At 37.9% G+C, this 72,089-nt stretch overlaps 1 protein-coding gene and 2 non-coding genes across 3 annotated transcripts; 2 read left to right on the top strand and 1 right to left on the bottom strand.

The window, feature by feature from the left end:
- The first annotated feature begins 3,773 nt into the window (after positions 1 to 3,773).
- LOC140175606 (uncharacterized) lies at positions 3,774 to 4,370 on the top strand. The gene has a single exon (XM_072204132.1). It carries the CDS (start codon positions 3,774 to 3,776, stop codon positions 4,368 to 4,370), a length of 597 nt encoding a protein of 198 aa, XP_072060233.1.
- Positions 4,371 to 13,507: 9,137 nt separating this feature from the next.
- Positions 13,508 to 13,615, bottom strand: LOC112719445 (small nucleolar RNA R71). The gene has a single exon (XR_003161746.1). It is a non-coding gene; the product is annotated as a small nucleolar RNA R71 (small nucleolar RNA).
- Positions 13,616 to 37,891: 24,276 nt separating this feature from the next.
- On the top strand, positions 37,892 to 37,999 carry LOC112718668 (small nucleolar RNA R71). Its single transcript, XR_003160998.1, has one exon. It is a non-coding gene; the product is annotated as a small nucleolar RNA R71 (small nucleolar RNA).
- The last annotated feature ends 34,090 nt before the right edge of the window (positions 38,000 to 72,089 follow it).

The following is a 72,089-nucleotide window of genomic DNA, read 5'->3' as shown; positions in this document are numbered from 1 at the left end:
GTCCTCCGTACGATGTTGCTGTTATGTGGCCACTCGATGAAGTACTTGAGAGACGCTCTTTGATGACATATGATAGTGCAAAGGAGTAGTAGACGACCTTCCACCTTTTGATGATGTTCCACCTGACTTGAGTTTTGAAGACCTAGAACGTACTTTCCCTCGCTTTAGTAGTTTAGAGGGACTAGGTGAGTATATAGTCTAGGCTAGCCTGGGCGCCAGCTTAAGGACTTCTTGAACAGGTCAGGACCTGGGATGTTGTATGTATATATATGTATATAGTTATTATCTAGCTATGTCTAGGGGTGTTCTAACTAAAAGTCTATACTCTAATAAAGGCTGGATCACCGAATATTGTCAACTGCTTGTGATGTATTTATGTGTGGTTGTTTATAACTATTTTATATATTATCAGTTGTGAATTGATTATGATTGATACTGTTTGTTAAGCCAAACATTTAAAAAAAAAAGTACCTCGTAAAATAACTACGCTTTTAACAATGAATCAGGCTCATATAATAAATAATAGATAATAATTAGGTAGACAAGTTGGTAGCACTCAGTTTCTAGTATGATCATGACGTACCAGAAATTGGGTCGTTACACCCCAACTATTTATTCATAAGGAGATCATAAGTTTAACACAAGAAAGAAGACAAATAGGAGTTCCTGCAAAAGATATTATTCTTTCAAGATGCTCATGGCATCCATATGAACGACAACATATATATTATGGGAGTTGGCCAACTGATATCGAAGTGAAGCGAATCATTCTTCACTTTCCAGGGTTGTTTCCAGTTTAATCCAAAAATTAGAGTGCAATGTTAAATCCAAACTCATCATGTGTCCAATCAATTCTAAAGTGAGCATCAAAGAATATGGAGGATGTAAAATATAAAAGTTTGTTTATGCTAAATGTTAAATTATCTAAAATGGAGATAGTTATAATTTCCATGCAATGAATAGTTTGCTACCGTTCAACTTCTATTACAAAGATTTTTATGCCACATTTAATTTATATGATTAGCTTATCGTATTTTTTCAATGTGAGTTCAATTATGAAAGTGTTAAGCATTCAACATAAGGCGATTATAATCCAAATCAAAGTGTGAACTTTAAAAATTAGTGACTATCCAAAGATTAAGTATGCTACCCAAGTTTGAGATAAGTGAGATGTGTAAAAATAAATTCAATGAAAAATTAGCACTAACTATGTGTATATTTAGCAAATCAAAAGTGTTGAAGTGTAAGAATCCAACAAGAAGCTAATCATATTTATAAACTTAAAGGCAATCTAATAGTAAGTTTTCACTAAAGTTGATAAATCCAAGGTTGCCTTAAAAGAATGGACAAATATTTTTCTTAAAAAACAACTCAATAGTACTCCCGCCACTTTTTTAGCAATAGAAACTGCGGGTTGCCTCTCACTAAGTATAAATATCATAATCAATTCATGAATTTCTTAAAAACTTCCATTAAAACCAACTAAGTTGCATGCTTATCAAGGCATCCTATCTATGGTCTGACTCAACAGTTTTAGCTAGAACAAATTCTTGTGCTTCCAGTTGCAATGCAATTCATATAAGAAAAATAAAAAAATTTAAATCAACCTGAATAAGTATGAAGCAGTAGAAGATTTTCGGAATCCATTGGAACTATGAAAATCAAAGCTTCAGGATTACAAGTCTAGGATGAATCACTCAGACCATGATCTTGAGAATGCAAAACAAGCAAGAAACAACAAATTGGTGAAGCTAACTGGAAAAAAAAGAAGCTAATTCATTCTAGTCACAAAGGTGCTTCTAACATATATGCTTACATTGGATGGGCAGTTTTCTCCATGTTATCTGTATACTGTCTTTCAATATTTGCACACATTTTCTTCTCTTCTATCATGTTTTGCAGAGTAGCAGGACATCTCATCTCACAACAGGAAAATATATCCACAAATGATCAAGCTAATTATTTTTCACCTTAGCAATCTCAAAACAAAACACCTTTGGAAGAGTTATCAATACGCACGGTGGAAGGTATTTTAAATAAATGATTTATAGTTTTATTTAAAAGGAACTTTGATACACAATAAAATGAATAGCTTATCTATTTGAAATTATTTCCTATCGTGTAAACCTATTATTATTGTTATTACTGCTAATTAGTGATTCTGAAAAATATTGTTTCAAACTCCAACAATCAAATTAAAGGGCCAACTTCTGTGAATGAATCTAACAATCCCGCCTTGAAGTGTAACTTCAAAAGGCAATTCGAAAATCTAGAGATTATTAGTGCTATTAATGAAGCATTAACTAATGAATCAGCCATTGTAGGGGACAAACACTCAGCATCTAATTCGGTCATCAACAAGAACATAGTCGAAGATTTCAATTGTTACGAATTCATGCAACTTATTTTTTTTAGAAAGATAGTATTCAAATTTTGATTTAGTACATGCATTATTGTCAGAGAAACAAAAAAACATGCACCTTATTTTAGCTCTAACTAAGTCCGACAGCCATGCTCAAAAGCCTCCAACAAGAATAACTCTAGAACGTCATATTTTGATTGCATCTTCAAATGACATCACCCAATTAAATTCATCCCATCTTGCAATCGATACATCTCTGCTGCCACCCAAAGGTACTAATCTACTTTCATTCTTATTAACAAATTTTGAAGAATCCTTATCCATTCTCATGTAAATATGTTAGCATAATGATAATATAGGAGAAAATAATAAATGGTCTATATTTCTTTTTAGCACGAATAAGCTTTTAAATGCTTACTTCAAATGAAAGTGAAATTCCTAACATTGTTGAAATCTCTTTTGGAGGTCTAAGTTCGAGAAGCTAGCTTCTAATTACATCATCAGCTGTTATAGTCTACTTAACATCAACTCCTGCCCATAGCTCCATCTTATTTCACATTAACAAAGGTAACACATAATTTCTATTTTTCTAATAGTCTAAGTATGAATTTGAAAAACATCTCCATATTTTGTTGATAGAAACTAATCCGAACAAATTTAAACAAGCAATAACATTAAATTACACCTACTAAATAAAGTTTTGAATTTTTCTTCATAAAGTCAGTAACTCATGGAGTTGATGTCAATACACACAACCCATATGATTATGAGACTAATACTCTTATCAATTCTACTCTAAGCAAACAACAAAACACTACAGTTCCTCTCCCAAGTATTAGAATTCTATTTCTAAATATCATAACTTAAGTGAGAAATAATTAAGTAATTATGAAGTGTATTCTTTTTGTATGGCCATGGAGGTACAAGAAAGACTTTTCTTTAGAAAACTATATCGGTAGCACTCAGATCAAAGGATCAAATTGTGTTAACTTTTGAGTCTAATGGCATAGCCTCTTTGTGGTTACCTATAGGTCGAACTGCACATTTTAAGTTTGCCATACCATTAATTCTAGATGAGTTCTCTACTTGAAATATCAAGTAAGGAAGTCTGTTAGCAGAGTTAATTGTAAGAGCAAAGCTAATTATTTGAGACGAAGCTCCTATGATGAGTAAATTTTGCTTTGAAGTATTGGATAAGACAACGAGAGATTTGTTAAGGTTTGAAGATTAGCAAAGCCCACAATTTTCCTTTGGAGGTAAAACTATTATTTTTGGTAGAGATTTTAGGTAAATCTTACCAGTAGTATCGAAAAAAACTAAACAAGACATCATTAATGTTTCCTTAAATTCATCATATCTATGACAGCATTTTGAGATTTTAAACCTTACAAAAAATATATGGCTACAATCTATGTCACCACATAGTGGCATAGAAGATTTAAGGCAATTTGCTGAATGGATCCTTCAAGTGGGTAATGGAATATCTGAAGGGACATCTAATGGTACCAATTTGATTCAAATACCCTTTGAATTCCTTATCACTGATTATAATGATCTGATTCAAGCAATTGTTAAAGCAAGCTATTCATATTATATTGCTAACCTGGCTAATGAATACCACTTGAAGGGTCGAGCTATTTTAGCTCCTACAATTAATGCAATAGATAAAGTGAATGACTACATGACGACAATGAACAACAATGAATGCAAGACTTATGTAAGCTCCAATAAATGTTTGCCTAACAAAGGTAGCAATGAAATTAAAGGAATACACACATCAGGGTTCTTAGTTACAATCAAATACTCTGGGGTGCCAAATCATGAATTGAAACTAAAAGTTGGGTGCCCTGTTATGCTCATTAGAAATATTGATCACTCATCAGGTATTTTCAATGGTACCAGATTGATAATGACAAGACTTAGAGATAAAGTTATAAAAGCAAAACTGTTAAATTCAAACAAGTACTTCGATAAAATTTTTATTCCTAGAATGACACTCATCTTCTGAGATGTTAGGCTACTATTTAAATTCCAAAGGAGACTATTTTCTCTTATGCTATCTTACGCAATGACCATAAATAAAGTCAAAGACAATCACGGGACCACATAGAATTGCTACTGAAAAAACTTGTCTTCACGCATAACCAACTTTATGTTGTCATATCAAGAGTTACAAATGATGAAAATACTACTGAAATAGAGAATGTTGTTTATCCAGAAGTCTTCAAAAATCTGTGATAAAACTTTCAACATGAGATATTTCTTTATTATTATCTCATATATTGAAACGTTAGTTAGGTTATTCAATAAACTTATATTTTTTTTTTATTGTTATTGCTCCAACTTTATTATCAATCATCATATTACATTTCATATATATCATTTCTTCATGGAAAATTTGTATCATAGTGTTTAACTTTCTTATAATTTTCTCAATGTCACAGATTCAACCGCAAAATCCACAACTTTAATGCTAAATGACGCATTTTGCCATATAAAATAGTTTACTCTCACAAATAATTAATAGTTATGTTTCTTTTTTCAGTAATTTCTTTTCAATTTTTCATTCATATCTATATCAAACTTATGTCATTTCTGTATATATTAAACTCTAAAAATTCCATTCTATTTGTTACTACCTATGTGTTAGTACTTCACTAACAATTTTATATATATTAAACTCTTATTGTAACGCTTAAACGAACTTTTTTTTTTCATTAAATTCATTAGACTTTATTTATATTTTGGAATACTCAAATTTTAACCAATCTTAATCATAAAATTAAATATCAAATAATATCAATTCTTCTTTATTTGTTACACCAAATGATATCCAAACTGTTCATACCCTGCCCCAATACTAGGGCCCAGGTCTAAGTAAGCTAAAAAGGCCCAATCTACATATTGGCCTTTGCTGACAACCGACCTCCTTCGAAGAAGTCGGATTCTACGCACACTCCACTCCCAAGAAGTCAGGTTCAAAAGATGACTGGCAAATAACACTTATTCAAATAAGTAATTGTCGCTAAAATCTCTCAACCCACTTTCAGGAGCCATATCTCAACTTCCCTAAGATAAAGGGACGATTATCCTCTTTAAAAGGTAGAACTACTCCAACGGTGGTTATTAGTTCACCACTATAAATACACTGACACCCCTCAGGTATCTCGAAGTCCCAATACTTTATAAGCCTATAAAACCCTTTGCTAACTTAGGCATTGGAGTGTCTTTGCAGGTACCACCCCCCATTCCTTCATACACACAAGTCGAACGACGGCTCCCAGACGCACACAAAGTCGAAGACTACCTCCTCTAGACATTTGGGCCATCCTAACAAGTCCAGCCCATTAATCTCCAGTTACCCATCATAATATTGGCGCCGTTGCTGGGGACCTGAGAGATCAACCAGGGATGACGGATGACTTGTACAAAGATGGCAACACAGCATCCAATTTCGAGCAAGAGAATCAAAACGTTGGAAACGACGACAGGGATATAGTCACTCATCAAGGGGTGACTAACCAGCATAGAGAAGGCACTTCAGGGGTAAAAGACTCGAAGGTAAACTCATCTGAAGGGCGCGAATCAGGAAAGGAGGGACAAGATTGAGCGATGAAAAGAGCTTGAGAAAAATCTCTTGAGATTAGAGTCCACTCTCAAAGGCCGAAGCTCTCGCAGTGACCGAGAAGACTCTCCCTTGGGAGGAGAAGATCCGTTTAGTGAGGATATAATGAGGGCAAAAGTTCCAAGGAACTTTAAAAGTCCTGATATGGATCTATATGATGGAACTACTGATCCAAAGCATCATTTAAGCAATTTTAAAAGTCGGAAGTATCTAGCCGACACTTCTGATGCTACTCGCTGCAAGGCTTTCTCGACAACCCTCACTAAAGCAGCAATGAAGTGGTTCGATAGCGTCCCCCCAAGGTCAGTCACTAGTTTTGACGACTTCTCACGGAAGTTCCTCATGCGATTCTTAATCCAAAAGGACAAGGTAAAGCACGCATTGAGCCTCCTGGGAATAAAACAGGAGGTCGGAGAACCTTTGAGGGACTATATGGAAAGGTTCAACAAAGCGTGTTTGGAGATTCAAGACCTGCCCACGGAGGCAGTGATTATGGGCTTAGTAAATGGACTCCGAGAAGGCCCCTTCTCCCAGTCCATCTAGAAAAGACACCCGACCTTCTCTGACTGATGTACAGGAAAGAGCTGAGAAGTTCATCAACATGGAGAAAAATTGCAAGCTTCGAGAGCCAGGTTGGCGACCTAGGCACTCTCACTCATTAAAAGAGGAAGAGAGAGAGCTCAAGAAGAAAGAGAAAGTCGGCCCTGAAAGGCTAAGGAGATATCACTCCTATACTCCTCTACGAGTTTTCCTAGTTGATGTATACAGGGAAATTTGTCATACTAAGAGACTACCTCCCCCTAGGCCCATCAAAAATAAAAAGGGGGGAAGTCGTGGCGACTACTGTGAGTACCATAAGCTATATGGTCACTCAACAAATGATTGTTACAACCTCAAAAATGTGATAGAAAAGCTGGCTAGAGAAGGTCAGCAGGACAGATATCTCATATAAAGGTCTGATCATCACAATAAGAGAAAGCGAGATGACGAGGACCGAAGAGACCCATCACCACAGACCCCGGAAAGATATATACATATGATCTCGGGAGGATTCGGGGGAGGCGGCCTCACAAAGTCATTTCGCAAGAGGCACTTGAAGGAAGTCTACCAAATTAGGAGCGAGGCCCCGACCTTCCAACCACTTCATTTACTAAAGAAAATGGGCAAGGTATCATTCCTGGACATGATGATCTAGTTGTGATAACTATGATCCTTGCCAATGCCTATCTTTACAGAACCCTAGTGGATCTGGGAAGCTCAGCCGGCATCCTGTTCAAACCGGCATTTGATAAGTTGGGATTAGGTGAAAATGAGTTAAGAGCTTACCCCGATGCTCTATATGGGCTGGGGGATACACCAATAAAGCCATTAGGATTTATACCCCTACACACAACTTTCGGAAAAGGGGTCAAATCCAAAACTCTGAGCATCAACTTCATAGTCGTCGATGTGGGTTCGACCTATAATGCTTTAACAGGCAGGACAACCCTAAATCGGCTCGGAGCAGTGGTGTTCATCACCCACCTTTGCATGAAATTCCCAACACCAGAGGGAATAGCAACCATCAGGGGAGACTAGAAACTGGCGAGTAAATGCTACAATGAAAGCCTAAACCTGAGAGGAAAAGGCAAGGAGGTTCACACCATTGAGCTCGGAGGAGTCAGAGCTAAGGAGGAGCTGCGACCACAACCTGGGGGAAAGACTGAAGAGGTATAGGTCGGAAAAGAGGAAGGAAAAAATACCAACATAGGGGCCGACCTTAAAGAAGACCTGAAACAGAGGCTTATAGGGCTTTTACAAGATAATTCCGACCTCTTTGCCTGGAAAGCCTCTGACATGCCTAGGATAAATCCCGAATTCATGTCGCATAAGCTTTCAGTATACCCCTGATCACGACCTGTTCAGCAAAGATGACGGAAGCTCGGATCTGAATGGGCTCAAGTGGTGGAAGAGCAAGTACAAGCCCTCCTAGAAGCCGGCTTCATTAAAGAGGTCAAATATCTGGCATGGTTGGCAAACATGGTCCTAGTCAAAAAGAAAAATGGCAAGTGGAGGATGTGTGTCGATTACACTGACCTGAACAAGACGTGTCCCAAAGACCCATATCCACTACCAAATATTGATACCTTAGTAGACTCTAGCTTGGGGTATCAATACTTGTCGTTCATGGATGCATATTCGGGATACAACCAAATCCCGATGTACAAGCCGGCACTACAAGAAAAAAGGCCTATGGCCATGCTTTTTTCTTATCACGCTTCAAAAGCGTGGCCAAAAGTGGTCAATGGCCACGCTTTTATGAGAGTGGCGATAGATTATAGATTTGGTCACTTTTTTTGCCACGCTTCAAAAGCGTGGCAAAAAGGATCAATGGCCACGCTTTTGTAAGGGTAACAATTGATTAGAGAAAAGACCACGTTTTTTTGCTGCCACGCTTCAAAAGCGTGGCCATAGAAAGAAACAAGTACGTTTTAAAAGTGTGGCGACAGGGTTTCATTACAGCCACGCTTACAAACGTGGCCATATCCTGGTAACCTTTTGGCACGCTTTAAAAGCGTGACCAAAAGTGGTCAATGGTCACGCTTTTATGAGGGTGGCGATAGATTAGAGATTTGGCCACTTTTTTTTGCCACGCTTCAAAAGCATGGCGACAAGGATCAATGGCCACGCTTTTGTAAGGGTGCCAATTGATTAGAGAAACGGCCACATTTTTTTCTGCCACACTTCAAAAGCGTGGCCATAGAAATAAACAAGGACGTTTTAAAAGCGTGGCGACAGGGTTTCATTACGGTCACGCCTACAAAACGTGGTCATATCCTGGTAACCTTTTGGCACGCTTTAAAAGCGTGGCCAAAAGGTTTTTTTCTGCAGCTCTTCAAAAGCGTGGTCGTAGAGAAAAACAGGGACGTTTTAAAAGCGTGGCGAGAGGGTTTCATTATGGCCACGCTTACAAAACGTGGCCAAATTTTTTTTTAAAAAAACCCTGATGACCCGGCCCCTAACCTCGTCCCCAACCCGGTCCCCAACCCATTCACACTAACCTTAATCGAGCTCTTTCACCTTCGAAACTACTCTCCTGGAAGAGCTCCTCCCATTCCCTTCGCCCTTCGCCTTCCAAACCACTCGTCACAATCTTCTTCATCTTCGTCTTCATACTCTTCTTCTCTTTCTTGTTGTTCTTCCGTTCTTTCTGGATCTCTCTGTTCACCTTCGAGCTCCACCAAACATGGGTGACGGCAAGGTCAATCTCCCCGACGATCTCTTCTCCTCCAAACCCTCCGATTCCAAAGGTCTGATCAATTTTCTGCTTCGAACACTTCTATTTTTTTATTTTCTCAATTTTTTCCGTGGTTTTTACTTTTAGGGCTTTCCCTTTCCATTTCATTTTCCTCTAAATCGCTTTCAAATGCTCGCTTGTCGTTTCATTTTTGCAATAATTGTTTGCTTTCTCTCTGTCTTGATCCGTTGAATCTCAAACCTTGATTCGTTTTCTCTGTCAATCGCATGCTCAACACGCATGTTCCTTCTTGGTTAATTGATAATGGATACCTAATTTTGAATGTTTTTTTGTGTATTTTTGGGGTTGACTTTACTGTGGAATAAAGATTGATCTACATTTTCTCTTTACTATTTTTTATGGGGATGTTTACTGCTACTGTTCGGAATGAATTTGTCTTCCTCCACACCATGTTCATGGTCGCTGGTCTCTAAATCTGCAGCTGATACAAGATTTGAGTTCAGATTCTCTCATTTAAGGTGCTTCAGGTAATTTAATTTTTATTTTTTCCTTTATTCTCCCATTTACGTTGTAAATGCTAACGCAATAGCGTGTGAAGGAGAGTTTTCTTTCCTTTTTTAATGTTCGTTTAATAGGCTTCTGATGAGCGGATAATTTATATGCTTTTTGGCATTGTTTTTAGGTAGTTTTTAGTAGGATCTAGCTACTTTTAGGGATGTTTTCATTAGTTTTTATACTAAATTCACATTTCTGGACTTTACTATAAGTTTGTGTGTTTTTCTATGATTTCAGGTATTTTCTGGCTGAAATTGAGGGACCTGAGCAAAACTCTAATAAGAAGGCTGACAAAGGACTGCTGATGCTGTTGGATTCTGACCTCCCTTCACTCGAAATGGATTTTCTGGAGCTACAAAACTTCAAATGGCGCGCTCTCAACAGCGTTGGAAAGTAGAAATCCAGAGCTTTCCAGAAATATATAATAGTCTATACTTTATTTGAGATTAGATGACGCAAAATGGCGCTCAACGCCAGTTCCATGTTGCATTCTCGAGTCAAACGCCAGAAACACGTTACGAACCAGAGTTGAACGCCAAAAATACGTTACAACTTGGCATTCAACTCCAAGAGAGGCCTCTGCACGTGTAAAGCTCAAGCTCAGCCCAAGCACACACCAAGTGGGCCCTGAAAGTGGATTTTTGCATCAATTACTTACTTCTGTAAACCTTAGTAGCTAGTCTAGTATAAATAGGACATTTTACTATTGTATTAGACATCTTTGGATTATTTTTGGATTACCTTATGATCCTTTGATCATGTTCATGGGGGCTGGCCATTCGGCCATGCCTGGACCATCACTTATATATTTTCAACAGTGGAGTTTCTACATACCATAGATTGAGGGTGTGGAGCTCTGCTGTACCTCGAGTTTTAATGCAACTACTACTATTTTCTATTCAATTCAGTTTATTCCTGTTCTAAGATATTCGTTGCACTTTAACATGATGAATGTGATGACCCGTGAGACTCATCATCATTCTCACCTATGAATGCGTGACTGACAACCACTTCCGTTCTACCTTAGACCGGGCGCATATCTCTTGGATTCTTTAATCAGAATCTTCGTGGTATAAGCTAGAATTGATGGTGGGATTCATGAGAATCTGAAAAGTCTAAACCTTGTCTGTGGTATTCTGAGTAGGATTCAGGGATTGAATGACTGTGACGAGCTTCAAACTCGCGATTGTTGGGCGTGATGACAAACGCAAAAGAATCAATGGATTCTATTCCGACATGATCGAGAACCGACAGATGATTAGCCGTGCTGTGACAGAGCATTGGACCATTTTCACTGAGAGGATGGGATGTAGCCATTGACAATGGTAATGCCCTACATATAGCTTGCCATGGAAAAGAGTAAGAAGGATTGGATGAAGGCAGTAGGAAAGCAGAGATTCAGAAGGAGTACAGCATCTTCATATGCCTATCTGAAATTCTCACCAATGATTTACATAAGTATTTCTATCTTTATTTTTTGTGTATTTATTATTATTATTCGAAAACTCCATAACCATTTATTATCCGCCTAACTGAGATTTACAAGATGACCATAGCTTGCTTCATACTAACAATCTCCGTGGGATCGACCCTTACTCATGTAAGGTTTATTACTTGGACGACCCAGTGCACTTGCTAGTTAGTTGTGCGAAGTTGTGAAGAAAATGCTGAGTTAGTAAATGCGCATACCATGTTGAATGCATTGTTAGAGATCACAATTTCGTGCACCAAGTTTTTGACGCCGTTGCCGGGGATTGTTCGAGTTTGGACAACTGACGGTTCATCTTGTTTTTCAGATTAGGTAATTTTCTTTTCAAAAAGTTTTCAAAAATCTTTTAAAATTTTTTCTTTGTTTTCGTTTTTCCAAAAATTAATTTTCGAAAAAAAACCAAAAAAAATTTAATAAAATCATAAAAACCAAAAATATTTTGTGTTTCTTGTTTGAGTCTAGAGTCAATTTTTAAGTTTGGTGTCAATTGCATATTTTTATTTTTCAAAAAAAATTTTCAAAAATTTATGCATGTGTTCTTCATGATCTTCAAGTTGTTCTTGGTAAGTTTTCTTGTTTGATCTTGATGTATTCTTGTTTTGTGTCTTTTGTTGTTTTTCATGTGCATTCTTGCATGTTTTCTTTGCATAAAATTTTTTTCAAAAATATGTTCTTGATGTTCATCTTGATCTTCAAAGTGTTCTTGGTGTTCATCTTGACATTCATAGTGTTTTTGCATGCATCATGTGTCTTGATTCATAATTTTTATGTTGTGAGTCATTTTTATGTTTTTCTCTCTCTTCATTAAAAATTAAAAAAAAATAAAAAATATCTTTTCCTTATTTTATTCAAAATTTCGAAAATTTGAGTTGACTTAGTCAAAAATTTTAAAAATTAGCTATTTCTTAAAAGTCAAGTCAAATTTTCAATTTTAAAAAAAAATTTTATCTTTTCAAAACTTTTTCAAAAATCAAATCTTTTTCATTTTTTTACTATTTTTTGAAAAATTTTAATTTAATTTTCAAAATCTTTTTCTTATCTTTATCTCAAAATTTTGAAGGCTTTACTTACAATTAATGTGATTGATTCAAAAATTTGAACTTTGTTACTTTCTTATTAAGAAAGATTCAATCTTTAAATTCTAGAATCTTATCTTTTAGTTTCTTGTTAGTCAAGTAATTAATTTTAATTTTAAAAATCAAATCTTTTTCAAAATATCTTTTTTCGATCATATCTTTTCAAAATATCTTTTCTAACTTCTTATCTTTTCAAAAATTGATTTTTAAATCTTTTTCAACTAACTAATTGACTTTTTGTTTGTTTTTTTATCTTTTTCAAAACCACCTAACAACCCCTCTCTCTCTAATTTTCGAAAATATCTCCCCCTTTTTTTTCAAAATTATTTTTAATTAACTAATTATTTTAAATTTTAATTTTAATTTTTGTTTCTTCTCTTAATTTTCGAAAATCACTAACCCTTTTTCAAAATTTATTTTCGAATTTCTCCCTCTCTCCTCCTCTTCTATTTATTTATTTGTTTACTAACACTTCTCTTCATCTCAAAGAATCTGAACCTATCTTCACCCTTGTGTTTGGATTCTTACCTTTTCCTTCTGCTATTCTCTTTTTCTTCTACTAACATAAAGGAATCTCTCTACTGTGGTAAAGAGGATCTCTATTATTATTTTCTGTTCCCTTCTTTTTCATATGAGCAGGAGCAAGGACAAGAATATTCTTGTTAAAGCAGATCCTGAACCTGAAAGGACTCTAAAGAGGAAACTAAGAGAAGCTAAATTACAACAATCCAGAGACAACCTTACATAAATTTTCGAAAAGGAAGAGGAGATGGCAGCCGAAAATAATAATGCAAGGAGGATGCTTGGTGGCTATACTACACCTACTTCTAAGTTTGATGGAAGAAGCATCTCAATCCCTGCCATTGGAGCAAAAAATGTTGAGCTGAAACCTCAACTAGTTGCTCTAATGCAATAAAACTGCAAGTTTCATGGACTTCCATCAGAAGATCCCTATCAATTTTTAACTAAGTTCTTGCAGATCTGTAAGACTGTTAAGACTAATGGAGTAGATCTTGAAGTCTACAGGCTCATGCTTTTCCCTTTTGCTGTAAGAGACAAAGCTAGAACATGGTTGAACTCACAACCTAGAGATAGCCTGGACTCTTGGGATAAGCTGGTTATGGCCTTCTTGGCTAAGTTTTTTCCTCCTCAAAAGTTGAGCAAGCTTAGAGTGGATGTTCAGACCTTCAAACAAAAAGATGGTGAATCCCTCTATGAAGCTTGGGAAAGATACAAGCAGATGACCAAAAGGTGTCCTTCTGACATGCTTTCAGAGTGGACCATTCTGAATATATTCTATTATGGTCTATCTGAGTTTTCTAAGATGTCACTGGACCATTCTGCAGGTGGATCCATTCACCTAAAAAAAACGCCTGCAGAAGCTCAAGAACTTATTGACATGGTTACAAATAACCAGTTCATGTACACTTAGAAGAATTTCATGAATAATGGGACGCCTCAGAGGAAGAGAGTTCTTGAGATTGATGCTCTGAATGCCATATTGGCTCAGAACAAAATGTTGACTCAGCAAGTCAATATGATTTCTCAAAGTCTGAATGGATGGAAAAATGCATCCAACAGTACTAAAAAGGCATCTTCTGAAGAAGAAGCTTATGATCCTGAGAACCCTGCAATGGCAGAGGTAAATTACATGGGTAAAACTTATGGAAACACCTATAATTCATCATGGAGAAATCATCCAAATTTCTCATGGAAGGATCAATAAAAGCCTCAACAAGGCTTTAATAATGGTGGAAGAAATAGGCTCAGCAATAGCAAGCCTTTTCCATCATCTTCTCAGCAACAGATAGAGAATTCTGAGCAGAGTCCCTCTAACTTAGCAAATATAGTCTTTGATCTATCTAAGGCCACTTTAAGTTTCATGACTGAAACAAGGTCCTCCATTAGAAATTTAGAGGCACAAGTGGGCCAGCTGAGTAAGAAAATCACTGAAATTCCTCCTAGTACTCTCCCAAGCAATACAGAAGAGAATCCAAAAAGAGAGTGTAAGGCCATTGATATTATCTATATGGCCGAATCCAAGGAGGAAGGGGAGGACGTGAATCCCAATAAGAAAGACCTCATGGGACGTCCCCCAGATAGAAAGGAGTTCCCTATTGAGAATCTAAAGGAATTTGAGGCTCACCTAGAGACCATAAAGATCCCATTAAATCTCCTTCTACCATTCATGAGCTCTGAAGATTATTCTTCCTCTGAAGAGGATGAAAATGTAACTGGAGAGCAAGTTGCTCAATATCTAGGAGCCATCATGAAGCTGAATGCCAAATTGTTTGGTAATGAGATTTGGGAAGGTGAACCTCCCTTGCTCATTAGTGAACTAGATACATGGGTTCAGCAAATCTTACCTCAAAAGAGACAAGATCCTGGAAAATTTTTAATACCATGTACCATAGGCACCATGACCTTTGAAAAGGCTCTATGTGACCTGGGGTCAGGCATAAATCTTATGCCACTCTATGTAATGGAGAAGCTGGGAATCATTGAGGCACAGCCTGCCATATTCTCACTACAAATGGCAGACAAGTCAGTAAGACAAGCTTATGGATTAGTAGAGGACGTGTTAGTAAAGGTTGAAGGCCTTTACATCCCTGATGATTTCATAATCTTAGACACTAGGAAGGAGGAGGATGAATGCATCATCCTTGGAAGACCTTTCCTAGCCACAACAGGAGTTATGATAGATGTTAACAGAGGAGAATTAGTTCTTCAATTGAATGGGGACTACCTTGTGTTTAAAACCCAAGGGTGTTCTTCTGTATACATGGAGAGGAAGCATGAAAAGCTTCTCTCAGTGCAGAGTCAAACAAAGCCCCCACAATCAAACTCTGAGTTTGGTGTTGGGAGGCCATAGCCAAATTCTAAGTTTGGTGTTGAATCCCCACATCCAAACTCTAAGTTTGGTGTTGGGAGTCTACAACATTAACCTGATCACCTGTGAGGCTCCATGAGAGCCCACTGTCAAGCTATTGACATTAAAGAAGCGCTTATTGGGAGGAAACCTAATTTTTATTTATCTAATTTTATTTTTCTTTTATTGTTCTTTTATGTTTTATTAGGTTCATGATCATGTGGAGTCACAAAATAAATACTAAAATTAAAAACAGAATCAAAAACAACAGAAGAAAAAGCACACCTTGGAGGAAGGGCTTACTGGCGTTTAAACGCTAGTAAGGAGCATCTGGCTGGCATTCAACGCCAGAACAGAGCATGGATCTGGCGTTGAATTCCAGAAACAAGCAGCATCCTGGCATTTAAACGCCAGGAATACACCCTGAGGAAAGCTGGCGTTGAACGCCAGCAACAAGCATGGAACTGGCGTTCAACGCCAGAAACATGCTGCAAATGGGCGTTGAACGCCCAAAATAAGCATCAATCTGGCATTGAACGCCAGGATTGCATGCAGAGGGCGTTTTACACGCCTCATTGGTGCAGGGATGATAATCCTTGACACCTCAGGATCTGTGGACCCCACAGGATCATCTCAGGATCTGTGGACCCCACAGGATCCCCACCTACCTCAACTCACCTTCTCTCCTCTTCACACAATCCAATAACACTCTTTCCCAAAAACCCTTCACCAGTCACCTCAATCTCTCTTCCCCATCACCTCTTCACCACTTACATCCACCCACTCTTCTCCATAAACCCCACCTACCTTCAAAATTCAAAATCCCTTTTTCCACCCAACCCACCTAATGTGGCCGACCCTTAACCCCTCTCCCTCCACTATGTAAACCCCTCCATTCTTCTTCATTTTCACACAACATAACCTTCTCTTCTCCTCCTTGGCCGAAACACAACCTTCTCTTCCTCTCCTCCATATCTTCTTCTTCTTCTTCATCTATTCTTTCTTCTTTTGCTCAAGGGCGAGCAATATTCTAAGTTTGGTGTGGTAAAAGCATAGCTTTTTTGTTTTTCCAAAACCATTGATGGCACCTAAGGCTGGAGAAACCTCTAGAAAAGGAAAAGGAAAGACAAAAGCTTCCACCTCCGAGTCATGGGAGATGGAGAGATTCATCTCCAAAGCCCATCAAGACCACTTCTATGAAGTTGTGGCCAAGAAGAAGGTGATCCCCGAGGTCCCTTTCAAACTCAAGAAAAATGAGTACCTGGAGATCCGACATGAGATCCAAAGAAGAGGTTGGGAAGTTCTGACCAACCCCATTCAACAAGTCGGAATCTTAATGGTTCAAGAGTTCTATGCCAATGCATGGATCACTAGGAACCATGATTAAAGTATGAACCCGAACCCAAAGAATTACCTTACAATGGTTCGGGGGAAATACTTAGATTTTAGTCCAGAAAATGTGAGGTTGGCATTCAACTTGCCCATGATGCAAGGAGATGCACGCCCCTACACTAGAAGGGTCAACTTTGATCAAAGGTTGGACCAAGTCCTTATGGACATATGTGTGGAAGGAGCTCAATGGAAAAGAGACTCCAAAGGCAAGCCGGTTCAATTAAGAAGACTGGACCTCAAGCCTGTGGCTAGAGGATGGTTGGAGTTCATCCAACGCTCCATCATTCCCACTAGCAACCGATCCGAAGTTACTGTGGATCGGGCCATCATGATTCATAGCATCATGAATGGAGAGGAAGTAGAAGTTCATGAAGTCATCTCCCTTGAATTCTACAAAATAGCCGAAAAGTCCTCCACCATGGGAAGGGTAGCTTTTCCTCATCTTATTTGCCATCTATGTTACTCAGCTGGAGTTATCATAGAAGGAGACATCCCTATTGAGGAGGATAAGCCCATCACTAAGAAGAGGATGGAGCAAACAAGAGAGCCCACTCATGGATCCCAAGAGACGCATGAGGAAGCTCATCACCAAGAAATCCCAAAAATGCCTCAAGGGATGCACTTTCCTTCCAACAATTATTGGGAACAACTCAACACTTCTCTAGAAGACTTGAGTTACAATGTGGATCAATTAAGGGTGGAACATCAAGAGCACTCTATCATTCTCCATGAAATTAGAGAAGATCAAAGAGCAATGAGGGAGGAGCAACAAAGGCAAGGAAGAGACATAGAAGAGCTCAAGGATATCATTGGTTCTTCAAGAAGAAAGCGCCACCATCACTGAGGTGGACTCATTCCTTGTTCTTATTTCTCTGTTTTTCGGTTTTTATGCTTAATATTTATTTATGTTTGTGTCTTTCCTACATGATCATTAGTATTTAGTAACTATGTCTTAAGGCTATGAATAATTCCATGAATCCTTCACCTCTCTTAAATGAAAAATGTTCCTAATTCAAAAGAATAAGAAGTACATGAGTTTCAAATTTATTCTTGAAATTAGTTTAATTATATTGATGTGGTGACAATACTTTTTGTTTTCTGAATGAATGCTTGAACAGTGCATATTTTTGATCTTGTTGTTTATGAATGTTAAAATTGTTGGCTCTTGAAAGAATGATGAACAAAGAGAAATATTATTGATAATCTAAAAAATCATGAAATTGATTCTTGAAGCAAGAAAAAGCAGTGAAAAAGCAAAAGCTTGCGAAAAAAAGTGGCGAAAAAAATATAAAAGAAAAAGAAAAAGCAAGCAGAAAAAGCCAATAGCCCCTTAAAACCAAAAGGCAAGGGTAAAAAGGATCCAAGGCTTTGAGCATCAATGGATAGGAGGGCCCAAGGAAATAAAATCCAGGCCTAAGCGGCTAAATCAAGCTGTCCCTAACCATGTGCTTGTGGCATGCAGGTCTAAGTGAAAAGCTTGAGACTGAGTGGTTAAAGTCGTGATCCAAAGCAAAAAGACTGTGCTTAAGAACTCTGGACACCTCTAATTGGGGACTTTAGCAAAGCTGAGTCACAATCTGAAAAGGTTCGCGCAGTTCTGTGTCTGTGGCATTTATGTATCCGGTGGTAATACTGGAAGACAAAGTGCTTAGGGCCAGTGCCAAGACTCATAAAAGTAGCTGTGTTCAAGAATCAACATACTTAACTAGGAAAATCAATAACACTATCTGAAATTCTAAGTTCCTATAGATGCCAATCATTCTGAACTTCAATGGATAAAGTGAGATGCCAAAACTGTTCAGAAGCAAAAAGTTACAAGTCCCGCTCATATAATTAAGAACTAATATTCACTGATATTTTGAGATTTATAGTATATTCTCTTCTTTTTATCCTATTTGATTTTCAGTTGCTTGGGGACAAGCAACAATTTAAGTTTGGTGTTGTGATGAGCGTATAATTTATACGCTTTTTGGCATTATTTTTAGGTAGTTTTTAGTAGGATCTAGCTACTTTTAGGGATGTTTTCATTAGTTTTTATGCTAAATTCACATTTCTGGACTTTACTATGAGTTTGTGTGTTTTTCTATGATTTCAGGTATTTTCTGGCTGAAATTGAGGGACCTGAGCAAAACTTTGATAAGAAGGCTGACAAAGGACTGCTGATGCTATTGGATTCTGACCTTCCTGTACTCGAAATGAATTTTCTGGAGCTACAAAACTCCAAATGGTGCGCTCTCAACGACGTTAGAAAGTAGACATCCAGAGCTTTCCAGCAATCTATAATAGTTCATACTTTATTCGAGATTAGATGACGCAAACTGGTGCTCAATGCCAGTTCCATTATGCATTCTGGAGTCAAACCCCAGAAACACGTCACGAACCAGAGTTGAACGCCAAAAACACGTTACAACTTGCCGTTCAACTCCAAGAGAAGATTCTGCACGTGTAAAGCTCAAGCTCAGCCCAAGCACACACCAAGTGGGCCCCAGAAGTGGATTTTTGTATCAATTACTTAATTCTGTAAACTCTAGTAGCTAGTTTAGTATAAATAGGTACATTTTACAACTGTATTAGACATCTTTGGATTATTTTTGGATTACCTTATGATCTTTTGATCACGTTCATGGGGGCTGGCCATTTGGCCATGCCTGGACCATCACTTATGTATTTTCAATGGTGGAGTTTCTGCACACCATAGATTGAGGGTGTGGAGCTCTGCTGTACCTCGAGTTTTAATGCAACTACTACTATTTTCTATTCAATTCAGTTTATTCCTGTTCTAAGATATTCGTTGCACTTTAACATGACGAATGTGATGATCCGTGACAATCATCATCATTCTTACCTATGAACGCGTGACTGACAACCACTTCCGTTCTACCTTAGACCGGGCACATATCTCTTGGATTTCTTAATCAGAATCTTCGTGGTATAAGCTAGAATTGATGGTGGAATTCATGAGAATCCAAAAAGTCTAAACCTTGTCTGTGATATTCTGAGTAGGATTCAGAGATTGAATGACTGTGACGAGCTCCAAACTCGCGATTGTTGGGCGTGATGACAAACGCAAAAGAATCAATGGATTCTATTCCGACATGATCGAGAACCGACAGATGATTAGTCGTGCTGTAACAGAGCATTTGGACCATTTTCACTGAGAGGATGGGATGTAGCCATTGACCGTTCTATGTATTTATTATTATTATTCGAAAACTCCATAACCATTTATTATCCGCCTAATTGAGATTTACAAGATGACCATAGCTTGCTTCATACCAACAATCTCCGTGGGATAGACCCTTACTCACGTAAGGTTTATTACCCTGGACGACCCAGTGCACTTGTTGGTTAGTTGTGCGAAGTTGTGAAGAAAGTGCTGAGTTAGTAGATGCACATACCAAGTTGAATGCCATTGTTAGAGATCACAATTTCGTGCACTAGCTTCGTATGTTTGCAATTGTCCATCTGCGGTGATGAACGGATTATGCATTTTGTGCAAAATTTGTAATGCAAGCACGGAATCTTAGATTCTACTGTTGTAATTTAGAAACTGCGAAACTAGTGTTTTATTTGTCGCATTTTATCAAAGAAGATTAAATTTATTATGTGAAGAAGTTTTAGTATTTTGGAAATGGATAATAATTAAGGTGAATTAAAAGTGGAGTTGTTTTGTTGAGCTATAATATAGAATCCTTGAGACTTGAATGTTTCATGAAGTGTTCATAGATATTTTGGGATCAGTACTTATGGTGATAGTTCTGTATGTGAACATGTTTAATCAGGTTGCCAGTGCATTGTAGGTAATATTTTTTATTGGTGGTCTGTTCAACTTCTTAACTTCAATCTATATGTGCAGGCTCTATGCTTTTTTAGCTTTTATACATGGATATTATATTTTTTACATAGTTTTTGCCTGTGTTAATTTGCTGCTGATATTTTAATAATTTTCTTGATATGTGTTCGTCTAAGCTTCTCAGTTCCTGTTTTGTATGACAAGTTCCAGGACCAAATCAATGCTAAGCTGTACATGATAAATGGAATTATAGAAGGATTTCAAGCAATATTCCAAAATTGTCAAAGAAAAGAAGGTGCAGTAGGTAAGCAAGATTCCAAAACTATCAAAGAAAAGAAGGGGCATATAAATGAGTGCTTAACATATGATGTACTCTAAGTTTTTCTTTGGCTGGGATGTTTTTGCTATTTTAATTTATGGTTATTGAAAAGTGATAATCTATTTTTTGCTACTTAATTTTATTTTTTACTTCACTTTTTATCTTGTCAATGTTTTCCATTTCTCCATTTTAAACATAAGTAGTTAAAAATCCAAGGTAGCCCTGTGATCCTGCTCTGAAAAAGATGCAAGCTCTCTTTCATAAGTACGTGTCCATCCTCGAACTTTTCCCCAACTTAGCAATATAATGACAACACTAATCTTGTTGTGGTTGGCAGGTTGGAGCAAGGGGTTTATAATATCTCAAGGATGAGGGAGTCAGCAACAAATAGATAAAAAGTCTTCCGGATTCCAGTTCATTGGATGCTTGATGAGCGGATTGTTGTGTGGTCTAGAATTCCACAATAAGTTTTCGTTGTAAGTATAGCTTCTAGACCAACAAAGAATCCTCTCATACAAAAATTTGGTTGTCACTAAAACAAACCCCTAAAAATAATAACCGAAGTATTCAAACCCCGGGTCGTCTCTCAAGGAATTGCAGAGAAGTGTTCTTGTTATTGGTTATGAGTTGTATATTTTGGGGTTTTGAATAAGAGAACAGGAAAAGTAAATTGCAAAGGAAATCAAATGACAACAAGAGGCCTTGGCAAGGTTTGGTGGTTAAGGATCTCTATCCTTATCACTAACCACAACATGATAATTGTAAGGATCAATCCCATTAAATCATCCTCTAACTTAGTAAAGGAAATTCAATTAGTGAGAACTAGAGTTAATGGCTCCAATCATCAATTATTTAGACATTAGTAACTTAAGAGTTCCTAAGTTACCATCCCAAGCCAAAAACATAAAAGTCTAAATTAAAATCCTCCCAAGCATTTTATCAAACACTAGGAAGGTATAAAATAAAAACATAGAAAATTAATGAGAGAATATTAAATCTAAACAACCAATTGCAACATCAATGAAAACAAATGAAGGAAAGAGCATTAAACATAAAATACCTCAACTTGCATTAATAAGAAAATTGAATCTAACATGGGAAATTCATAAACCAAATTGGGGAAATAAACAACTTAATAAGAGAAATAAATAAACCAAAGTACTAGAACAATTAAAATAGAAGAAACCTAGATTGAAGTAAGGTAGAATTCTGAAATTGAGAAGAAATAAAGCTAAAAACCCTAAAACCTAGAGAGAGGAGAAAGGTAGGAAACTACATCTCAAACCTAAAATTATGTGAATGATTGTATGATTCCCATTCTGCCCCCTGTGATTTCTGATACGTACAGCACGTGGCTCCGTCACGCATACGCGTCGCCCACGCATACTCGTCGCTTGTCTGCCGCACTATCCACGCGTACGCATCACCTAAAAGCAAGGAAACTATGACAAATTTTATGTCATTTTGAAGTCCCAGATGTTAGCTTTCCAACACAACTAAAACCACCTCATTTGGACCTCTGTAGCTCAAGTTATGGTCAATTAAGTACAAAGAGGTCAGGCTTGACAGCTCAACAATTCCTTCAATTTCTTGTATTCCTTCCACTTTTGCATGCTTCCTTTCCATCCTTTAAGCCATTTCTTCCCTATAAACTCTGAAATCACTTAACACACATATCAAGGCATCGAATGATAATAAGAGAGGATTAAACATAGCAAATTTAAGGTCAAAGAAGCATGTTTTCAATCATAGCACAAAATTAGGAAGGAAAGTGTAAAACATGTGAATTCTGTGAATAAATGTGAGAATAGTGGATAAAATCCACTCAATTAAGCACAAGTGGTGCCATGAAATAGTGGTGCATCAAATCTCCCCACACTTAATGGCTATAAGAGTGAAGGGGAATGGTAGAAAGTATGAGATGCAACCTATCTATATGAATGCAACTACATGCAAAATATTTCTATCCACTTAGTTAAAAGCAAACAAATCCTTCAAGAAGAAATATGAACTGGATCTCACTAATTCAAATCATAAAATAAGGTACAAGTAAACTTGCAAAAGAAGATAGCTCATGAAAGCCGAGAACAAGGAATCGAGCATCGAACCCTCACTAGAAGAATATACACTCTAATTACTCAAGTGTTTAAGGTTCGATTCTCTCAATTCTCTACTAACCTTGCTTTCTAAGACTTACTCTTCTTCTACCAATCAATAGAAATTTAATGCACAAATACACACATCAAGAGGTCTTTTAAGGGTTGTAATGGAGTTAGGGTCAAGGTATGATTGTATTTGGTCAAGTGGACTAAAATCTGAATCCTTGATTAACCTAAACTTACCACCTAACCTAAGACAATCCATGTAATTACAATACAAAATCTAACTGCCTATTAACTGTGTTTACCACATATTCATGCATCCCAAATGTAGTACAGTACATATGCATTGATATTTAACTTGGGGCATTTTGTCCCCTTTTTATTATTTGCTCTTTTTCTTTTCTTTTTCTTTTTTTCTTTCTTTTTTTTCTATTTTTCTTTTCTTTTATCTTTCTCAATGCATATGATTAAAGTATTGAATGCAAGAATATGTGCTTAACTATCTTTTTCACAAATTCAGCAAAAATATACAACATCCAATTCTCAAACCAAATATTCCCAACCCAATTTCTCCACACTTAAATCATGAGCACTCTCACTAGTCTATGCTAACCAAGAATTCAAATTAAGGACATTATTGTTTTACGCTTAGAGTTAATGATATGCTAAAGTGAAGAACAAATCGGTAAAATAGGCTCAACATTGGTTTGCAAAGGATAATGAAGGGTTAAGGCCATACAGGTATGTAAGATAAGTGAAACAAAGGCCTCAATCATATAAGTACATGCATACATCAAACAATGAAAATATAGAATCAAGCAAGACAAAGATAAAAAATTTAGAGAGAACAACACACACCAAAAATAGAATATTGGTTGATACAATGCAACCAATCAATTAGGCTCAAAATTTCAATGGTTTTGTGTGTTCGAGCTCTAAAACCATGTTCCAAATAAAAATCTTCAAACAAGTTTAACAAAAATTTTAATTCAAATTAGTGAATGCTCTAAAATAGTTTCTTGAAAAAGAAGATATCACTTCAACCATGTAGTGGCAAAGTATGCACAAGATCCAACAAACATGCAATCAAACATGCAAATGCAATAACTCATTAACAAAGAAAATTAAACATTGGTGTTGAGACAGGAAAGTAACTAACCCATGGAGATCAGTATCAACCTCCCCACACTTAAAGATTGCACCGTCCTCAGTGCATGCAAAGATGTGCAAGTGGACAGGGGTTGTGAACTACAAATGTTGCGCTTTCTTTAAAGGATGTGCATATGGACTTGTTTGTCTCCCTATTCAGAAGCTTTTCCGTGTCCCTACTTGGTGGCTGAAGAACGAAATTCTCGCGTGATTTAGAATTTCAAAAAGATATGATTGAAAACTATTTTGAAAAAGATGTGATTAAAAAGATATGATTCAAAAACAATTTAAAAAGATTTGATTTTTAAAATTAATGACTTGGCTAACAAGAAATTTAAAAGATATGATTCAGACATTAAACATTTCTCAACAGAAAAGGCAACATACTTGAAATGTTGAATCAAATCATTAATTTTTAGCAAGTATTTTTGAAAAATGGAAAGAAATTGATTTTGAAAATATATGATTGAAAAGATATGATTTGAAAAAAATTTGATTTTGAAAAATTATGAAAACTTTGAAAAAATTTGAATTAAAAACAAAATCTTCCGTCTTGTGCCATCCTGGCGTTAAACGCCCAGAATGGTATCCATTCTGGCGTTTAACGCCCAAAATGCTACCCTTTTGGGCGTTAAACGCCCAGCCAGGTACCCTGGCTGGCGTTTAAACGCCAGTTTTCCTTCTTCACTGGGCATTTTGAATGCCCAGCTTTTTCTGTATAATTCCTCTGCTGTATGTTCTGAATCTTCAATTCTCTGTATTATTGACTTGAAAAGACACAAATTAGAAAAAAAATTTTGAATTTTTAATGATGAGGAATAATCAAAATGCCACTAAGATCAAATAAACAATGCATGCAAGACACCAAACTTAGAAGTTTGTATACTATTGACACTAACAAATTGAGAATGCATATGAGAAACAACAAAACACACAAAATAAGAGAATTTAAAGATCAGAGCAAGGAAATCATCAAGAACATCTTGAAGATCAATGAAGAACATAATGCATGTAATTTTCAAAAATTAGAAGACTAAAAACATGCAATGGACACCAAACTTAAAATTAGACACTAGACTCAAACAAGAAACATAAAATATTTTTGGTTTTAAGATTTTATAATTTTTTTTGGATTTTTCAAAAATTGAGTGGAAAAGAAAATAAGGATATCAAAATTCTTAATAAGAATTTCCAGGAATCATGCAATGTTAGTCTAAAGCTTTAATCTAAAAAGATTAGACATGGCTAGCCAAGCTTCAGCAGGACATTACATTCAAGAGCTAAATTGATGAAAATCAATCAGCTTTGGTGATGATGAAAACATCATCTGAAACTCTAGAATTCATTCTTAAGAACTCTGAAGAAAAATACCTAATATAAGCAACAAGATGAACCGTCAGTTGTCCAAACTCAAACAATTCCCGGCAACGGCGCCAAAAACTTGGTGCACGAAATTGTGACCATCAATGGCGCCATCAACATGGTACGCTCAATTGCAATCTCAACTCTTTATCACAACTTCGCACAACTAACCAGCAAGTGCACTGGGTCGTCCAAGTAATAAACCTTACGCAAGTAAGGGTCGATCCCACGGAGATTCTTGGTATGAAGCAAGCTATGGTCATCTTGTAAATCTCAGTCTGGCGGATTCAAATGGTTATGGAGGATTGATAATTAAAAGATGAATAAAACATAAAATAAAGATAGAGATACTTATGTAATTCATTGGTGAGAATTTCAGATAAGCGTATGCAGATGCTTTGTTCCTTTCGTCTCTCTGCTTTCCTACTGTCTTCATCCAATCCTTCTTACTCCTTTCCATGGCAAGCTGTATGTTGGGCATCACCGTTGTTAATGGCTACAGTCCCGTCCTCTCAGTTAAAATGTTCAACGCGCTCTGTCACAGCACGGCTATTCATCTGTCGGTTCTCGATCATGTCGGAATAGAATCCAGTGATTCTTTTGCGTCTGTCACTAACGCCCCATAATCGCGAGTTTGAAGCTCGTCACAGTCATTCAATCCTTGAATCCTACTCAGAATACCACAAACAAGGTTTAGACCTTCCAAATTCTCAAGAATGCCACCATCAATTCTAGCTTATACCACGAAGATTCTGATTAAGGAATCCAGGAGATATCCACTCAATCTAAGGTAGAACGGAGGTGGTTGTCAGGCACACGTTCATAGGTGAGAATGATGATGATTGTCACGGATCATCACATTCATCAAGTTGAGGAACAAGTGATATCTTACAACAGGAATAAGCTTAATTGAATAGAAGAACAATAGTAATTGCATTAATACTCGAGGTATAGCAGAGCTCCACACCTTAATCTATGGTGTGTAGAAACTCCACCGTTGAAAATACATAAGAACAAGGTCCAGGCATGGCCGTGAGGCCAGCCCCCATGATCTAAGAACTAGTCGTCCAAAGATGATCCGAAGATCTAAAATGATCCAAAGATGAAAATACAATAGCAAAAGATCCTATTTATAGAGAACTAGTAGCTTAGGGTTTACAAAAAATGAGTAAATGACGTAAAAATCCACTTCCGGGCCCACTTGGTGTGTGTTTGGGCTGAGCATTGAAACATTTTCATGTAGAGACTTTTCTTGGAGTTAAACGCCAGCTTTTGTGCCAGTTTGGGCGTTTAACTCCCACTTCTGTGCCAGTTCCGGCGTTAAACGCCGGGCAGTCCTGAGCTGATTTGGAACGCCAGTTTGGGCCATCAAATCTCGGGCAAAGTATGAACTATTATATATTTCTGGAAAGCCCAGGATGTCTACTTTCCAACGCAGTTGAGAGCACGCCAATTGGGCTTTTGTAGCTCCAGAAAATCTACTTCGAGTGCAGGGAGGTCAGAATGCAACAGCATCTGCAGTCCTTTTTCAGCCTCTGAATCAGATTTTTGCTCAGGTCCCTCAATTTCAGCCAGAAATTACATGAAATCATAGAAAAACACACAAACTCATAGTAAAGTCTAGAAAAGTGAATTTTAAATAAAAACTAATAAAAATATAATAAAAACTAACTAAAACATACTAAAAATATACTAAAAATAATGCCAAAAAGCGTATAAATTATCCGCTCATCATTATGCAAAGGTATATTTTGTGATTTTGAAAAGGTTTTGAACAAGAGAAATAGCTTGCAGGAATTAATAAATCAATTACTATAAATCTCTTGGCAAGGTATGAAAATCGGAATTCCTATCCTAGTTATCCTTATCAGATGTGGTGAGAATTGGGTCTTAATCCACTTAGTTATCCCTTATTAAATAAAGGAAAGTCAAGTAGACTAATTAAATTGATCCTCGAGTTTCAGTCAACTTTTAGAGCGATCCAAATTCAACCACTGCTGAGTTTGATAACTCAAGTATTACCAATTAATTAACCAAAGCCAAAAGGGAATAAAGCATAAACAGAGCAAAATAATCATGAGTCTAAAATACCTCAAATTATATTAATTAAGAAAATCCTAACATGAATGGTTCATAAGCCAATTGGGCAACATAAATCAGATACAATTAAAAGCATCAGAGTAAATAAAAGTAGAAGAGAAACATAGAATATTGAACCTGGTATGAAGAAACAATCCTAATGACTAAAAGAAATCCTAAAACCTAAGATAAATGTTAATCCTAAGAGAGAGGAGAGAGCCTCTCTCTCTAAAAACTACATCTAAATCCTAAAAATATCTATGAATGTATGTTATGATGATCCTCTCCATGAATGAGTGGATTCTCCCAATTTATAGCCTTTAATCTGTGTTTTCTGGGCTTGGATCTGGACCAAAAATGGGTCTAAAAGTCGCTGGAGCCAACTTCTACAAATTCTGCAGAGCACGCACGTTACGCGTCCGCGTGGGTCACGCGGTCGCGTCATCTGGAGTTTTGCTCTTCCATGCGGTCGCGTCAGTCATACGTCCGCGTTAGTTGTGTTTCACGAGTCACGCGTTCGCGTCATCCATGCGCTCGCATCGATGCTCTTGCGCTAAGCACGCGTCCGCGTGGGTTACGCGTTCTTGTCGCTTCCAATTTCTTCAAAAGCTCCAATTTGTGCTTTCCTTCCATTTTTGTATGTTTTCTTTCCATCCTTTAAGTCATTCCTGCCCTATAAAACCTGAAAGTACTCAACACACAAATCACGGCATCGAATGGTAATAAAGGATAATTAAATTTAATAATTTTAAAGCATAGGAAACATGTTTTCTCATATGTCATATAATAAGGAAGGAATTGTAAAACCATGCAAATTCATATGAATAAGTAGGTGAAGAGTTGATAAAATCATTCAATTTAAGCACAAGATATATCATAAAATAGTGGTTTATCAACCTCCCCACACTTAAGCAATAGCATGTCCTCATGCTAAGTCCAAGAGAAAAGAGTAAAGGTAAAATGGTGGAATCATATGCAATACAATCTATTCTAAATGCAACTACCTAAATAAGTCATGCAATTCTAGTTATTATTCACCTATATATAAAGCATACATGTAGTTAAATTAATTCATATCTTCAAGGAATCATTTATGTACAATTAGGGCCAAATCATATTAAAGCACAATTACAATTTAATTGAGTTAAGATAGTTCACAACTTGCAAGACAATTAATAATTAAACATGGACATATGAGAATGAGCTATTGAACCCTCACTGGATTGTGTATTTATTCTCTAGTCACTCAGTGTTTGGGGTTAATCACTCTCTTCTTTTCTAGTCATGCTTTCTAAAACTTTGTTTTTCCTCTAATCAATCAACAATTATTGAATATAGACATACAAAAATCATGAGGTCTTTTCCTAGGTTGTAATGGGGCTGAGGTAAGGGTAAGGATATATATATATAAGGCTAAGTGAGCTAACAAAGTGAATCCTTGACTAGTCTAAGATCTCATCTAACATATACATATATAATTTCATAATTCTTCACCTAGCTACCCAAACCTTTCCACTTTTGTGTTACATGCTCATGCATTTTATTTTTTACTTTTGTCCCATGTGCATTGATTCTTTGTAATTGCATTCGAGATAATTTTTGTATCCCCTTATTTAAATACTAATTTTTTTTTCAATGCACATGGTAATTTAATTGTTTTTGATTTCACATAAGCATGCTTCCCAAAATTTTTGAAACATCTTGTTTAGTGTAAATCCTTACTTTTTTTTATCATCCCATATTCCCATAAAATTTTCTACACTTAAATTATACACAATATCTATCTTAAGCTAACCAAGGATTCAACTTGGGATTTTTATTTTGTTTTTCTGCTTAAGGCTAGTAATGTGGTTATAAAATAGAAGAGGGGGTAAAAAGGCTCAAGGGGACTAACAAGGATGGCATAAAAGGTAGGTTTATTTAGGACAAGTGAGCACAATTACAAATAATGGCCTCAATCATCTCTTGGTATGCATCTATATTCTATAATTGGACATATAGATTAAAACAAAATAATGATTGCAAGCATAAAAAAGAAGTGCGAAACACACATGAATGAAATTTATGGTTTGATGTAACCATACAATTAAGCTCAAAACTCACGGGCTGTGTGTTCTCAAGCTCATAAATCATATATCAGTTATGTATGTCATGCAAGTAGAAATTAAGAGTTTCCATTCAACTCAATGTAAATCTTAAGGTGCCCCTTAAAATCTTAGTGTTTCTCCTTGAAGAAATGTTGTTAACTAACTAACATGTAATGCTATATATACAAGATGTGTGGATTGTTTTAATTTACTAAAGTTCCTAGTTTACTCTTTTTATTTTCAATTAAACCAACTTATCATATGCTAAAAAGGTAAACTATGCTAATTAATCCACTTAATATATAACTAGTAAACTAGAGGTGCAAATTAAGCTAAAATATCCAAGATATATACACCCCAAAGTGCAGAATGCAAAAGTACAACAAAAGCAACAAAAAAGAGAAAAATGTGAAAATAAAATACAGAGAATGAACAAAATAAGATAAGAGTCTATAGTGGTTCACCAAAAAATATGCCAGAGATGACAACCTCCCCACACTTAAATAATAGCATCGTCCTCGATGCTCACTCAAACTGGGTGTGAGGAAGTGTCATCTCCGGAGGGATGGGCTGCTGGTGTCTCGGTAGTAGTCTGAAGATCTGCAATCTCTGTGAGTGTAGGAGGAGCGATCTACTGAAGTGGAGGCTCTGACTGTAGAGGAATTTCTGGATCAGTAGCCTGTAGCTGGTGGTGCTCCTCATGATATGGTGTAGTGTGCTCGAGTCCTCCCTGCTCAGCCTAGGAACGTGCCTCCTCCTCATGATCGCTCGCCTCCTCCTTAGATGTGTCTGATGATGTGTCGGGCTCAGAGGGGATGTCGCCACCGGATTGGATCATCAGCTTGAGGTGCTCATAGCGTCACTTGTGGTGATGCTCAGACCTCTTATAACGTCGCCTATTGTGATGTTCGGACCTCTCAAAGTGCTGCTGGTGGCGGCGCTCCATCTGGTCTAAGCGGTCAAAGAGTCGGTGTACCAGAAGATAGACGGGCTCAGGAGCAGGTGGGGTGTAGAGGATAGAGCTGGGGCAGTGGATGCTGAAGGGGCAGCTGAAGACATAGCTGTCTCAGCAGAGTCAGTCAGAAAAGGAGGTCGGAGCCTAAAGCCTGAAACTTCCGACTGTGAGGAATGATCTTTCGGCAGTCCGCGGCGGATGGCTTTTCATCAGCAACTTCCCAAGGTACCTCAGCTCGGCGACCCAACTGAGTAATCAGGAATAGAAAAGGGAGGGTGCCTCTGACATGGACCCTGGTCATATAATGCCGGATGAAGCGGGGCAGATATAAGTCCTTACCCATCATCACACACCAGATGAGGGTAATCATAGCAGCTGGCACCTCCGTCTCATGAGTGCTTGGCATTACGTAGTTACTCAGAATCTGCTGCCATAGTCGAGCCTCATCATTCAGATATATTAGCCTGATTCCCTTGGGTACCACTGTACTCTTTCCCATGACCCATGGAACAGAAGGATCAAGAGTGATAGCCCGTTTCACTGCATCCCAGTCAAATCTCATGAATCTCATATCTTCCTCAGTCCTTTGGTAACCGTCTGGCTGATCAGATTTAGGAGGGAGCTGGAGGATGTCTTCAATTGCCTCCTCAGTAACCAGAATTTGCTTGCCTCTGAGATGTACTGCATCTAGGGATGTCTTAAAGTAGTTATAGTAGAATTCTCTGACCCAGGAGGAGTTGATCTCAGTCAAGTTTCTCTCCAGGAAGAATCAGCCTTTCTGTTTAATTTGGTTTGAAGTGTACAGATTTAGGAGGGAGCTGGAGGATGTCTTCAATTGCCTCCTCAGTAACCAGAATTTGCTTGCCTCTGAGATGTACTGCATCTAGGGATGTCTTAAAGTAGTTACAGTAGAATTCTCTGACCCAGGAGGAGTTGATCTCAGTCAAGTTTCTCTCCAGGAAGAATCAGCCTCTCTGTTTAATTTGGTTTGAAGTGTACTGCTTGAGTTCTTTTGGAATTCTGAGTGTCCTTTCCAGGTACAAGTTCCTGGATGTGGCAAAAACTGGGTATTTCAACTCACAGTATTTGTTTGCAAATTTAACCGGGTCAGCCGCAGGTACCAACTGATCAGCTTTTTCCTGTGGGGTAAAGTTCTTCTCCCACCAGGAATCATCATGTAAGATGCCAAGGATGGACATAGAGGATTCGCCTCTTTTTCTTTTGCCAGTGGTTGCTTTGCCTTTTCCCTTGTTATGAGGGTTAGACATCCTGAAAAGTAGAAATTTCAGGATATAATTGAAGAATAAAAGTGGGAAAACAAGTAGGCAAATAGCAAAAGAAGCACAGAGTGGCAAAAGAGCAAGAGAAGCATGAATTGAGTCAAATATATGTGCATTTTGGATTGTGTTCGAGTGGAAAAATCTGAAAATAGAAATCACAATCCAAAATATATGATCAGTGGAAGTTATGTTAATTTGGAAAAATAGTGATTATTGGTGCACGAAATTGTGATCATCAATGGCACCATCAACATGGTACGCTCAATTGCAATCTCAACTCTTTATCACAACTTCGCACAACTAACCAGCAAGTGCACTGGGTCGTCCAAGTAATAAACCTTATGCGAGTAAGGGTCGATCCCACGGAGATTGTCGGTATGAAGCAAGCTATGGTCATCTTGTAAATCTCAGTCAGGCAGATTCAAATGGTTATGAATGATTTATGAATAAAGCATAAAATAAAGATAGAGATACTTATGTAATTCATTGGTGAGAATTTTAGATAAGCGTATGGAGATGCTCTGTCCCTTTCGTCTCTCGGCTTTCCTACTGTCTTCATCCAATCCTTCTTACTCCTTTCCATGGCAAGCTGTATGTTGGGCATCACCGTTGTCAATGGCTACAGTCCCGTCCTCTCAGTGAAAATGTTCAACGCGCTCTGTCACAGCACGGCTAATCATCTGTCGGTTCTCAATCAGGTAGGAATAGAATCCAGTGATTCTTTTGCGTCTGTCACTAACGCCCAGCCTTCAGGAGTTTGAAGCTCGTCACAGTCATTCAATCCTTGAATCCTACTCAGAATACCATAGACAAGGTTTAGACCTTCCGGATTCTCTTGAATGCCGCCATCAATTCTAGCTTATACCACGAAGATTCTGATTAAGGAATCCAAGAGATAAACATTCAAGCCTTGTTTGCTTGTAGAACGAAAGTGGTTGTCAGGCACGTGTTCATAAGTGAGAATGATGATTAGCATCACATAATCATCACATTCATCATGTTCTTGGGTACGAATGAATATCTTAGAACAAGAATAAGTTGAATTGAATAGAAGAACAATAGTAATTGCATTAATACTCGAGGTACAGCAGAGCTCCATACCTTAATCTATGGTGTGTAGAAACTCCACCATGAAAATACATAAGAACAAGGTCTAGGCATGGCCGAGAGGCCAGCCCCCATAATCTAAGAACTAGACGTCCAAAGATGATCTAAAGATCTAAAGTGATCAAAAGATGTCAAATACAATAGCAAAAGGTCCTATTTGTAGAGAACTAGTAGCTTAGGGTTTACAAAGATGAGTAAATGACATAAAAATCCACTTCCGTGCCCACTTGGTGTGTGCTTGGGCTGAGCATTGAAGCTTTCATGTGTAAAGACTTTTCTTGGAGTTAAACGCCAGCTTTTGTGTCAGTTTGGGCGTTTAACTCCCATTCTTGTGCCAGTTCCGGCGTTTTACGCCAAAATTCTTGAGCTGACTTGGAACGCCTGTTTGGGCCATCAAATCTCGGACAAAGTATGAACTATTATATATTTCTAGAAAGCTTAGGATGTATACTTTCCAACGCAATTGAGATCGCGCCAATTGGGCTTCTGCAGCTCCAGAAAATCTACTTCGAGTGCAGGGAGGTCAGAATCCAACAGCATCTGTAGTCCTTTTCAGCCTCTGAATCAGATTTTTGCTCAGGTCCCTCAATTTCAGCCAGAAAATACCTGAAATCACAAAAAAATACACAAACTCATAGTAAAGTCCAGAAAAGTGAATTTTAACTAAAAACTAATAAAAATATAATAAAAACTAACTAAAACATACTAAAAACATACTAAAAATAATGCCAAAAAGCGTATAAATTATCCGCTCACCACAACACCAAACTTAAATTGTTGCTTGTCCCCAAGCAACTGAAAATCAAATAAGATAAAAAGAAGAGAATATGCAATGAATTCCAAAAACATCTATGAAGATCAGTATTAATTAGATGAGCGGGGCTTGTAGCTTTTTGCCTTTGAACAGTTTTGGCATCTCACTCTATCCTTTGAAATTCAGAATGATTGGCTTCTATAGGAACTCAGAATCCATATAGTGTTATTGATTCTCCTAGTTAAGTATGATGATTCTTGAACACAGCTACTTTATGAGTCTTGGCCGTGGTCCAAAGCACTCTGTCTTCCAGTATTACCACCGGATACATACATGCCACAGACACATAACTGGGTGAACCTTTTCAGATTGTGACTCAGCTTTGCTAGAGTCCCCAATTAGAGGTGTCCAGGGTTCTTAAGCACACTCTTTTTGCCTTGGATCATGACTTTATTTTTTTCTTTTTCTTTTTCCTCTCTTTCTTTTTCTTTTCTTTTTCTTTTTTTTATGTATTCACTGCTTTTTCTTGCTTCAAGAATCATTCTTATGGTTTTTCAGATCCTCAGTAACATGTCTCCTTTTTCACCATTCTTTCAAGACCCAACATTCATGAACAACAAATTCAAAAGACATATGCACTGTTCAAGCATACATTCAGAAACCAAAAGTATTGCCACCACATCAAAATAATTAATCTGTTATAAAATTTAAAATTCATGCAATTCTTCTCTTTTTCAATTAAGAACATTTTTTATTTAAGAAAGGTGATGGATTCATAGGACATTCATAACTTTAAGGCATAGACACTAAGACACTAATGATCATGTAATAAGACACAAACATAGATAAACATAAGCATAAAAATTCGAAAAATAGAAAAATAAAGAACAAGGAGATTAAAGAACGGGTCCACCTTAGTGATGGCGGCTTGTTCTTCCTCTTGAAGATCTTATGGAGTGCTTGAGCTCCTCAATGTCTCTTCCTTGCCTTTGTTGCTCCTCTCTCATGATTCTTTGATCTTCTCTAATTTCATGGGGGAGAATGGAATGTTCTTGGTGCTCCACCCTTAGTTGTCGCATGTTGGAACTCAATTCTCCTAGGGAGGTGTTGATTTGCTCCCAATAGTTTTGTGGAGGAAAGTGCATCCCTTGAGGCATCTCAGGGATTTCATGATGAGTGGGATCTCTTGTTTGTTCCATCCTTTTCTTTGTGATGGGCTTGTCCTCATCAATGAGGATGTCTCCCTCTATGTTAACTCCAACTGAATTACAGAGGTGACAAATGAGATGAGGGAAGGCTAACCTTGCCAAGGTAGAGGACTTGTCCGCCACCTTATAAAGTTCTTGGGATATAACCTCATGAACTTCTACTTCCTCTCCAATCATGATGCTATGAATCATGATAGCCCGGTCTATAGTAACTTCGGACCGGTTGCTAGAGGGAATGATTGAGCGTTGGATAAACTCCAACCATCCCCTAGCCACGGGCTTGAGGTCATGCCTTCTCAGTTGAACCGGCTTCCCTCTTGAATCTCTCTTCCATTGAGCGCCCTCTTCACAAATGTCTATGAGGACTTGGTCCAACCTTTGATCAAAGTTGACCCTTCTAGTGTAAGGGTGTTCATCTCCTTGCATCATGGGCAAGTTGAATGCCAACCTTACATTTTCCGGACTAAAATCTAAGCATTTCCCCCGAACCATTGTAAGCCAATTCTTTGGGTCCGGGTTCACACTTTGATCATGGTTCTTGGTGATCCATGCATTGTCATAGAACTCTTGAACCATTAAGATTCTGACTTGTTGAATGGGGTTGGTAAGAACTTCCCAACCTCTTTTTTGGATCTCATGTCGGATCTCCGGATATTCACTCTTTTTGAGTTTGAAAGGGACCTCGGGGATCACCTTCTTCATGGCTACAACTTCATAGAAGTGGTCTTGATGCACCCTTGAGATGAATTTCTCCATCTTCCATGACCTCGAGGTGGAAGCTTTTGCCTTCCCTTTCCTCTTTCTGGAGGTTTCTCCGGCCTTAGGAGCCATAAATGGTTATGAAAAAACAAAAAGCAATGCTTTTACCACACCAAACTTAGAAGGTTTGCTCATCCTCGAGCAAAAGAAGGAAGAAGAGAGAGAGTGGTGGGGTAGGTGGAGATCTTGTGGGGTCCATAGATCCTGAGGTGTCAAGGAAAATTCATCCCTGCACCAAGTGGCGAGCAAAATGCTCCTTCTGCCAATTCTGGCGTTAAACGCCGGGCTGGTGCCCATTTCTGGCATTTAACGCCAGCTTCTTGCCCCTTCCTGGCGTTTAACGCCAGTCTGGTGCCCCTTTCTGACGTTAAACGCCCAGAATAGTGCCAGACTGGGCGTTAAACGCCCATTTGCTGCCCTTACTGGCGTTTAAACGCCAGCAAGTTTTCCTCCAGGGTGTGCTATTTTTCTTTCTATTTTTCATGCTGTTTTTGCTCTTTCAATTGATTTTGTGACTTCCCATGATCATCAACTTATATAAAACATAAAATAACAATGGAAAATAGATAAATATAACATTGGGTTGCCTCCCAACAAGCGCTTCTTTAATGTCAGTAGCTTGACAGTGGGCTCTCATGGAACCTCACAGATACTCAGAGCAATGTTGAAACCTCCCAAAACCAAACTTAGAGTTTGAATGTGGGGGTTCAACACCAAACTTAGAAGTTGGTTGTGGCCTCCCAACACCAAACTTAGAGTTTGACTGTGGGGGCTCTGTTTGACTCTATTTTGAGAGAAGCTCTTCATGCTTCCTCTCCAAGGTTACAGAGGGATATCCTTGAGCCTTAAACACAAGGGATTCTTCATTCACTTGAATGATCAATTCTCCTCTGTCAACATCAATCACAGCCTTTGCTGTGGCTAGGAAGGGTCTGCCAAGGATGATGGATTCATCCATGCACTTCCTAGTCTCTAGGACTATGAAATCAGCAGGGATGTAATGGTCTTCAATTTGTACCAGAACATCCTCTACAAGTCCATAAGCTTGTTTTCTTGAGTTGTCTGCCATCTCTAGTGAGATTCTTGTAGCTTGTACCTCAAAGATCCCTAGCTTCTCCATTACAGAGAGAGGCATGAGGTTTATGCTTGACCCTAGGTCACACAGAGCCTTCTCGAAGGTCATGGTGCCTACTGTACAAGGGATTGAGAACTTCCCAGGGTCCTGTCTCTTTTGAGGTAATCTCTACCTAGTCAAGTCATTCAGTTCTTTGGTGAGCAAAGGGGGTTCATCCTCCCAAGTCTCATTACCAAATAACTTGTCATTTAGCTTCATGATTGCTCCAAGGTACTTAGCAACTTGCTCTTCAGTGACATCTTCGTCCTCTTCAGAGGAAGAATACTCATCAGAGCTCATAAATGGCAGAAGTAAATCCAATGGAATCTCTATGGTCTCAGTGTGAGCCTCAGATTCCCATGGTTCCTCATTAGGGAACTCATTGGAGGCTAGTGGACGTCCATTGAGGTCTTCCTCAGTGGTGATCACTGCCTCTTCCTCCCTTCCAAATTCGGCCATGTTGATGGCCTTGCACTCTCCTTTTGGATTCTCTTCCGTATTGCTTGGAAGAGTACTAGGAGGGAGTTCAGTAACTTTCTTACTCAGCTGACCCACTTGTGCCTCCAAGTTTCTAATGGAGGATCTTGTTTCAGTCATGAAACTTTGAGCGGTTTTGATTAGATCAGAGACCATGGTTGCTAAGTCAGAGTGGCTCTGCTTAGAATTCTCTGTCTGTTGTTGAGAAGATGATGGAAAAGGCTTGCCATTGCTAAACCTGTTTCTTCCACCATTATTATTGTTGAAACCTTGTTGAGGTCTCTGTTGATCCTTCCATGAGAGATTTGGATGATTTCTCCATGAAGGATTATAGGTGTTTCCATAGGGTTCCCCATGTAATTCACCTCTTCCATTAATAGGTTTTCAGGATCATAAGTTTCTTCTTCAGATGAAGCGTCCTTAGTACTGCCTGGTGCAGCTTGCATTCCAGACAGATTTTGAGAAATCATATTGACTTGCTGAGTCAATATTTTGTTGTGAGCCAATATGGCATTCAGAGTATCAATCTCAAGAACTCCTTTCTTCTGATTCGTCCCATTGTTCACATGATTCCTTTCAGAAGTGTACATGAATTGGTTATTTAGAACCATTTCAATGAGTTCTTGAGCTTCTACAGGCGTCTTCTTCAGATGAAGAGATCCTCCAGCAGAGCTGTCCAATGACATCTTGGACAGTTCAGACAGACCATCATAGAAGATACCTATGATGCTCCATTCAGAAAGCATGTCAGAAGGACACTTTCTGATTAATTGTTTGTATCCTTCCCAAGCTTCATAGAGGGATTCACCTTCCTTCTGTCTGAAGGTTTGGACTTCCACTCTAAGCTTACTCAATTTTTGAGGTGGAAAGAACTTTGCCAAGAAGGCATTGACTAGCTTTTCCCAAGAGTTCAGGCTTTCTTTAGGTTGTGAGTCTAACCATATCCTAGCTCTGTCTCTTACAGCAAAAGGGAATAGCATAAGTCTGTAGACCTCAGGGTCAACCCCATTGGTCTTGACAGTGTCACAGATTTGCAAGAATTCAGCTAAAAACTGATGAGGATCTTCCAATGGAAGTCCATGGAACTTGCAATTCTGTTGCATTAGAGAAACTAATTGAGGCTTAAGCTCAAAGTTGTTTGCTTCAATGGCAGGGATAGAGATGCTTCTCCCATAGAAGTCGGGAGTAGGTGCAGTAAAATCACCCAGCACCTTCCTTGCATTGTTGGCATTGTTGTTGTTTTCGGCTGCCATGTCTTCTTTTTTAAAAAATTCTGTTAGGTCCTCTACAGAGAGTTGTGCTTTAGCTTCTCTTAGCTTTCGCTTCAAGGTCCTTTCAGGTTCAGGGTCAGCCTCAACAAGAATGCTTTTGTCTTTGCTCCTGCTCATATGAAAGAGAAGAGAACAAGAAAATATGGAATCCTCTATGTCACAGTATAGAGATTCCTTGAGGTGTCAGAGGAAAAGAAAAATAGAAGGAAGAGGTAGAAGAATTCAAACTTAGAAAGATAGAGTTCGAATTGTGCATTGAGGAGGAGTGTTAGTCCATAAATAGAAGGATGTGAGAAGAGGGGAAGAAATTTTCGAAAATTAAAGTGAATTAATTAAAAGAAATTTTGAAAAAAATGGTAATTGATTTTCGAAAACTAAGATTGAGAAAGAAATAAAGTTATTTTGAAAAAGATTTTGAAATTGGAAATCAAAGAGATATGATTGAAAACTATTTTGAAAAAGATGTGATTAAAAAGATATGATTGAAAAGTTATGGTTTTAAAGAGATATGATTGAAAAGATATGATTGAAAAACAATTTAAAAAGATTTGATTTTTAAAATTAATGACTTGGCTAACAAGAAAAGATATGATTCAAATATTAAACCTTTCTCAACAGAAAAGGCAACATACTTGAAATGTTTGAATCAAATCATTAATTGTTAGCAAGTATTTTTGAAAATGAAGAGAAATTAATTTTGAAAAGATATGATTTGAAAAAGATTTGATTTTGAGAAATTTTGAAAACTTGAAAAAAATTTGCATTAAAAACAAAAATCTTCCCTATTGTGCCATCCTGGCGTTAAACTCCCAGAATGGTATACATTCTGGCGTTTAATGCCCAAAATACTACCCTTTTGGGCGTTAAACGCCCAGCCAAGTATTCTGGCTGGCGTTTAAACGCCAGTTTTCCTTCCTTACTGGGCGTTTTGAACACCCAGCTTTTTCTGTGTAATTCCTCTGCTGTATGTTCTGAATCTTCAATTCTCTGTATTATTGACTTGAAAAGACACAAAAAAAATTTTTGAATTTTTTTAATGATGAGGAATAATCAAAATGCCACTAAGATCAAATAAACAATGCATGCAAGACACCAAACTTATAAGTTTGTATACTACTGACACTAACAAGTTGAGAATGCATATGAGAAACAACAAAACACTCAAGACAAGAGAATTTAAAGATCAGAGCAAGGAAATCATCAAGAACTTGAAGATCAATGAAGACACATGAATGAATTCGAAAAATGCAAGAAGAATAGAAACAAGCAATTGACACCAAACTTAAAATGAGACATTAGACTTAAACAAGAAATATTTTTGGTTTTTTATGATTTTGTAATTTTTTTGGATTTTTTATGTGGAAAAGAAAATAAGGATATCAAAATTCTTAATGAGAATTCCAGGAATCATGTAATGTTAGTCTAAAGCTTTAGTTTAAAGAAATTAGACATGGCTAGCCAAGCTTCAGCAGGACATTACATTCAAGAGCTAAATTGATGAGAATCAATCAGCTTGGTGATGATAAGAACATCACCTTGAAACTCTAGAATTCATTCTTAAAAATTCTGAAAAATACCTAATCTAAGCAACAAGATGAACCGTCAGTTGTCCAAACTCAAACAATCCCCGGCAACGGCGCCAAAAACTTGGTGCACGAAATTGTGATCATCAATGGCGCCATCAACATGGTACGCTCAATTGCAATCTCAACTCTTTATCACAACTTCGCACAACTAACCAGCAAGTGCACTGGGTCGTCCAAGCAATAAACCTTACGCGAGTAAGGGTCGATCCCACGGAGATTGTTGGTATGAAGCAAGCTATGGTCATCTTGTAAATCTCAGTCAGGCAGATTCGAATGGTTATGAATGATTTATGAATAAAGCATAAAATAAAGATAGAGATACTTATGTAATTCATTGGTGAGAATTTCAGATAAGCGTATGGAGATGCTCTGTCCCTTTCGTCTCTCTACTTTCCTACTGTCTTCATCCAATCCTTCTTACTCCTTTCCATGGCAAGCTGTATGTTGGGCATCACCGTTGTCAATGGCTACAGTCCCGTCCTCTCAGTGAAAATGTTCAACGCACTCTGTCACAGCACGGCTAATCATCTGTCGGTTCTCAATCAGGTTGGAATAGAATCCAGTGAATCTTTTGCGTCTATCACTAACGCCCAGCCTTCAGGAGTTTGAAGCTCGTCACAGTCATTCAATCCTTGAATCCTACTCAGAATACCACAGACAAGGTTTAGACCTTCTACATTCTCTTGAATGCCACCATCAATTCTAGCTTATACCACGAAGATTCTGATTAAGGAATCCAAGAGATAAACATTCAAGCCTTATTTGCTTGTAGAACGGAAGTGGTTGTCAGGCACGCGTTCATAAGTGAGAATGATGATGACCATCACATAATCATCACATTCATCATGTTCTTGGGTACGAATGAATATCTTAGAACAAGAATAAGCTGAATTGAATAGAAGAACAATAGTAATTGCATTAATACTCGAGGTACAGCAGAGCTCCACACCTTAATCTATGGTGTGTAGAAACTCCACCATGAAAATACATAAGAACAAGGTCTAGGCATGGCTGAGAGGCCAGCCTCCATAATCTAAGAACTAGATGTCCAAAGATGATCTAAAGATCTAAAGTGATCAAAAGATGTCAAATACAATAGCAAAAGGTCCTATTTGTAGAGAACTAGAAGCTTAGGGTTTACAAAGATGAGTAAATGACATAAAAATCCACTTCCGTGCCCACTTGGTGTGTGCTTGGGCTGAGCATTGAAGCTTTCATGTGTAGATACTTTTCTTGGAGTTAAACGCCAGCTTTTGTGCCAGTTTGGGCGTTTAACTCCCATTCTTGTGCCAGTTCCGGCGTTTTACGCCAGAATTTTTGAGCTGACTTGGAATGCCTGTTTGGGCCATCAAATCTCAGGTAAAGTATAGACTATTATATATTGCTGGAAAGCCCATGATATCTACTTTCCAACGCAATTGAGAGCGCGCCAATTGGGCTTCTGTAGCTCTAGAAAATCCACTTTGAGTGCAGGAAGGTCAGAATCCAACAGCATCTGCAGTCCTTTTCAGCCTCTGAATCATATTTTTGCTCAGGTCTCTCAATTTCAGCCAGAAAATACCTAAAATCACAGAAAAACACACAAACTCATAGTAAAGTTCAGAAAAGTGAATTTTAACTAAAAACTAATAAAATATAATAAAAACTAACTAAAACATACTAAAAACATACTAAAAACAATGCCAAAAAGCGTATAAATTATCCGCTCATCAATCATGCCATGAGTTAAGAGTTAAAGTAGTTAGGTAAAAAGAGAAGTCAGAAGTTAGGATGATTAAAAGTTGAAAAAAGGAGGTTAGAAAGTAAAAATATTGAGTTAGTAAAAAGATAGTGAAAGTAAGTGGCATGATGATGGGTGTCCTAGTTAACAAGAAATCTACAAATTGAAAGAATAATCAACTCATATTCAAGATAGGTTTGCAGTTAATTGATGATAATGCATATAGATAAGGGAAGTGGAAAAGGAGAATGAAATCATCAATAATGCAAAGTATTAACCAGGGAATCAAATGGAATAAGAATGCTAGCCCGTGCATTCATGAAATATTTGCAGAAAATTGGGCATCATTTCGGCTAAAATTGGATGTTCCCGGGAAATATATAATAGGATAAGTCATTTCATATAAAATTTAAATAATGCTGCAAAGAGACAAAATAATATGAAAATGAAATACAATGTAACAGCAGCATGCAATATGAAGAATAGCATATTGATGAGCGGATAATTTATACGCTTTTTGGCATTATTTTCAGTATGTTTTTAGTATGTTTTAATTAGTTTTTATTATATTTTTATTAGTTTTTAGTTAAAATTCACTTTTCTGGACTTTACTATGAGTTTGTGTGTTTTTCTGTGATTTCAGGTATTTTCTGGCTGAAATTGAGGGTCTTGAGCAAAAATCTGATTCAGAGGCTGAAAAGGACTGCAGATGTTGTTGGATTCTGACCTCCCTGTACTCGAAGTGGATTTTCTGGAGCTACAGAAACCCAATCGGCGCGCTCTCAACGGCTTTGGAAAGTAGACATCCTGGGCTTTCCAGCAATGTATAATAGACCATACTTTGCTCGAGATTTGATGGCCCAAACCGGCGTTGCAAATCAGCTTCAGAATTCCCAGCGTTTAACGCTGGAACTGGCATAAAAATTGGAGTTAGACGCCCAAACTGGCATAAAAGCTGGCGCTTAACTCCAGAAAAAGTCTCTACACATGAAAGCTTCAATGCTCAGCCCAAGCACACACTAAGTGGACCCAGAAGTGGATTTTTACGTCATTTACTCATTTCTGTATACCCTAGGTTACTAGTTCACTGTTAATAGGATCTTTTGACATTGTATCTATACCTCATGACACTTTACACGTTTCTCATTGTATTTTCTACAACATGAGTCTTTAAACCCCATGGTTGGGGGTGAGGAGCTCTGCTGTGTCTTGATGGGTTAATGCAATTACTACTGTTTTTCATTCAATCACGCTTGCTTCTATTCTAAGATATCACTTGTTCTTCAACCTGATGAATGTGATGATCCGTGACACTCATCATCATTCTCGCCTATGAACGTGTGCCTGACAACCACCTCCGTTCTACTTTAGATTGAGTGAATATCTCTTGGATTCCTTAATCAGAATCTTCGTGGTATAAGCTAGAATTGATGGCGGCATTCAAGAGAATCCAGAAGGTCTAAACCTTGTCTGTGGTATTCTGAGTAGGATTCAAGGATTGAATGACTGTGACGAGCTTCAAACTCCTGAGGGCTGGGCGTTAGTGACAGACGCAAAAGAATCACTGGATTCTATTCCAACCCGATTGAGAACCGACAGATGATTAGCCGTGCTGTGACAGAGCGCGTTGAACATTTTCACTGAGAGGATGGGAGGTAACCATTGACAATGGTGAAACCCTACATACAGCTTGCCATGGAAGGAGTCTTGCGAGCCTGAAGAAGAAGACAGTAGGAAAGCAGAGATTCAGAAAATAGAGCATCTCCAAAACCTCAACCTGTTCTCTATTACTGCAAAACAAGTATTATTTTCATGTTCTTTTACTTTTTACAATCAACCCTGATAATTATTGATATCCTGACTAAGAGTTACAAGATAACCATAGCTTGCTTCAAGCCAACAATCTCCGTGGGATCGACCCTTACTCACGTAAGGTATTACTTGGACGACCCAGTGCACTTGCTGGTTAGTTGTGCGGAATTGCAAAAGTGTGATTGCAATTTCGTGCACCAAGTTTTTGGCGCCATTGCCGGGGATTGTTCGAGTTTGGACAACTAACGGTTTATTTTGTTGCTTAGATTAGGACTGTTTTATTTTGTTGGTTTAGAGTCTTTTATTTGAGTATAATTTCATATTTTAAGTTTGGTGTCAATTGCATGCTTTTGTTTTTCTTTTAAATTTTCGAAATTACTTGTTCTTAGTCCCTTTTTGATCTTTAAAAATTCTAAGTTTGGTGTCTTCTTTGTGTTTTTCTTTAGGTTTTCGAAAATTTATGTTTGATTTTCTGAAAAATTTTAAGTTTGGTGTCCCTTTGTTGTTTTTATCTTTCCTCTTTTCAAAAAAAAAATTATATATACATATATATCTTGATTACTATTCACATAAATTCCCTTTTCTCCATCATGGACATAAATGGGAATGAACAGTCCAAAAGGACTCTGGGGTCATATGCTAACCCCATTACAGCTGCATATGGGAGTAGCATCTGTATACCTCCCATCAAAGCAAGCAGCTTTGAGCTAAACCCTCAACTCATTATCATGGTGCAGAAAAATTGCCAGTATTCCGGTCTTTCACAGGAAGAACCTACTGAGTTTCTAGCACAATTCTTACAACTTGCTGACACAGTACGTGATAAAGAGGTGGATCAGGATGTCTACAGATTATTACTGTTTCCATTTGCTGTAAAAGATCAAGCTAAGAGGTGGTTGAATAACCAACCTATAGCAAGCATAAAGACATGGAAACAGTTATCAGACAAATTCGTGAATCAATTTTACCCTCCAAAAAGGATGACACAGCTAAGGCTGGACATCCAAGGCTTTAAACAAGAGGATAATGAATCCCTTTATAATGCCTGGGAGAGGTATAGAGGTATGCTAAGAAAATGCCCCTCTGAAATGTTTTCAGAGTGGGTACAGTTAGACATCTTTTACTATGGGCTTACAGAAAAAGCTCAGATGTCTCTAGACCACTCAGCTGGTGGGTCTATAGATATGAGGAAGACGATTGAGGAGGCTCAAGAGCTTATAAATACTGTTGCTAGAAATCAACATTTGTACTCTAGCAATGAGTTCTCTACAAAAGAAGAAGTTATGACAGTAGCCACTGATCCTAATCCTCAAGAACAGATGGTTGGGCTTACTCAACAATTACACCTGATGACAAAACAGTTAGCAGAATTTAAAGAGATGCTCCAAGAAACTAAAATTGCTAACAAGAACATAGAATCATAGTTGAATCAAGCAAAACAGCAGTTATCTAAACAGATAACAGAAGAATGCCAAGCAGTTCAACTGAGGAGTGGGAAGACATTGAATAACACTGCTCAAAGTAGAAAAAAGCCAAATAAGGAACAATTGACAGAGGATGACCAAACCACTGTCCAAAATCCCTCTGAGGACAGTAAGAGCCCAGAGAGGAATACTTTTGGCGTTCAAACGCCAAAAAAGGGGGGAAAGCTGGCGTTAAACGCCCATTCCCTGCCCAGTTCTAGCGTTCAAACGCCAGAAAAGGGAGAAAAGTTGGCGTTAAACGCCCAATCTTCACCCAATCCAGGCGTTCAAACGCCAAGGGAGGATCAAACACCTGAGAGTGCTGATAGTAATCCCTCTAAAAAGGCTTCTTCAACCACCTCTGTACGGAATAAACCTGCAGCAACTAAGGTTGAAGAATATAAAGCCAAGATGCCTTATCCTCAGAAACTCTGCCAAGCGGAGCAGGATAAGCAATTTGCCCGCTTTGCAGACTATCTAAGGACTCTTGAAATAAAGATTCCGTTTGCAAAGGCACTTGAGCAAATATCTTCTTATGCTAAGTTCATGAAAGAGATTTTAAGTCATAAGAAGGATTGGAGAGAAACTGAAAAAGTATTTCTCACTGAAGAATGCAGTGCAGTCATTCTGAAAAGCTTACCAGAAAAACTTCAAGATCCAGGAAGCTTTATGATACCATGCACATTAGAAGGTGCTTGCACCAAGACAGCCCTGTGTGATCTTGGAGCAAGCATCAATCTAATACCTGCATCCACTATCAGAAATCTTGGGTTGACTGAAGAAGTCAAACCAACCCGGATATGCCTCCAACTTGCTGATGGCTCCATTAAATATCCATCAGGCATAATAGAGGACATGATTGTCAAGGTTGGGCCATTCGCCTTTCCAACTGACTTTGTGGTGCTGGAAATGGAGGAGCACAAGAGTGCAACTCTCATTCTAGGAAGACCTTTCCTAGCAACTGGACAAACTCTCATTGATGTACAAAAAGGGGAAGTAACCCTGAGAGTCAATGAGGATGAGTTCAAGTTGAATGCTGTAAAAGCCATGCAGCATCCAGACACACCAAATGACTGCATGGGCGCTGACATTATTAACTCTTTGGTGGAAGAGATCAATATGACTGAAAGTCTAGAATCAGAGCTTGAGGACATCTTCAAGGATGCTCAGCCTGATCAGGAAGAACCAGAGGAAACAAAAGAATTTTTGAAAATTCCTCAGGAGGAGGATAAGCCTCCCAAACCTGAACTCAAACCACTACCACCATCCCTGAAGTATGCATTTCTGGGAGAGGGTGACACTTTTCCAGTGATTATAAGCTCTGCTTTAAATCCACAGGAAGAGGGAGCACTGATTCAAGTGCTAAGGACACACAAGACAGCTCTTGGGTGGTCCATAAGTGATCTTAAGGGCATTAGCCCAGCAAGATGCATGCACAAGATCCTATTGGAGGATAATGCCAAACCAGTGGTCCAACCACAAAGGCGGCTAAATTCAGCCATGAAGGAGGTAGTGCAGAAAGAGGTCACTAAATTACTAGAGGCTGGGATTATTTATCCTATTTCTGATAGCCCATGGGTGAGCCCTGTCCATGTTGTCCCCAGGAAGGGAGGCATGACAGTAGTTCATAATGAAAAAAATGAACTGGTTCCTACAAGAATAGTCACAGGGTGGCATATGTGTATTGACTACAGAAGGCTCAATACAGCCACCAGAAAGGATCATTTTCCTTTACCATTCATAGACCAAATGCTAGAAAGACTAGCTGGTCATGATTATTATTGCTTTTTGGATGGCTATCCAGGCTACAACCAAATTGTAGTAGATCCTCAGGACCAAGAGAAAACAGCATTCACTTGCCCTTCTGGCGTGTTTGCCTACAGGAGAATGCCTTTTGGTCTGTGTAATGCTCCTGCAACTTTTCAGAGGTGCATGTTATCCATCTTCTCTGATATGGTGGAGAAATTCCTAGAAGTCTTCATGGATGACTTCTCAGTATATGGAGACTCATTCAGCTCCTGTCTTAATCACCTAGCACTTGTCCTGAAAAGGTGCCAAGAGACTAACCTGGTTTTAAACTGGGAGAAATGTCACTTTATGGTGACTGAAGGAATTGTCCTTGGGCACAAAATTTCAAGCAGGGGAATAGAGGTGGATAAGGCAAAGGTAGAGGTAATTGAAAAATTACCACCACCTGCCAATGTTAAGGCAATCAGAAGCTTTATGGGGCATGCAGGATTCTACAGAAGGTTTATAAAGGATTTTTCAAAAATTGCAAAACCTTTAAGCAACCTGCTAGCTACTGACACACCATTTGTGTTTGACACACAATGTCTGCAGGCATTTGAGACCCTGAAAGCCAAGCTGGTCACAGCACCAGTCATCTCTGCACCAGACTGGACATTGCCATTCGAATTAATGTGTGATGCCAGTGACCATGCCATTGGTGCAGTGTTGGGACAGAGGCATAACAAGCTTTTGCACGTCATTTATTATGCCAGCGGTGTTCTAAATGATGCACAGAAGAATTACACAACCACAGAAAAAGAGTTACTTGCAGTGGTCTATGCCATTGACAAGTTCAGATCCTATCTAGTGGGATCAAAGGTGACTGTGTACACTGACCATGCTGCTCTTAAGTACTTACTCACAAAGCAGGATTCAAAACCCAGGCTTATAAGATGGGTGTTGCTTCTGCAAGAGTTTGATATAGAAATAAGAGACAGAAAAGGGACAGAGAACCAAGTAGCTGATCATCTGTCCCGAATAGAACCAGTAGCTGGGGCGTGCCTCCCTTCTACTGAGATCTCTGAGACTTTCCCAGATGAGCAACTATTTGTCATCCAGGAAGCTCCATGGTTTGCAGATATTGCAAATTATAAAGCTGTGAGGTTCATACCACAGGAGTACAGCAGAGTGCAAAGAAAGAAATTAATTTCAGATGCCAAGTACTACCTATGGGATGAGCCGTATCTCTTTAAGAGATGTGCAGACGGAATGATCCGCAGATGTGTACCCAGAGAAGAAGCACAAAGGATCCTGTGGCACTGCCATGGATCACAGTATGGAGGACATTTTGGAAGTGAGCGAACAGCCACTAAGGTCCTCCAATGTGGCTTCTACTGGCCTACTCTCTATAGAGATGCCCGAGAGTTTGTGCGTAACTGTGACAGCTGCCAAAGAGCTGGTAACTTGCCTCACGGATATGCCATGCCTCAACAAGGGATCTTAGAGATTGAGTTGTTTGATGTATGGGGAATTGACTTTATGGGCCCATTCCCACCATCATACTCAAACACTTACATTCTGGTGGCAGTGGACTATATATCTAAATGGGTAGAAGCAATTGCTACACCCACTAATGATACTAAGACAGTGCTGAAATTCCTCCAGAAACACATCTTCAGCAGATTTGGTGTTCCCAGAGTCATAATCAGTGACGGGGGTACTCATTTCTGCAATAAACAACTGTACTCTGCTATGGTTAGATATGGAATTAGCCACAAAGTAGCAACTCCCTATCACCCACAGACAAATGGGCAAGCTGAGGTCTCCAACAGAGAGCTCAAAAGAATCCTGGAACGGACTGTTGTTGCCCGTAGAAAGGATTGGGCAAAGAGCTTGGATGATGCTCTGTGGGCATACAGAACAGCATTCAAGACTCCTATAGGAACCTCTCCATACCAACTGGTGTATGGGAAGGCCTGTCATCTGCCCGTGGAACTGGAACATAAAGCCTACTGGGCAACCAGATTCCTAAACATGGATGTTAAGTTAGCTGGTGAAAAGAGATTACTCCAGCTAAATGAGCTAGAGGAGTTCAGACTCAGTGCCTTTGAAAATGCAAAAATTTATAAGGAAAAGGCAAAGAAGTGGCATGACAAGAAGTTGTCATCCAGAGTCTTTGAGCCAGGACAAAAAGCCCTGCTCTTCAACTCTAGGCTCAGATTGTTCCCAGGAAAACTTAAATCCCGCTGGAGGGGTCCGTATGTGATTATAGGAGTATCACCATATGGATATGTTGAGCTTCAGGATACTGATTCTGACAAGAAGTTCATTGTTAATGGTCAGAGGATCAAACATTATCTTGAAAGCAATTTTGAGCAAGAATGCTCAAAACTGAGACTTGAGTGATTCTCAGTGAAGGTCCAACTAAAGACAATAAAGAAGCACTTGCTGGGAGGCAACCCAGTGATTAGCAGGGTATCTGTTTTGTTTAATAAAGGTTTGATACATATTCTAAAAGGGCAATTATCAAAATTGAAGGAATTCACAGAGTTACAGAAGGATTCAGTGCAAACAGCAGAGAAAAAGAGCTTGCTGGCGAAAAAATGCCAGTGAGGGATATTTTGGGCGTTAAACGCCAGAATGGGCACCATTCTGGGCGTTTAACGCCAGGTGTGCAGCATCCTGGGCGCTTAGTAAAACGCCCAGTGATAAAGGGATTTCTGGCGTTTAACAACAGCCAGGGTACCTGGCTGGGCGTTAAACACCCAAATTGGCCAACAAATGGGCGTTAAACGCCAGAATGGATACCATTCTGGGCGTTTAACGCCAGAAAGGCAGGGGAGGGGATTTTGGTTCCCACTTCAAATTTTTTCAAACTTTCTTGTTTTGATCCATATTTTTCTGCATACACACATTACAAACTTTCATCATTCACCTTCCAATTTCAAAAATTAAAATCTTCTTCAAATCTATTTCAAATCCTTTCCTAGGCTCCTTCAAAAACTCTATTATCTCCTCAATTTTTTTCCATATCTTCTCAAATCTCCCTCAAATTTTCGAAAAGCTCTCCCCCTCTCCTATTTAAACACGTTCGGCCACCCTCTTTCCCCACACCATTCGAATTTGCTCTTCTCCTCTCTCCCCTCTTTGCCTTCTTTTGCTTGAGGACAAGCAAACCTCTAAGTTTGGTGTGCTTTCCGTGATCACTAGGCCAAGATTTACCAAGATCATGGCTCCTAGAGGAAAACAAACCAATTCAAGAGGCAAGAAATAGAATAATCCAAAGGATGTCTGGAGTCAAGAGAAGTTCTTAACCAAAGAACATGCAGACCATTACCACAAAATAATGGGTCTGAGGTCAGTGATCCCGGAAGTCAAATTCAATCTGAAAGAAGATGAATATCCGGAGATCCAAGAGCAAATTCGAAACAGAGGATGGGAAGTTCTAACCAACCCTGAGACAAAGGTTGGAAGGAACATGGTTCAGGAATTCTACTCAAATCTGTGGCTGACAGATAAGCAGAGAATGACTGGAACTACTTTTCATACCTACAGAACCATGGTCAGAGGGAGAATTATTTACTTCCATCTGGACAAAATAAGAGAGGTCTTCAAATTGCCTCAACTGCAAGATGATCCTGAGTCCTTTAATAGGAGGATGGTGAGAGCAGATAAAGGGTTGGATCAAGTTCTAGAGGACATATGCCTCCCTGGAACTAAGTGGATAACCAATTCAAAAGGTGTCCCAAACCAACTCAAGAGGGGAGACCTCAAACCAATTGCAAGAGGTTGGCTAGACTTTATTGGGTATTCCATATTGCCCACTAGCAACCGTTCGGAGGTCACTATCAAGAGAGCAGTGATGATTCATTGCATTATGTTGGGAAAAGAAGTGGAGGTTCATCATCTGATTGCTTGTGAGATCTACACAATTGCAAACAAGAATTCCACTGAAGCCAAACTGGCGTACCCAAGCTTGATCTCCTTGCTCTGCAAAGAGGATGGGGTGAAGATGGGAGTAGATGAATTCATCCCAATTGAACATCCAATCACCAAAAAGTCAATGGAAGGACAAATGCAAGACAACTCTATCAGAAAGAGGGCGCAGGAGTTCCTCCCTGAATATCCTGAAATTGACTATTGGGCCAGCCTAGAAGCATCTATCACCAAGTTGCAAGAAACTATGGAGCAACTTAAGGAAGAACAGCAGAATCAGAACTGCATGCTCTGCAAATTGCTGAAAGAACAAGAGAAGCAGGGGCGTGAACTTCAAGAGTTGAAACGCCAAAAGTTATCCTCTCAATTTGAGGGAGCATCCACTTCTCAAAATCAAGGTTGTTGAGTCCTAACTTTGTGATAACCTCTATCATTAGGAGCCTGTTTAAATTTTTGTTTTCTATTCCTACTAGTCTCATCTTATATCTATTTTTGAGTCTTGTTCTTAATTCATGATTAATAAAATTTAAAGTTCATGTCTTAAAGCTATGAATGTCCTATGAATCCATCACCTCTCTTAAATGAAAAGTGCTTTAATCACAAAAGAACAAGAAGTACAGGATTTCGAATTCATCTTTGAAACTAGTTGAATTAGTTTGATGTGGTGACAATACTTTTTGTTTTCTAAATGAATGCTTGAACAGTACATATGTCTTTTGAATTTGTTGATTTAAGAATGTTAAAATTGTTGGCTCTTGAAAGAATGAAGGAAAAGGAGAACTGTTATTGAGGATCTGAAAAATCATCAAATTGATTCTTGAAGCAAGAAAAAGCAGTGATTCAAAAATATAAAAAAAATGAAAAAAATAGAAAAGAAAGAGAAGAAATAAAGTTGTGATCCAAGGCAAAAAGAGTGTGCTTAAGAACCTTGGACACCTCTAATTGGGGACTCTAGCAAAGCTGAGTCACAATCTGAAAAGGTTCACCCAAGTATGTGTCTGTGGCATGTATGTATCCGGTGGTAATACTGGAAGACAGAGTGCTTTGGGCCACAGCTAAGACTCATAAAATAGCTATGTTCAAGAATCATTATACTTAACTAGGAGAATCAATAACACTATCTGAGTTCTGAGTTCCTATGGATGCCAATCATTCTGAACTTCAAAGGATAAAGCGAGATGCCAAAACTGTTCGGAAGCAAAAAGCTAATAGTCCCGCTCATCTAATTGGAGCTAAGTTTCTTTGATATTTTGGAGTCTATAGTATATTCTCTTCTTTTTATTCTATTTTGATTTTCAGTTTCTTGGGGACAAGCAACAATTTAAGTTTGGTGTTGTGATGAGCGGATAATTTATACGCTTTTTGGCATTATTTTCAGTATGTTTTTAGTATGTTTTAATTAGTTTTTATTATATTTTTATTAGTTTTTAGTTAAAATTCACTTTTCTGGACTTTACTATGAGTTTGTGTGTTTTTCTGTGATTTCAGGTATTTTCTGGCTGAAATTGAGGGTCCTGAGCAAAAATCTGATTCAGAGGCTGAAAAGGACTGCAGATGCTGTTGGATTCTGACCTCCCTGCACTCAAAGTAGATTTTCTGGAGCTACAGAAGCCCAATTGGTGCGCTCTCAATGGCGTTGGAAAGTAGACATCCTGGGCTTTCCAGCAATGTATAATAGTCCATACTTTGTCTGAGATTTGATGGCCCAAACCGGCGTTGCAAATCAGCTTCAGAATTCCCAGCGTTTAACGCTGGAACTGGCATAAAAATTGGAGTTAAACGCCCAAACTGGCATAAAAGCTGGCGTTTAACTCCAGAAAAAGTCTCTACACATGAAAGCTTCAATGCTCAGCCCAAGCACACACTAAGTGGACCCAGAAGTGGATTTTTACGTCATTTACTCATTTCTGTATACCCTAGGTTACTAGTTCACTATTAATAGGATCTTTTGACATTGTATCTACATCTCATGACACTTTACACGTTTCTCATTGTATTTTCTACAGCATGAGTCTCTAAACCCCATGGTTGGGGGTGAGGAGCTCTGCTGTGTCTTGATGGGTTAATGCAATTACTACTGTTTTTCATTCAATCACGCTTGCTTCTATTCTAAGATATCACTTGTTCTTCAACCTGATGAATGTGATGATCTGTGACACTCATCATCATTCTCGCCTATAAACGTGTGCCGGATAACCACCTCCGTTCTACTTTAGATTGAGTGAATATCTCTTGGATTCCTTAGTCAGAATCTTCGTGGTATAAGCTAGAATTGATGGCGGCATTCAAGAGAATCCGGAAGGTCTAAACCTTGTCTGTGGTATTCTGAGTAGGATTCAAGGATTGAATGACTGTGACGAGCTTCAAACTCCTGAGGGATGGGCGTTAGTGATAGACGCAAAAGAATCACTGGATTCTATTCCAACCCGATTGAGAACCGACAGATGATTAGTCGTGCTGTGACAGAGCGCGTTGAACATTTTCAATGAGAGGATGGGAGGTAACCATTGACAATGGTGAAACCCTACATACAGCTTTCCATGAAAGGAGTCTTGCGTGCCTGAAGAAGAAGACAGTAGGAAAGCAGAGATTTAGAAAATAGAGCATCTCCAAAACCTCAACATGTTCTCTATTACTGCAAAACAAGTATTATTTTCATGTTCTTTTACTTTTTACAATCAACCCTGATAATTATTGATATCCTGACTAAGAGTTACAAGATAACCATAGCTTGCTTCAAGCCAACAATCTCCGTGGGATCGACCCTTACTCACGTAAGGTATTACTTGGACGACCCAGTGCACTTGCTAGTTAGTTGTGCGGAATCGCAAAAGTGTGATTGCAATTTCATGCACCACATATGAACAGAATTAATATCACAGCCAGATCAAAATTGCAAAATAGCTAAAACAGGTAATCAAGAACGGCGCAATTATCATGCCTAAATCCACTACAATTATGCATCTCTAACTATCCTAATTTAAACAGAATCTGAAAAATATGCAATTGACTAACTAATGAACTGGTAAAGGGAATGGTGTTCGGTGGAACCTGGTGAGGAAAGGAGCAGAATATGAGACAGAGAGGGGAGTAGTGGTGCTGGTGGCTGCACGGCGGTGGCACGGTGGTGGCACGGCGGCGGTCCGGATGGGGGCAGGGATGGGTATGTAGTACTAGGCTAGGTTGGGGGGAAAAAAGGAAGAGGGGGGCGAAGGTTGTGGGGCTGTGTTGGTGGTCTGCGGAGGTGAGGGTTTGCTTCGGTGAGGGGCAGTGGCGGAGGTGGGGATTTGGTGAGAGGGAAGGGAGGTGAGGGGGAAGAAGGGAAGAAGGAAGGGAGGGGGAGTGTCGCGAGGTTGTCTGGTGGTTGGGGTGTTGGGCACGGCGGTGGTGGCACGGTGGTGGTGGTTGCAGAGGAGGTATGGGTTTGCAGAGAAGGAATGAGAAGGGGGAATGGGGGGCGCAATGGGTAGGGTTTCGCGTGATTCTGGGTTTAGTGGATTCAAATCCACGCGAACGCGTGGAGCACGAGATCGTGTGATTAGGGTGAAAGCGGTTTGACGCGGTCGCACGATTGACGCGATCGCGTAAGTTGGGTTAAAGATGAGTAACGCAGATGCGTGAGGCACGCGAACACGTTATTGTGAATTGTGCTAGACGCATAGTTCCAGCGTCGTTTGGTGCAACTCTCTATTTCCATGTAGGAGGCCATAATATCCACGCGATGCGGATGCGAATGCGTGGGCCAGTATATGCTAAACGCACAACAGCCGCATGATTCCAGCCCAACTTTCTGGGCATTGGATCTTTACGCCAATTTTCATTCTACGCCCACGCGTGGCCTGCGCACTCGCGTGGGGTTTTTTTTTGATGCAGTATGCAGAATGCAAAATGCAATGAATGTCTTGCAAAAATTCCAGGTTCAATCAAAATTCAAAAACAAACCAAACTGAAAAATGAACGATCATACCATGGTGGGTTGTCTCCCACCTAGCACTTTTAGTTAAAGTCCTTAAGTTGGACATTTGATAAGCTTCCTGTTATGGTGGCTTGTGCTTGAATTCATCCAGAAATCTCCACCAGTGTTTGGAATGCCAACAGCCTCCGGGGTCCCAAACAAGGTACGTAAAGCCCTTAGGTGAGTTCAAACAGGCTTCAAGGCTCCAGGGGTGTTGAATGTCAGAACAGACTCCAGGATCCCAAACTTTTCTTCTACATCTGTCTTTGTCTTGATCTGTATTTTTTCAGCTGGGTGGTGAGCAATCTGAATTCCCACTGCAGCGACCAAACAGTTTCCGATATCCTTTCAATTGAGCTTGACACCAATCCTTGCACCTCGAATTGAAGTGCGAAACCTCATTGAATCTTGCATACCAGCTTTGAGTGCGAGTCATTTCCCTTTTAATCTTAAAGCCGCAAAGAGCTCTAAGCTGGCCATCTGTTTCAAGTAACACATATTCAAGTGGAAAAGTAAAGATAAAAGCTAAGGATTTTACCCACTTGAAGTTTGTATTGGGCGGTAATGGCCTTGGAATAGGTGTTTCCAGTGGTTTTGTAAGCTCTACTCCCTTATGGTCTTCTGTGAATTCCTCCACTTCTTTGCAAACTTCTTTAATGTCAATCATGTCTTTACCAAAGTCCTCGATATCTTCCTCATCATCACTTAAGTCATAAGTTGGAGGTTGAGAAAAATCTACCTCAGCATCATCTTCGTATTCACTCGGGGAAGATTTCTCTGTCTCAAAGAATTCACTTGCGGATGCAAGTTCATTACTAGGAGAACCTGACTTGTGATTATCATCATCAATGAAACATGCGTCTTGGGTTGTTCCGTGCAGTTCCTCATAAGATACCTGCTTTGGGGGTTGTGCACTATCCTCCTTAGCATCAGTTGTAACGTCCTTGACAGAATTCTCCACAACTATGGATTCCCATAGAGATTCAGCATCTCCTAAGTCCTCAATCAACTCTTCTTCTTCTATAATGACAGCTTCCTCCAATTGTTCCAGAATAAGGTCATGCTCCTTACTGTCCACTGAAATTTCTAGTGTCTTCTTCATGCTACATTCTTCAATAGATTCTCCACATGAAGCTATGAAAGTTCCTTGAGTGTCCGAACGTCTAGAAGATAATTGATTTATAACTTGCTCCAGTTGATGAAGGGTTGCATGAAATTGATCTACTGTTTCCTTGAGGCGAGCCTGTGATTCTTGAGGTGATGGATATAGACATGGTACATAGGGAAGTGGTGGTTCTTAGGAGTAATTGGATTGGAATTGGGGTGGATAAGGATCATATGGTGGTGAATGGTGAAAAGGAGCTTGTGAGTGTGGTGGTTCGAAGCTATGTTGAGAGGATGGTCTATAAGCACAGGGTGAGGCTTGTTGGTAACTATAAGGGGGTCCACCATATCTATCAGCTTGGTATGCATTGTGGAATGGTCCTTGTCCATAATATCTTGGAAGGTGTTGTTGCCTAAAGGGTTGATCATATCCTTTAGGCTCCATTCATCTTTGATTGCTTAGACCTTGATGCATATTCCTGTTATAGCTTCCATTCCTTTCAACAAAATTAGAACCAAAGTACCAAACTCAAAGCGAGAGGGGTGAGAACTCATAGTAGCTATTAGAAATAAGAAGGGAAAACAAAAACAAATAAACAAGTAAAAGAAAAATATTTACAATAACCAATAATAAGGCACACGTTTGCAATTCCTCGGTAACGGTGCCATTTTGAAGAACGAAATTCTCGCGCGATCTAGAATTTCACAAATAAATTCCCGTTGTAAGTATAGCTTCTAGACCGACAAGAATTCCTTTCTTACAAACATTTTGGTTGTCACAAGTAATAAACCCCTTTAAAATTGATAACCGAAGTATTTAAACCTCGGGTCGTCTTCTCAAGGAATTGCAGGGAAGTGTGAATTATTATTGGTTATGCAAAGGTATATTTTGGGGTTTTGAAGAGGTTTTGAACAAGAGAAATAGATTGCAGGAATTAATAAATCAATTACTATAAATCTCTTGGCAAGGTATGAAAATCGGAATTCATATCCTAGTTATCCTTATCAGATGTGGTGAGAATTGGGTCTTAATCCACTTAGTTATCCCTTATTAAATAAAGGAAAATCAAGTAGACTAATTAAATTGATCCTCGAGTTTCAGTCAACTTTTACAGCGATCCAAATTAATTAGCAATTGCCAGATTCAACCACTGCTGAGTTTGATAACTCAAGTATTACCAATTAATTAACCAAAGCCAAAAGGGAATAAAGCATAAACAGAGCAAAGCAATCATGAGTCTAAAATACCTCAAATTATATTAATTAAGAAAATCCTAACATGAATGGTTCATAAGCCAATTGGGCAACATAAATCAGATACAATTAAAAGCATCAGAGTAAATAAAAGTAAAAGAGAAACATAGAATATTGAACCTGGTGTGAAGAAACAATCCTAATGACTAAAAGAAATCCTAAATCCTAAGATAAAACCTAATCCTAAGAGAGAGGAGAGAGCCTCTCTCTTTAAAAACAACATCTAAATCCTAAAACTATCTATGAATGTATGTTATGATGATCCTCTCCATGAATGAGTGGATTCTCCCAATTTATAGCCTTTAATCTGTGTTCTCTGGGCTTGGATCTGGACCAAAAAATGGTCCAAAAGTCGCTGGAGCCAACTTCTGCAAATTCTGTAGAGCATGCACGTCACGTGTCCACGTGGGTCACGCGGTCGCGTCATCTGGAGTTTTGCTCTTCCATGCGGTCGCATCAGTCATACATCCGCATTAGTTGTGTTTCGCGAGTCACGCGTTTGCATCATCCATGCGCTCGCGTCAATGCTCTTACGCTAAACACGCGTCCGCATGGGTCACGCGTTCGCGTCGCTTCCAATTTCTTCAAAAACTCTAATTTGTGCTTTCCTTCCCTTTTTGTATGTTTCCATTCCATCCTTTAAGTCATTCCTGCCCTATAAAACCTGAAAGTACTCAACACACAAATCACGGCATCGAATGGTAATAAAGGATAATTAAATTTAATAATTTTAAAGCATAGGAAACATGTTTTCTCATATGTCATATCATAAGGAAGGAATTGTAAAACCATGCAAATTCATATGAATAAGTAGGTGAAGAGTTGATAAAATCATTCAATTTAAACACAAGATATATCATAAAATAGTGGTTTATCAGTGGCCATCCTGAAAGAAGAGAAAAAAAGGAAGAAGAATAACCCACAAACAAAGATATGAAAATAAATAAAATATGGATGGGCTAATACCAAATAATAATGAGGTTCTCAACTACATGGTAGCTACAACATGCAAGTGAGAAAGCACTAGGAGGAAAGGGCATATTAATAGTGCAAGAATTGCAACAATGAGGGAGAGAGAGTGGGTTATGAGAGATATTATAGGGATATATCAATGCACAAGGAATACAAATGTCATAAAAGACTAGCATTGATATGTAAATAATATCACCCAACAGTGTAAAACAAGTCAAGAATCACCAAAATAATGCCAAGAAGATGCAACAGTTGAATAAGAACATTTAACACCAATGGATAAATAATAAACTTAGAAAAGAAAATATAAAGTAAAAGAGAGTGAAAGAGAACAAGGATGAGAAGTTAAAGAAATGAAGAAGAAGGAAGTAAGAAAGGAAGAAGAAAGGAAAGAAGAGAGAATAAGAAAGGAGAGAAGAAAAAAGTAAGAAATGAAAAACAGGGTGCGACGCGCGCGCATGCATCACGCGTACGCGTGAAATCTGAAATGGCAATGCGACGCGTAAGCGTCGTCCACGCGTACACAGGGATGGCAAAGAAGGCATACTGACGCGTGAACGTCGATCACGCGTATGCGTAACCACTCGCGTGCTAAAGGCACGCTTCCAGCATAGTGACAGCCCAACTTTCTATTCAAACATTCTGTTACGCCGATTGGAAAGCCACGCGTATGCGTCACTGACGCTTATGCGTAGAGGGTAAAAATCGCAGGGGACGCACACGCGTAAGGTATGCATACGCGTGGGGTTGTTTGTGCGTAAGGCACCCCTCCTGCATAGCTCCCACGCAACTCTCTGTTTGTTTTCTCTTTGTTGCGCAGTCACCCACGACGCGTGTGCGTCATAGATGCTTGCGCATCGCATGCCCCCTCTTCTTTATATATATATATATATATATATATATGTATATATATACATGTATATATATACATATATATATATATGTATATATATATAGGCAAAAATTTGGTTGTCACTAAAACAAACCCCTAAAAATAACAACTGAAGTATTCAAATCTTGGGTCGTCTCTCAAGGAATTGCAGGGAAGTGTTCTTGTTATTGGTTATGAGTTGTATATTTTGGGGTTTTGAATAAGAGAATAGGAAAAGTAAATTGCAAAGGAAAGCAAATGACACAAAGAGGTCTTGGCAAGGTTTGGTGGTCAAGGATCTCTATCTTTATCACTAACAATAACATGATAATTGCAAGGATCATTCCCATTAAATCATCCTCTAACTTAGTAAAGGAAAGTCAAATGAGCTATATCAATCCAAGTCCATAATTCCTAGCTCTCCACTAATTCAATTAGGGAGAACTAGAGTTAATGGCTCCAATCATCAATTACTTAGACATTAGTAACTCAAGAGTTCCTAAGTTACGATCCTAAGCCAAAAACATAAAAGTGTAAATTAAAATCCTCCCAAGCATTTCATCAAACACTTGGAAAGCATAAAATAAAAACATAAAAAATTAATGAGAGAATATTAAATTTAAACAACCAATTGCAACATCAATGAAAACAAATGAAGAAAAGAGCATTAAACATAAAATACCTCAACTTGCATTAATAAGAAAATTGAATCTAACATGGGGAATTCATAAACCAAATTGGGGAAATAAACAACTTAATAAGAGAAATAAATAAATCAAAGTACTAGAACAATTAAAGTGAAGAAACCTATATTGAAGTAAGGTAGAATTCTGAAATTGAGAAGAAATAAAGCTAAAAACCCTAAAACCTAGATAGAGGATAGAGCCTTTGACGATCGGATTTCCTGTCGGTAAAGAAATTCACAAATATGATCGCGTTGTAAGTATAGCTTCTAAACCAACAGAAAATCCTTTCGTACAAACGTTTGGTTGTCACAAGTAACAAACCTAATAAAATTTATAAACCGAAGTATTCAAACCTCGGGTCGTCTTCTCAAGGAATTGCAGGGAGGTGTGTTTTATTATTGGTTATGAAAAATAGTATTTTTGGGTTTTTGAAATAAAGGAACAAGTAATTTAAATGACAAGAAAAATAAATTAATAATTAGAAAATCTCTTGGCAAGGTATGAGAATTGGAAATCCCATCCTAGTTATCCTTATCAGGTGTGATGAGTATTGTCCGTTGCTCCCACTTAGTTAACCCTTACTAAATAAAGGAAAGTCAAGTGGAGCAATTAATTTGATTCCTCAAGTCCTAGTCAACTCCTAAGGAAAGACTAGCTTTAGAGGGATCCAAATCAACCAGCAAACTTCAAATATTGATCAACTGCTGAGTTTGATAACTCAAGTGTCACTAATTACTCAACCAAAGCCAAAAGGGAAAAATCCAAATTATTTATATAATAAATAAAAGAAAGCAATCATAAGTCTGAAATACCTCAAATTGCATTACTAAAAGAAATCAAATCTAACATGGAAAAGTTCATAAATTAAATTGAAAAAATAAATAAAAGGAATATTAGACCTGAAACTCAGAAGAAATTATAAATTGAAATAATAAGAAATCATAAATCCTTTAAGAGGAATCCTAATCCTAAATCCTAAGAGAGAGGAGATAACCTCTCTCTCTAAAAACTACATCTAAATTATGAAAAGTGAATTATGAGTGTTGATTTTTGTATGGATGCATTTCCTCACTTTATAACCTCTAATCTGTGTTTTCTGGGCTGAAAATTGGGTCAAAAACAGCCCAGAAATTGCTGATTACGAAATCTGTCATGCTGATTTTCGTCACTGCGATACATCCGCGTAGAGCACGCGTTCGCGTCGCCCAGATTTACAGCCCTAATATCAAATTATATATCAAATCGAAGCCTCGAACGTTAGCTTTCCAACGCAACTGGAACCGCGTCATTTAGACCTCTGTAGCTCAAGTTATGACTGTTTGAGTGTGAAGATGTCAGGCTGGACAACTTAGCAATTTCTTCAACTTCTTGTATTCCTTCCACTTTTGCATGCTTTCTTTCCATCCTCTAAGCCATTCCTGCCCTGTAATCCCTGAAATCACTTAACACACATATCACGGCATCGAATGGTAATAAGAGAGAATTAAACATAGCAAAATTAAGACCAAAGAAGCATGTTTCTAATCATAGCACAAATTCAGGAAGGAGAATGTAAACCCATGCATTTTGTATGAATAAGTGTATGAAATATTGATAATATCCACTCAATTAAGCACAAGATAAACCATAAAATAGTGGTTTATCAGCCTCTCTCTCTAGAAAACTACATCTCAAACCTAAAATTATGTGAATGATTGTATGATTCCCTTTCTGCTCCACTATGCAGCCTCTAATAAGTGTTTTCGGGCTTGAAACTGGGCAAAAAATAGTCCAGAAACTACCCCCAGTGATTTCTGATATGTACCGCACATGGCTCCGTCACGCGTACGCGTCGCCCACGTGTACGTGTCACTTTTCTGCCGCACTATCCACGTGTACACGTCATGCACACATACGTGTTACGTAACAGCAAGGCAACTATGGCAAATTTTATGTCATTTTGAAGCTCCGTATGTTAGCTTTCCAACGTAACTAGAACCGCCTCATTTGGACCTCTGTAGCTCAAGTTATGGTCAATTAAGTACGAAGAGGTCAGGCTTGCCAGCCCAGCAATTCCTTCAATTTCTTGTATTCCTTCCACTTTTGCATGCTTCTTTTCCATCCTCTAAGCCATTCCTTCCCTATAAACTCTGAAATCACTTAACACATATATCAAGGCATCGAATGGTAATAAGAGAGGATTAAACATAGCAAATTTAAGGCCAAAGAAGCATGTTTTGAATTATAGCACAAAATTAGGAAGAAAATTGTAAAACATGCGAATTCTGTGAATAAATGTGAGAATAGTGGATAAAATCCACTCAATTAAGCACAAGATGTGCCACGAAAGAGTGGTGCATCAATGCTTGATAGTGGCTTTGTGACTCAGGTAACTTTCCGGTTGCACATGCTTAATTTTATTTTATCTACATATATAGCTTCAGCAATAACCAAATTTGAACTGAAATAATAGTATATCTTACGGATTTCTAGACAATTGTCTTCAAGTGTTAGTTATTAATGTTAGTGTTGGTCTCCAATTATTTTTATCTTGATGCATTTCTTATCTGTGTATACTTTTTAAAATGTTTGAATAGCAATTGAGAAGAAAAATTGGGATAATTGTATTTGTTAAATGTTAAGTAGTTAGAACTTTTACAAGTGCCTAAAGGGTATATTGGTGCAGAATTTCTAACCACAAATAACCGACAAGTGCACCGGGTCGTACCAAGTAATACCTCAGGTGAGTGAGGGTCGATCCCATGAGGATTGATGGACTAAGCAACGGTGGTTAATTAATTTACTTAGTTAGGCAAGCAGAAAATAGTGTTTGAGTGTTCAAAAAGCATTAAACAGGAAACTTAGAATATCAGAAGACATGCAATAAATAAGTTGGGAATAGAATATGGAGAAGGCAATTAAGGTTTCAGAGTTATCTATTTTTCGGATTGACTTTTCTTATTAATTTATTTTAATCATGCAAGATTTAATTCTTGGCAAACTATATATGACTAAACCTAATTCCTTAGACCTTTTTAGTCTCCTCTAAAATTCATCAACTGCCAATTCCTTGGTCAATTAATTCCAATTAGAGGGTGAAGTTCAATTCTAGTTATATGCCACAGAAATCCTAATTACCCAAATATAAGGGGATTATATGTCACGTATCCCGTTAAATCCAGATAAATTAGAAATTTAGGAGAATATGTTTTCAAGTTGTTGTTCAAGTAAAAAGCTTTTCCAAGTTATACAAGAACTCAATTAGAAAGAGGATCATACTTTCGTTCCACCCAATTTCATAAAATAAAGAACGAAAACAATTCTTGAAATATAAATCAGTACATAAATTAAAATAGAAAAAACAAGGAACAGAATCAATCCATACAATAGACAGAGCTCCTAACCTTAACAGTGGAGGTTTAGTTGCTCATGGTTTAGAGAGAAAATAAGGATTCAGGTAAATTGTGGAATGTAAATTGGAATAGAATGGAATGGAATCCTCCTAGAAGAAAAGTTTATCCTTTTTATATCTAATCCTAATTAATTTAAAAATCTATTTTCTAAAATTAAAATAATATCTTTTCCTATTTTAAAATCAAATTTAAATTTAAATCAGAATTAATTATAGCAATCAGCAAGTCTTCAATTGATGGATGGGGACCACTTGCTTCACTGGATCCACGCCTAACTTGGCAAAGAGCTACGCCTTAATTGAGTGCCAAAATGGGACACAGAAATTGCCCCCAGCATTTTCTGCATTTTCTGCACGTGGCATATGTCACGTGTACGCATCAGTCATGCGTATGCGTCGATGGTCTTCTTCGCGTGTCACGCGTACGTGTCAGGTACGCGCACGCGTCGCTGCACGATTCTCCAAATCACGCGCACACGTCAGGTACACGCACGCGTCGCTCCTCGCTAATTATCTCCTTTAATTCTTGTGCTCCTTCCATTTGTGCAAGCTTCTTCTCCATCAAATCCAGCCAAATACTACCTAAAATAAACAAAATTGCACGAGACTCAAAGTAGCATCCATAGTGGCTAAAAGATAATTAATTCTTGATTAAACTCAACAATTTAAATGCAAATTCACTAGAAAAAGATAAGAAAGATGCATACGCATCATATATATACAACATTTTCCATTTATTATTTCTTTCAAATTGTTCAAATATTGATGAAATTAATAGCTCTAAGAAGTCTGTGTTAAAAAATCATCAAGTTTTGGTTTAAATGCTATATAGGCCATGTAATTGCAGTGCCAGTGAGGGAGAACCATCACGCAGTGCTGCACAGGCAAGCATTTTCTTTTGTTTTGTAACTTGGATCCTTGAGATTCTATTGTCCCTGGATACCTCTTTTGGTTGGCTGGAGCATAACCCTTTATTTATTGAATTGAACATGCAATAGATTTGATAGCGGCATGAAAGAAATTGCAAGCACTTAAAGCTCTGAATTTAAATAAATTATTGAGGGATTCTAAAAATTTTGCTATCCAAACTGTACCGAAAATGGATTATTGCTTAATATTGTCTCATAATCAGCTTTATCATGCTCTTTTATATCTTGTTTTATCATACTGTTTTTCCTAATGGATTATTTTGATCATTTAAAGATTGTAATAACACTAGTACGTAATTTTGTATCCCCAATATTATCACAGATTTTTCTAATTGATGTAAAATTGTTTGATCAGCTACTTGACTATTTTCTACATATTGTTCTTGGTAGTTGCAAATAGGTTTTACTATGTTCTGTTCATTTAATTTGATAAGGATATACGATGAATTTTTTTAATTTGATAAGGATGTAGCCACGCTTTTAAAGTGTGGCCGTATCTTTTTTTTAATTTGATAAGGATGTAGCCACGCTTTTAAAGCGTGGCCATATCTCTTCCTATTGCCACGCTTTAAAAGTGTGGCCGTATCTCATACATACAGCCACGCTTTTAAGAGTGTGAATTTGTAAAAAAGCGTGGTGATAGGCTGAAAAAATCGTGGCGATAGAGCAACCGCCACCCTTTTAGATGCCACTCTTTCAAAACCGTGGCGGTAGCTCAAAAAGCGTGTCAAAAAGCTATCGCCATGCTTTTTTCATCTTTTCACCACGCTTTAAAAGCGTGGCAATAGAGCTATTTTCTTGTAGTGTGGATCAAGAAAAAACATCCTTCATCACGCCTAGAGCAAACTATTGCTATGTGGTCATGCCCTTTGGGCTGAAAAATACTGGAGCCACATATCAAAGGCTGATGAATAAGGTGTTCGCACCTCACCTTGGGAGTCTAATGGAAGTTTACGTAGACAACATGCTAGTAAAAATCAAGGATGAGCTCGACCTCCTGACTGACCTCTCGCAAGTTTTCAGCCCCATAAGGATGCAAAGGATGAGGTTGAATCCCGCAAAGTGCACCTTCGCGGTAGAGGCTGGAAAATTTTTGGGATTTATGCTAAAACAAAGGGGGATTGAAGCTAACCCCGATAAGTGCAAAGCAATTCTAGAAATAAAAATCCCGACTTGCTTAAGGGAAGTCGAACAGCTGAATGGCTGACTTGCAGCTCTCTCCAGGTTCTTGGAGGGATCAGCGTTAAGATCCCTACCACTCTTCTCTCTACTAAGAAAAGGATGCCAGTTTGAATGGACCCCTGAATGCGAAGAAGCATTCCAAGAGTTCAAAAGGTTTTTAAGCAAACCTCCCATTCTGACCCGACCTACAGTTGGGGAAGAACTCGTCCTGTATTTGTCCGTAGCCAACAAAGCTGTAGCATCAGCTCTAATACGGGAAAACGAGGTCGGGAAGCATCATGTATACTTCACCAGCAAGGTTCTGCAAGGCCTTGAATTAAGGTATCAAAAACTCGATAAGTTTGCGTATGCCTTAATAATAGTCTCCCGCAGGCTCACACAATAAGAGTTCGAACTAACCAGCCCATGAAGCAAATCCTGTATAAAACGGATATTGCGGGTAGGATGGTTCAATGGGCCATAGAGCTCTCTGAGTTTGACTTAAAGTACAAAAATCGGATGGCAATTAAAGCCCAATGCCGCACCGACTTCGTGGCAGAATATGCAGGAGATCAAGAGGAAGCCTCCACTGTGTGGGAGCTATACATAGATGGATTCTCCAACAAAGTCGAAAGCGGTGCAGGCATAATATTAGTCAATCAAGAGGAAACTCAAGTAGAAGTCTCCCTCAAATTTGAATTTTCAGCTTCTAACAATCAGGCAGAATATGAAACATTGATTGCAGGATTAAAACTGGCCAAGAAAGTCGGGGCGACCAAAGTAGTCGTGTTCAGCGACTCTCATGTGGTGACCTCCCAAATAAATAGAGAGTATCAGGCTAAAGACCCCAATATGAAAGGTACTTAGATAAAATCTTGGAGTATCTTAGGCGTTTCGCAGAGACCGAGGTTAAGCACATAACCTAGGATCTCAACAGCAGAGCAGATGCCCTCTCCAAGCTAGCAAGTACCAAACCAGGAGGGAATAATAAAAGCCTGATCTAAGAAACTCTCCAAGAACCTTCTGTCACAAAAACAGAGGGCAGACAAGACATCTTTAAAGTATCCGGATTGGACATCGAATGGATGAACCCACTAATCAAATACCTGAAATTTGACATCCTACCCAAAGAGGAAAAAGAGGCCAAGAAAATCCGAAGGAAAGCACAAAATTACACTTTAGTAAAAAGTATCCTCTATAAAAGAGGGATATCTACACCATTGTTAAAGTGCGTCCCGACCTCAAAGACAACAAAAGTCTTAGAAGAGGTCCATAATGGTATCTGTGGGAACCATCTCGGAGCAAGGTCCTTAGCTAGGAAAGTCATACGAGCCGAGTTCTACTGACCGACCTTGCAGAAAGATGCCACCGAATTCGTAAAGAAATGTCAACCATGCCAAATTCATGCAAACTTCCACGTCGCTCCCCCCGAGGAGCTCATTAGCATAACTTCTCCATGGCCTTTTGCAAAATGGGGATTGGACCTATTAGGACCCTTTTCCCCAAGTGCCTGGACAAGTAAAATATATATTAGTAGGAGTAAACTACTTCACGAAGTGGATTGAAGCAAAACCGTTAGCCACCATCACAGTCCAATGAAGTTGGAAATTCCTTTATAAGAACATTATCACAAGGTATGGGATCTCGCACTCCATCACCACTGATAATGGCACTCAATTTACCGACTCTACCTTCAGAAACCTAGTAGCCAGTCTGAAGATCAAGTATTAGTTCATCTCGGTAGAACACCCACAAGAAAATGGGCGAGCTGAGGCGGCTAACAAGGTCATACTGGCTGGGTTGAAGAAAAGGCTACAAGACGCAAAAAGAGCCTGGGCTGAAGAACTTTTCCAAGTACTATAGGCTTATCGGACTACACCTCAGTCTGCCACAGGAGAAACACCCTTCCTACTTGCTTATGGCATAAAGGCCATGATACCAGTTGAAATCAATGAGCAAAGTCCAAGGGTGAGCTTTTACGACGAGGTCGGCAGTATACAGAGGCACAAAGAAGAACTCGAGCTACTTCCTAAAGTTCGAGAACAAACCCAGATAAGAGAAGCATCATTGAAGTAAAGGATGGACGAACAGATACAATAGGAAAGTCATTCAAAGAAGCTTTACTTCAGACGACCTAGTCTTAATCAGAAATAACATTGGTGTTAACAAGTCTGGAGATGGAAAACTCGCTACTAACTGGAAAGGGCCATATAAGATAAGCGAAGTCTTAGGAAAGGGCTATTACAAGGTGACCACTTAAGCGGCACCGAATTACCTAGGTCGTGGCATGCTTGTAACATGAAAAGGTACTATAGCTAAAAGTGAACTTCACTCCTTAATGTACTCTTTTTCCCGACTTCATGGTTTTTTTCCCAAAGGAAGGATTTTCCTGAAGGGGATTTTAACGAGGCATCAAAGAGGAGGCTAATGGGCAATAGTTTTTAACCCCTTAGTAGCAAAAAGTACCTCCCTCAAATAAATAAAGATCTTTTTCTACATCTTCTTGTAAATTCCATTAGTTATTTCTACGAAATGCGCCGACTTAAACTCGACAAAATGTGAAAATCCCGTGCCCGACCTACGTGGTCAGCAGGATAAAACGATGAGGTACAACTCAGTGTAAAGAGGTTATAAAAGCAGATCATATAACTCGGAAACATTACGACCAATAAGTCAAAAAAATCGAGAAGAATTGAAGTGCATCGCGAAAATAGCCTAACTTATGAACAAATTCAAATAAGAAAATTTGAATTTATGAGGAATGCAAAAAAGGATAAAAAGAAAAACTAGGTCTCGAGTCTTTGGAAAATCTAAGACAATTTAGATAAAACACAGCCTGTCTAGATAAAAGGTTTTTCCAAAAATGAAAAAGATCAAAAGGGTTTTTTCATGAAAAGAAAAAAATTACAGAAGGCATGCACATGCCAATTAATTTTAAACCCCTTATCCAAAAAAGGGGGCAGAAATTAAAGCATTTTTTGTTTACGGTCATAAAAGGTCAGAAAGAGTCAAGAACAAACCACCACAAGCAACAAAAAATAAAATTGTTCATAAAAGGGGCCCACAAGCCAGCCCCAAGTAGCTCGAAACAATTAAGTTGAAGAAAGACGAAAGAAAACAGAGGAAAGACAGGGAAAAGAATTTATAAACACGCCAAAGGCAAAATGGTAAATCAGCACATTCATTAAAGAAACGCACCGTTACCAATGTAACTGCTCTCCATGTGTAAATACGAAACCTCTAACAGGCGCGACTGTTGAGAAATTTAAATCACATCGGTTTCAAAAGTCACGTCAGTTTCCATGACACGTCGACTACAAGCCCGAGTTCAAATACTCGAATCCAACTCATAAGTCAAACAGATCGGATTCGAGTAGGGACACTGTTCATACCTTGGCCCAACACTAGGGCCCAGGTCTAAGTAAGCTAAAAAGGTTCAATCCACAGATTGACCTTTGCTGACAACTGACCTCGTTTGAAGAGGTCGGATTCTACACACACTCCACTCCCAAGAAGTCGGACTCGAAAAATAACTGGCAGATAACACTTATTCAAATAAGTAGCTGTCCCTAAAATCTTTCAACCCACTTCCAGGAGCCATATCTCAACTTCCCTAAGATAAATGGACAATTATCCTTCTTAAAAGGTGGAATTACTCCAACGGTGGTTATTGGTTCACCACTATAAATACACTGACACCCCTCAAGTATCTCGAAGTCCTAATACTCTATAAGCCTGTAAAACCCTTTGCTAACTTAGGCATCGGAGTGTCTTTGCAGGTACCACTTCCCATTCTTTCATACACACAAGTCGGACAACGGCTCCCAGACGCACACAAAGTTGGAGACTAGCTCCTCCAGACATTTGAGTCATCCTAACAAGTCCAGCTCATTAATCTCCAATTATCCATCGTAACACAAACTATGCTTTATATTTATCTTATTATGTTCTTCATTTATTTTTTTTGCACATCGCGCGGGTAAATTGCTAATAATATATAGATAAATATTTATATAAAATACTTCTACACTAGAAAAAAAAAAGCATTAGAGTGCAGATAAATCATAAAACTAATACATTACCTGATGTTACGTTTAAAAAAGAAGATTAAAATGAAAATCGTAAAAGTCTTCATTTTGTGAACAAGAGAAGCTATGAGACCAAGTCCTTTTAAGATTAGCAGTCGCATCAAAATTGACAATTCAAAACCTTTGTGTGGGTCATTAGATTGCACCTATTCTCCCAACCCTCAATGCCGTGTAATAAATAAAGAAGCCGGAAACAAATAATGAAATAACACTATGCAATGCATTATCCAATAATCCAATGCACTGCTTAATTATTTGATGGTGTTTCTTTCCTCGTTTCACTTTTGGTCAAACTCGTCCCCATCATGGAAGCCACAAACTACATGTATCTTTTTTTTTTTTTCAAAAAATAAATATCAAATTGATTACATTACATTACATTATATTAGACAAGTCTCTAACATGTGCTGCGGACCGTTTAAAATGGTCCACAAAAGGAAAATTTTATTTAAATTATGGTATGATGTTATCGTGTTAGGGATGGGTAATGACTAACGACTAAGTAACACAAGAACCTCACGAGGAAAATTTCCATTTCAGAACTTTCCACACACATACAATTATTATCATTATTATTGTTATTTTTTTTTATCTATAATGCACTAACACTAATACAGATTACTGCAACTAGGCATTTTTTAAATATTATTTTTTATTTAATTTTTAGAAGAAAAAATTAAAAAATAAATAACTTTCCTAAATGTTTAAACAATTAATACCGTAAAAATGAGTATTTAAATTAATTAAATAATAATAAATTTTTAAAAATAGAAAACATAATTAATTAAAGAATTAAAATAATATATTATTAAATTTAAAGACAGATTAAAAACTGAAATTTAAAGGATAAGTGCATTTTTAATACAGATATGAGACAAAACATGACATGAAATGTACGGATATATAAATTATAAATTCTTATACGACATAAAGATATTATATATATATATATATATATATATATATATATAATATAAAGTATTTTTTAGATAAATTATAATGATATTTTAATATTTTATTAATATTAAATATAAATTAATTTGTTAACTATTTTAATATTTTTTAATAATATAAAGTATTTAAAATATGTTTTATTTTAATAAATAATAATATAGACTATTTTTAAACTTATTCCAGAAATATATATTAAGAATAAAGTTAAATATTCTGATACGTGATGATATTTAGATGTATCCAAATATATCTAAAAAGAAATTTATTTTTTATTAAGACATATGTGTATGAATATCGTGTCTGAATGTATCCGCTATGCGAATTCGACAACTCAATAAAATACCTATACTTTATACTTCTTTAATAAATTTTCACATTTATTTTCACGTGTCAAATTATGTAAGCAAAAATTAAATAAATTTAAAAATAGTTATACAAATATTTAATTATATATTAATGTATTAATAAAAGATAGACTCTATGGTATCTTTGGCTATTGGCTAAATAATACTAAAATTAAAAATATTTTTTTATATTTCGATATAAAAAAACTATTTTCAAATTTAAAATTATTAAATAATAAAAAATTATTACTTTCATTCTAAGAATTGCTAAAATTGTATAACTACTGTGACTATAAACGGCATAGTATGCCCCTTGGTAAAAATGTTTGGTTTTAATTCTTTAATCACCTATAAACTTAAAAGTCTTATTATAAACACAATTACACAAACAATAGGAGAAGGTTATATTGTTGCATTTGATCATAGAATAGAAGGGAGTGTTGTTATTCTTGCATTTGATCAAAGAGGAAGCTAGAAACTTAACTTCTGCTAGAAGAGTGATGTAGTGAGAGTGCCAATTGTGGTAAGCACTAAAACCTATCCTAACTAACTTGTGTACATACTATGTCTTTTATGTCTAATTCATCTAACTACCTACTAATACTATGCGTTATAGTAACTAACTTGGGTTGGTCGAGTGGTTAGTTCATTCGTCCGCTTAAATAAGTGTTGGAGGTTTGAATCTTATCTTGTGCATGCAACAACTCATTGATTAACGACAAACTCTTAAATAGAACTCAAATCCGCGATGAATATACAATATTTTACAATATTTTATATACAATATTTTATATACAATATTTTACACTAGCCTTATCACCTCTTTGGTTTGGGGCCATATGAATGAGGCCATAATTGCGCATTCTATTTTCATGGTGTAAACGTCATACTTTGCTCACACTCTTACCTACCTTTTTCTTACGTGCCCATCAATGGGGTCGTAGTTGACTTAGTAAACTCTACGTAGCTTCCTCCGTATGAACGCGACTAAACAATGCTTACAATTTTAATACTTAAAATTCTTTCCTAATCAACCCCGCATTCTTTATTTTTATTTCCCCTCCCCCTTATCCTTTTGGCACAATAAATAATAATTATTTATATAGAATCCTTTTATGTAAAAATAATTAAAATGTAGATATAAATTATATTAAATGATCTAATCATTTTTAATTATCATTTTCATATATAAACATCTTTATATCAATAATCACTCCATAAATATATATACACGTACACATGCACCATATACTAAAATATATATCACCCTGCGTGTGAATATTTATATTTTCATGCCATGTGTGAATACCTTTATTTTATACCAGGCTTGCAAATTGTTTTATTCACAATTAAATTTTTAATTGCCATGACACTGAAAATACTTTCCATAACATAATCATCGTTGTGTGCTGGATTGGCATACAACTCGCTCATTGTTGAATAAAGTTTATTTTTTAATGCAAATAAAATAATTCATAACCCACTTATTTCATTTTAAGATAGAATATATTGATAGATCCAGTGATGGTCATTATTTATGCAAAGATTTAAGTATTTTATGACAGTTGTTAAAAAAATAATGTTAAATATTTTTTAAATTTATTTTAGAATTTAATTTTAATATACTAATAGTATAAAATATTTTATAAAGTGTGTAATTACATCCACCTTTTTGAATTACCATTAATACAATCAATAAAAATAACAATTATT

The sequence above is a fragment of the Arachis hypogaea genome, chromosome 10 (genome assembly GCF_003086295.3).
Source record: "Arachis hypogaea cultivar Tifrunner chromosome 10, arahy.Tifrunner.gnm2.J5K5, whole genome shotgun sequence".
NCBI classification, from domain to species: Eukaryota; Viridiplantae; Streptophyta; class Magnoliopsida; order Fabales; family Fabaceae; genus Arachis; species Arachis hypogaea.
The sequence above is the reverse complement of the archived record's forward strand: the minus strand, read 5'-3'. Positions and strand labels throughout refer to the sequence as shown.

Bases quoted from the DNA above. Each gene is read 5' to 3' on its own strand.
- LOC140175606 (XM_072204132.1), top strand. From the start codon at position 3,774: ATGTCACCACATAGTGGCATAGAAGATTTAAGGCAATTTGCTGAATGG.